We start from the raw sequence: 72,089 nt of genomic DNA, 5'->3' as shown, positions 1-72,089 counted from the left end.
AGAGGAAATAGTTTCTCTCTATCCAGCATGGACGCGATGGACCGAAAGGCCTCCTTCCGTGCTGTAACATATTATTCTCTGAATCTACCCTATTAAATCCTTTAATCAACTTAAACACCTCAATTAGATCATCCCTTACTCTTCTGTACTCAAGGTAATACAAACCTAGTCTACGAACCCTTGTTTGCTCAGGGAAATTATGAAAATAAGGTCCAATGACAGATTTTTTTTGATTTTGGGCAAGGTCCTGTCTCCAGTGAGCTGCTGGTCTTTATAAAATGGGTACAGCTCATTGGAAAGTGGCCTGCTCTTCTCTGAAGTTTGTCGTAAAGCTGGCTTCATGCAATTTCCGTTCCAGTGGTCTTTCTGCCTGTGCTTTTCGTATTGGGCGTCTTGCATGTTTGTGAAGACTCCTTTTTTAAAATAATTTTGGCAGTAGAGGAAAGTTCTGTCAGATTTATTTTGTCTGTGTGTTACTGCTGCTTCCCGCAGTGAAACCGAGTAAGGTGGGGGGATGGGAATCCCTTTGAGGATTCCAGTTGTACTCCATGACCTGGATCGGATGATCAATTTATGAGGGCATGGCACCTTCAGGGGCAAAGGCACCTCAGGGGCCATATTCACTGGAACCAAGCATAGATTTTCTGCTAGTTCTACCTGAGGAGATTGGTTTTCATTGTCTCCAGTTCACCAGTGTGACAGAGCTAGGTTATCTGTCGCAGGCCGACCTGCAGGCTACCTTCAGGATGGCAATGGCATTGCTTGTAGTTGCAACAAGGCCTTAATTCCTTAAGCCATAGCATGCTTCTAGGCTAGAGCAGAGAACATCAGCCAAATCAGTTGGTTGACTGTACACAGATGGCTAAAACAAGTCACAAGCTCCATGTTTTCCAGGAGAAAGGACCCAGAGGGTTCAGACCTTATTCAGAGTAGCTGGATTTCCATGAGTGTAGCATGTCATTGGTGGAACCCATCTAGCCATCAGGGTTCCACATGAGAACGCCAATGTTTGGATGAACATTGAGTGATTCCTGGGATGAGAGGGTTGTCCTATGAGGAGAGATTGAGTAGAATGAGCCTATACTCTCTGGAGTTTAGAAGAATGAGAGGTAATCTCATTGAAACATATGAGATTCTGAAGGGGCTTGACAGGGTAGATGCTGAGAGATTGTTTCCCCTAGCTGGCGAGTCTAGAACTAGGGGGCATAGTCTCAGGATAAGGATTCGGCCATTTAAGACCGAGAGGAGGAGGAATTTATTCACTCAGAGGGTTGTGAATCTTTGAAATTCTCTACCCCAGAGGCTGTGGATGCTGAGTCGTTGAGCATATTCAAGGCTGAGATCGATAGTTTTTTGGACTCTAAGGGAACCAAGGGATATGGGGATTGAGCAAGAAAGTGGAGTTGAGGTTGAAGATCAGCTATGATCTTATTGAATGGCGGAGCAGGCTCGAGGGTCCGCATGGCCTACTCCTGCTTGTATTTCTAATGTTCTTAGAACAGCTGAGCACTAAGAATGTGCAGCTGATTGGTGACTGTAAATATATAATTCCGCAGGTTAATACCCATTTTCTAGGGAGTAGCCATGACTCATTTCTTCTCTAGCACTCTACAGTTGCCTGGCCCTTTAAGTGACCCAGCGGATAGTTGGTCTTTCAGCGACTTTGCTGCCTGGGATCAGAAACCCCCACACAGTCGAGGAGGGACAATATAATGAGGCCCATACCACTGCCAGAGTTAGTGCGGACAATATTATTGACATGCTGTAGCATTATCCTGCCATTTGGAAAAGTCAGACTACGGGCTCCGCTGATTATCCCTGAGCCAATTATTATCAACCATATTATTAATATGGAACCTGTTGGTCAGTGTGCTGCTGTGCAGTTCCGCCAAAGCAAGCTACATTTTCACTCTGCAATGCATACTTCACAATTATACAATCCAAAGAAGCTTCCTATTCTTCCTGGAAGATTACCAGATTCCTCTGAAATCTCTGAGATGTCAAGGCTTCACAAGATGGTACGGTTCAGGGAGTGGCCATGGTCATAGACAATAGAACTGATGTGCAGAGTGAGGTTGGGTGAGAATAGGAGGGGACAAGGAGAATTTGGGTGAATGTTTGAAATTGCCGACGATGAGGAGATGCTCAGCGCAAATACTAAACGAGTTGAGCAGGAAGGACATTTTGTAAGAAGAAATCACAGTGGAGCTTGGGAGACTGGTAGAGGATGGGGACTTCAAAAGGAGAGACAGAAGGTCTAGTTGAGGTTGAAGTGCTGGAATGAAGATAAACTGCTAGATGAATGGAGGAAGAGGCCTAAATGGTGCCTGGTGATGAGAGCCATGGAACCACCATGGTGGTTGGGGACACAGTAGAGGAGCATGTAACAAGGGTGATGCAATAATAGTGGGGGACTTTAATCTTCATAAAGACTGGGCAAAAGTAGTTTGGAGGACAAGTTCATGGAATGCATTCAAGACAGTTTTCTAGAACAATATGTCGAGGAACCAACTAGTAAACAAGCTATTTTAGATCCAGTATTGTGTAATGAGACAGTGTTAATTAGTAATCTTACAGTTAAGGACCATCTGAGGCGGAGTGATCATAATATGATGAATTTCATATTGAGTTTGAAAGTGATGTAGTTAAGTCCGAAATTAGGGTCTTAAATTTAAACAAAGCCAATTACGTAGGTATGAGGGATGAGTTGGCTAAGGTAGATTGGGAAATTAGATCAAAAAAGATATGGAGGTTCATTCATCAATGGTGAACATTTAACGAATATACATTCCCTTGAAGAATAAAAACTCCACGGGAAGATTGATCCAAATGGCCTCTGTGCAGTACTTCTCCAGAGTGGTACAGCCAAGATCAGGAAAATAAAAATTTACAGTTCAGGGAGTATGAGAAGATCTAACTTGTACAACCTAAAAAGATTTTTACTTGATTTCAGTTAGCCATACAACTCAAAAAGCAATTTAAATCCAGAAACTAAGACAAGAAATTGTGTAAACTGTAAACTGATCGACAACGATTTTGTTTTAATCAGGCGAAGGCTGAATGTTGAAATTTTTAATTACAGCCTGATTCAGTCACCCGGGCCCTGTTAACCAGGGAATTGTTTAAAATCCTTGTCATGCAACGTGTGTGTGGAAACGAGAGAAGTTAAGGATAGTATTAGATTAAAAGAAGATGCTTACAATATTGCCAAAAAGCCTAAGGATTGGGAGGGTTTTAGAAATCAGCAAAGGATGACCAAGAAATTGATAACGAGGGAGAAAATTGAATATGAGAGTAAACTAGAAATATAAAAACAGATTGTAAGAGCTTCTACAAGTGTGTAAATAGGAAGAGATTAGCGAAAGTAAAGGTGGGTCTCTTAGAGGCAGAGACAGGAGAAATTATAATGGGGAATAAGGAAATAGCAGAGACGTTAAACAAATATTTTGCATCTGTCGTCACAATAGAAGACACAAAAAACATACCAGAAATAGTGGGGAACCAAGGGTCTAATGAGAGTGAGGAATGTAAAGTAATTAAGATTAGAAAAGAAATTAATGGGAGTGAAAGCCAACAAATCACCTGGACCTGATGGCCTACATCCTAGGGTTTTAAAAGAGGTGGCTGCAGAGATAGTGGATGCATTGGTTTTGATCTTCCAGAATTCCCTAGATTCTAGAACAGTCCTCATGGATTGGAAGGTAGCAAATGTAACCCTGCTATTCAAGAAAGGAGGAGGAAAGAAAACAGGGAAAATATAGGCCAGTTAGCCTGACATCAGTAGTGGGGAAAATGCTAGAATCTATTATTAAAGATGTAGCAACAAGGCACTTAGAAAATCATAATATGATTAGGCAGAGTCAACACGGTTTTATGAAAGGGAAATAGTGTTTGACAAATCTATTAGAGATTTTGAGGGTACAACTAATGGGGTAGATAAGGGGGAACCAGTGGATGTAGTACATTTGGATTTTCAAAAGGCATTCGATAAGGTGCCACACAAGAGGTCGTTACACAAGATTAGGACTCATGGGATTGGAGGTAATATATTAGCATGCATTGAGAATTGGTTAATGGACAGAAAACAGAGAGTAGAAATAAATGGGTCATTTTCGGGTTGGCAGGTTGTAACTAGTGGGGTGCTGCAAGGATCAGTGCTTGGGCCTCAGCTGTTTACAATATATATCAATAGCTTAGATGAGGGGACTGAGTGTAATGTATCCAAGTTTGCTGACGATACAAAGCTAGGTGGGAAAGTAAGCTGTGAGGAGGAGACAAAGAGACTGCAAAGGGATATAGACAGATTAAGTGAGTGGGTGAGAAGGTGGCAGATGCAGTATAACGTGGGGAAATGTGAAATTATCCACTTTGGTTGGAAGAAGGGAAAAACAGAATATTTTTTATAAAGGTGAAAGACTAAGAAATGTTGGTATTCAGAGGGATTTGGGTGTCCTTGTACATGAATCACAGAAACTTAACATGCAGGTACAGCAAGCAATTAGGAATGCAAATGGTATCTGCTTGTCCGACATTCAGTACTGGATGAGCATAAATTGGTTCGGAGTCAAATTTTTTCTTAAAATTGCTCGTGAAGCACCTTGGGATGTTTTTCTACATTAAAGGCGCTATACAAATGCAAGTTGTTGTTGTTCTTCTTGTTGTTGTATGTTAGCCTTTATTGCAAGCAGGTTGGAGCATAAGAGTAAGGAGGTCTTGCTGCACACCTGGAGTACTGTGTACAATTTTGGTCTCCTTACCTAAAGAAGGATATACTTGCCTTAGAGAGGGTGCAATGAAGGTTCACTAGATTGAATCCTGGGACGAGAGGGTTGTCCTATGAGGAGAGATTGAGTAAGGTGGGCTTATATTCTCTGGCATTTAGAAGAATGAGAGGTGATCTCAATGAAACGTATAAAATTCTTAGAGGGCTTGACAGGGTAGATGCTGAGAGACTGTTTCCCCTGACTGGAGAGTCTAGAACTAGGGGTCATAGTCAAGATAAGACGTCGGCCATTTAGGACCGAGATGATGAAACATTTCTTCACTCAGAGGTTGTGAATCTTTGGAATTCTCCACCCCAGAGGGCTGTGGATGCTCAGTCGTTGAGTATATTCAAGATGGAGATCGATAGATTTTTGGACACTAAGGGAATCAAGGGATATGGGGATAGCGTGGGAAAGTGGAATCATAGTTGAGGTAGAAGATCAGCCATGATCTTATTGATGGCGGAGCAGGCTCGAGGGGCCGTATGGCCGACTCCTGCTCTTATTTCTTAGGTTCTTAATGTGTAATTGGTCAGGGGGGATGTCTGGGAGCCATATTTCAGGATGTCTATATAGAGTCATCCAAGATGAGGTAATGGATAGAGAGATGCTTGTTTACGATACAGAGTGAGCCAGTGGTTGGAGACTCACTGGGAGAATTGGGGAGAGGGAAACGATACAGGAAAGAGGGTGGGGTGGAGGTTAGAGGAATTAACCCCCAGCAAATGAACTGGTTGAGAAGTTTGCTAGGAAATGGGGTTGAAGCAGTTGAGTTTGCTGCTTTGGGAGAGAAAAGCAGTGGGCATGCCAGAGGATGCCTAGGGAGGAAGAGAGGAAAGCTGTGGGCAGTTGACGGGACTCCAGCTTAGAACAGTGGCAGGAGAGTTGTACGGATAGCCGAGAGGAGCATGCTGCAGAAACAAAATGGGAGGAGGGAAGTGGGTGTACGGGTGGCAGAGGCTGGGGGAAGACAGTAGATGGATGGGGAAGAAAGTGGGCAAGAGGGCATTTGGCAGAGGGGTGTAGAAGCAATAGTCAGCATGCACACGTAAGTGGCCACAATAGTGGTAGCTTTACGTACAAAATGCAGAGGACACAAAACATAGCTTTTAAATAGATTTTTTTTGCCATACCACAGATTTAAATGTTATGTTATTTCTATAGTGAGAGCTCTATGATGATTAATAACTAATGCCAACACAACGCATTGAACTGAAAAGCCTAGCCTGAAAAATGATCCGCTGACAACTTGCTGACAGCGCGCCTGCGCTGCTGACTGAATTACTCCAGTTCTGACAATCCTGTTCTGTGCCCTTATCTTGGATGCGGAGAAGACTTGCATGTCCTGGCTCCGAAATATCAACTCCTCCAAGCAAATACAAGATCCTTCCCACTCATTTCAAGCAACTGCCAAATATGAAGGTCTCCGTACAGCTGCATTGCCTGGAGGTTCACTGCAGAAATAATGAGAGAGTGCAGAGTAGGAGAAATAGAAACATAGGAAGATGCTTCAAAAAGCAGCATTTAACTCTAATATCTTTATTAATATTTTCATAATCGCAGCAGTGTTTTTGCCCAAAATTTTAAAAACTATTAAATCACACACATTTATCAGTGCAAGTTAGTTTATATTCTGATCACACGTCTGTCATGTTCACAGTTGCTCTTTGCCACAGCACCTTCTTCCTGGCAGCAGTGAGATCTGTGTTAGTCTCTGTTAGCTGCAGGGGGTTTCCACTCACAGGCAACATGTGCCTGGGTCTTACTCATCTCCCAGTTTGGTTTGTTGCTGGAGTGCGACGAGGATATGTACAGAAGTGTCCTTTCTGGCTGCATATTGTAACCGAGGATGGCTGGGATTTGTGGAGTATGCTCGGCATTAGAGAGACTTAATGGATGATGTTGAGTTGTCCTGCCCTTATTCTGCCGCATGTGTTTGTGTCCATCTATCTCTCCAGTCCTTTTCAACAACAACTTGCATTTATACAGCGCCTTTAATGTAGTAAAACGTCCCAAGGCATTTCACAGGAGTGTAAACAGACAAAAATTGACACTGAGCCGAAGAAGGAAACATTAGGAATGGTGGCCAGATGGTTGGTCAAAGAGGTAGATTTTAAGTAGTGTCTTCAAGGAGGAGAGGGCGAAAAGGTTTGGGGAGGGAATTCCAGAGTTTAAGGCCTAGACGCCTGAAGGCATGGCTGCCAATGGTGGGGCGAAAGAAGTGAGGGATTCGTAAGAGGCCAGGGTTGGAGGAATGCAGAGTTCTCGGAGGATTGTATCTTGTAGGAAAATAGGAACAGGGGTAGACCATTCAGCCCCTCAGGCCTGTTCTGCCATTCCATGGCTATGACAAATTAATGCTTGGGAAACACAGCCGTGATCTCCCAGCCATTATATTTCTAATTATAGTCCTCTGATCATGCTGCACTTAAAGCCAAATTCAAAATGGAGATTTAGTTGGGCAGTGTGTCTTATTGAATCATTGGCCTTTTGAGGAGCTGCTGTTCGGAGGCTTGCAGCATCAAGCCATCTATGGTTTCATTTTGTGTAAATTTATGTGCTAAATGGGTTAATGAGTTTTGCTCTGTTTTAACAAACACATTAACAAGTGCATTACTAGAGGAAATTAAACCCCTTCCTGCAGAACTCCCTCGTCCTGTGACATCGTGAATGGGTGCAGAGGCTGCAGGCAGCGTTTCCTATTCATGATGCACTAAACCAGAATAAATAACCGGTAATGAATTTGTTCAAAAATCTATTTTTCTAGAACACTTTTTTTTGGAAAAGCAGGCTAAAAAAAGGGGGAGGAAAAGGTGACTTTAGTGATTGGAGAATGACTGGAGTCAACACACAGCCTCCAGCAAACTCTATAGCCAGCATAGCACAATGAAAAAAACTATTTTGTGCCATTCATCACATCAACAGCTACAGTCAAAGTATTTGCTGATACTGTCAATTTTTGCTTAAAAATTAACCTGTTAATATGAGAATCCAGAAGTATTGAACTTTAACAAACATCAATGTCTAGCAGTCATATGAATGGCCTCCATTACATACAGAAATTGATAACCCAATGAAAATAATCTGCTGGACAACTGTAGCAGTGATTAAATGATCTGTGTTCCGCAAAAGGAATATTGGGGGCTATCTTTCAAATATAAGTAAACAGGGCAAAGCAATCTCCCAGATTTACGACCCATACCCATTTATCTGCATCAACAGAACAGTCCTTCAAGGAATTCTGTATAAATATAAATGAAAGTTTTCAATTTTACATTTGTGTAGTAGATGCACTTAAATGGAACATCGCTGTACCGGGAAAGGCATGGAAAGAGACCAGAAGAGGCCTGTTCATTTATATCACCAGAATTATTTATTACTGAAGAACAAACCCTGTTATGTGCAGTTTTTACCTCCCTGATTGTGCAGTGTGACCTTTGATGATAAAAGTGCTATAAACGCCATTCTGTTCCAAAGGAACATTTCAATACTGCTATTTTCATTCTACAATTGGCACGGAGCCCAGGATGGTAACTTAACAGTAATGTCACATTTAAGCAATAAAATGCCTCTTGGAACCATTGTGATGCGTGGACCTTAAAGCATTTCACATATTAACATTAAAATTTGGGACTACCACTTCAAAACCAGGACAGCATGACAGGATTGAAATTGGCACACAACATAGTGGCATCCCAACTAAATCAGATCAGTTGAGATTTGTGCCTCAATGATTGAAAATGAGGTACTTTGTACAAGGAAATGGTGATCACTCATCTGTAAGTTCCATATATCAGGAAATGGTGATCAGCACATCTGCAACTTCCCCATATGTGCAGCTGAAGGGCCAGGCTCCCCACCAGTAGTGTCCATTCATAAAATCAGCCCCAAAAGGTAAAACTTTTATATTTTATATTTACTCTCAATTATAACTAGCTCGAGGATAAGGACATTAAGGATAAAGGACCCAAATGCAAACGGAATTAAAAAAAACAGAGTTTTGTTTTAACAAGTCTTCAATTTTAAAAAGCTAAATAGATGGAAGGACGCAGTGATTTACTGGACCATCCTTTGACCTGGTGAACATAGGTTTGAATCCAACCAAGACTGATGGCTTTGACAGACTTGGCAATCACAAATCAGTTACCAGAATGCCTGTATACAGGGAACTAAATGGTCTATAATTCAGCACAAATTGGCAATCTCAGGGAGACCATATGAATGGCTGATACAGGAAGTAGGGAATTCTACACAGGTTGTACTGGATGTCTTGGATGGAGGACACCTTTGAGATTGCGATTAAGGCATAATGTTGAGGTAAGAAGAGAGTTTTTCTTTGCCTTTGGCTATATAATAACTGACCTGGGGCACTCAGTGCTGAGACTTGTTGCCAAACTCGGGAGAGCAGTCATCAAAGGCAGGTGCACTTAAATCCCACTGGGGCTTGAGCCTATCCCATTAATAAGAACATAAGAAATAGGAACAGGAATAGGCCATACGGCCCCTCGAGCCTGCTCCGCCATCCAATAAGATCATGATTGATCTTCTACCTCAACTCCACTTTCCCGCCCTATCCCCATATCCCTTGATTCCCTTAATGTCCAAAAATCTATCGATCTCAGCCTTGAATATACTTGATGACTGAGCATCTACAGCCCTCTGTGGTAGAGAATTCCAAAGATTCACAACCCTCTGCGTGAAGTAATTTTTCCTCATCTCGGTCCTAAATGGCCGACCCCTTATCTTGAGACTTTGACCCCTAGTTCTAGACACTCCAGCCAGGGAAAGCAGCCTCTCTACCCTGACAAGCTCTCTAAGAATTTTATATGTTTCAATGAGATCACCTATCATTCTTCTAAACTCAGACCAGCTAAGTTCTCAAAGCAGGCCTGGCTGCTGATATTGCTGATATGTTCAAAGGAGAGTGGTTGACGGCAAACAGGGAAAGCCGCTAGATTGATGGGCAACCCAACCTGCCTGCTGGCGGTTCATAAAGGATTTATATAGTGCAAAGCTGTGATGTTGTGACCCAATCTGCTCAGCATCCAATGCATTTTCTGAGACCCAACTTCTCAAATTTCTGCATCTCATACTGTGAGAGAAGAGAGAAGAGGGTTGCTCAGTTCTTTATGATTGATGTGTCTCCTTTTATATTTAGCAGATCTAGCAAAGCACCAAATCACCTTTTTTTTGGCTGGCACCATGGATGGTGCAATTGGGGATGGAGTAATCATCCTCCAGACTGTTTTGTAGGCAGTTATATCCTTCCAATGGCAGGTGGAATTCTACATTTCCAATGATACCTGTCCCTTTCTCTCCTTCCTCAAACATGATGATGCTTTCTTCAGAGGAATTCAACAATGGCTTAGGCTATAAAAAAAAACTTGCATTTATGTAGTGCCTGTTGTAACGTAGGAAACGCAGCAGCCAATTTGCGCACAGCAAGGTTCCACAAACAGCAATGTGATAATGACCAGATAATCTGTTTTACTGATGTTGGTTGAGGAATAAATGTTGGCCAGGACACCAGGGAGAACTCCCCAGCTCGTCTACAAAATAGTGCCAAGGGTCTTTTACATCCAGCTGAGAGGGCCTCGGTTTAACATCTCATCTGAAAGACGGCACCTCCAACAGTGCAGCACTCCCTCAGTACTGCAGTGGAGTGTCTGCCTAGATTATGCGCTCAAGTCCCTGCAGTGACGCTTGAACCCAGGACCTTCTGACTTGGAGATGAGACGTTACCACTGAGCCATGGCTGACACCTAAGAAGTTTATTCTAAACATCGGATATAGAGGAATTCTCAGTCAGTGCATCACCTGAAGTGACCAAGGGAACAGTGGGAAGAAAATGAAAGCATTCATATAAGAGTATCCACAATGGAAGCAGGCCTGTTACTGCTGGTGGCAGTTGCTGTGTGTGAGGGAGATCAGTATCGGTGCTGGGAGTGGGTCGCTGCTGGTCATGACGCTGATCAGTAGCAGTGCAGCTGCTTGACAACTATGTGGTTTGGTGGTTAGAAATGGAAACAGAGTTTTGCAAGAAATACATTTGCTACATGTGACTAGAACTTAGAGCCATTTGATGTTTCGTATACAATTTGTTGGATTGATAACCTAGCCAGAAGACACAGCAAAATGAATACAGTGCATAAACCATGTTGGTATACAGTAACAGCACAACTGTTCATGGTAACTGACCTGACAAGTAATGGAAACAAGTTACAGGTAGCTTGGTCTAACCATTATGCTTTTTTCAGCAAATTGGGTCTATATCTCGGTATCAATTACAAGCAGCTATTGAGTTATCTGTTCTGATTGGTGATATACAATTTAGACATAGTTGGAAAAGAAGTCACATTAAATATATGACCATTCACATCCTGTTATAAAAAAAATGTTACCAAAACAGGATATGACATCACCAAGAGTTAAAGTGCTACAGGTTCCTATAGTGTCTCTCTGTAGTGACCATTACTCAGTCTGTGAAGTTAATTTAAACTCTTTAAGCCATTTGTTCAGACACCTGTGCTTTGTCCTCCTTTACTTACCCAGTGTGAACTTTCCATTTCTGACATCAGCCATCCTTACAGCCCCTCTGAACATGACTGCTGATCTGAGACCAATTTGTGGGAGGATTTGTGCTGTGATGACATGCCCTTTAGGAACTTGGTTCTCCAAACTAACATCATGTAGGATAGGAACATAGGAACAGGAGTAGGCCATTCAGCCCTTCAGATAGAGTTAGCTCACTCAGCAAGTGGAGTTCAAGGTTGAGAGAGAGTCTGTCCTTCAGGATAGAAGTTTGAGGCCTACTTAGCAAAAGGGTATCATGGAGCGAAGATACATTATTGGCTTAAGTTCCCATACTGGAATTATAGGTTCTGCACAAGCTTGGAGATCATGGGGGCTTTCTGTTGAGAAGCCCATATCCCCAAGCTAGTGACAGCTTTATATACCTGAAGGAATCAGGCTGAGGGTCACCTGCCATGTAAAATCCAGGAAGTAGTGCAATACTTGTGGTCTCACACATTGCTGGAATTTAAGTCAATATCCTGACAACAGCACAATGCGTGTATATACATTACATGTTATTCTGCACTGCCCTGTGAACACACTTTGGGGTTCTTCTGATCTCCCTCCGTAACTCTAGTGGAAGATCAGGGTAGATGGTGTTTCTTTGGAATTTCCACTGAAGTTATGGTTGAAGATCAGGAAAACCCCAAAGTAAATGTTCTTCCATCGTTTCGCCAGTGTTCGCACTTTTGTTGTACTTTCTTGATTTTTCTAGATCCCCTTTCCTCTCGCCTGCTACTTTTAAATAAAAAAGGGGTACAAACCCCATTTAAACTCTTCCTCTTACCCATCCCAGGCCATGCTCCGACCTCCTGACAATGGCCCTCTGAACAGTTTTCTTGGAAGTGCACCAGTGTTCTAGAAATGATCTGGTTGACACTTCCCCAAAAGAAACATGGCTAAAATCAGGAACTCACCTTTTAGGAATCAAGGCCATAAACCCCTATCCACCATGCACATGTTTGATGTTTCAACACATTGGCTAACTCCACACTAGACAGTTCTGATGAAGAGCTATACCTTAAACGTCAACATCTTCCCTCTCTTTACAGATACTGCCTTACTTGCTGAGTGTTTCTCACATTTTCTGTTTCTGTTTCGCACTTGACATCGTTGATTAGAGGAAGCACAACAAGTTGGATTAGCAGCACAGAACTTCTGACAGGTTGGAATGAGAAAGAGCTGGTGGATGAGCTTTTGTTTTTTAAAACCATCTGCGGGTTTGCTAGTGGCATTTTCTCCTTTGGAGATTGGTGATAGCTAAAAAGATGAGGGTTCTTTTGTTGTGGAATTTATAGGTAATTTCAAGTGAACCTGCTCACCCTTCTCTGGACAATATCAGACTGTACTACCCTCAGAGTGTCGTGGATAGAATTAAGTGTCTACCTTTCAAGGGAGGATCTGATGTGTTATAGATAACAATCCCCTGCACCCAGAACTGACCATCAAACCACAGGATAGTGGCAGTGTCCAAGAGAGCAGTTTGTTGTGGAATGTAATGTTTATGTAAATATCTGTACACAGTGCTGCCCTTGGACAGTTTAGTCTATTGCTTCCCCAGTGAGTCAGTCTTATAAATCAATTGTTCTTTACTGAAAGACTTGAACGTGATCTTCAATTGAATTTTAACTATTGCTTCAACAGCGGAGATTGAAGATTGGGGCCTGGAACATTTTGCTTTCTCTAGTCTCCTCCCCCACTCTACCCCCAATTTGCACCTCCCCCCAACCCTGAGGGGTACTGGGGTCAATTGTAGCACCCCTATTGCTGGCCCAGCTCAGCACAGAAACAATTGCCTAAATTTTAACTCAGAGCCCAGAAGATGGGGGCCGGGATGGGGGGGGGGGATTCCTGACGGGAAACCCGGAAGTACAGGTTTCCTGGACGTCCTTAAGATTTTGACGTAAGGGCGACTTTTATTTTTTTTTGACCGTTTCCTGCCCGACAGGCCAGTCTGATTGACAGGCTGGCCTCAGTCAGACGGGAGACGAGGAAGAGGATGCGAGAAGATAAGTCTTAAATGGGGGGTGGGGTCGGTCATGGGGCAGGGGGATCGGGATCGCAGGTCATCAGTGGTTGGGACTCATTGGGGGTCAGGGTCGGGAGTCATTGGGGGTCAGGGTCGGGAGTCACCGGGGGGGGTGGGGGGGGTTCGGAGATCATGGCGGGAGGGTGGAGATTATGGGGGAGATCGCTGCAGGTAGGCTTGTTGGGCCTGGGAGAAGTGCTCCTGCTCCTCCTGGCCCACAAACTGTGCCAGAAAGGCACTTACCTGCTGTTTCAGGCCTTCTCGCCCCCTCTCACGTGGCGTGAAGTAGAAGGCCCGGGAATCCCAGCCCCCAGGGGTTAAAAACAAAAAAAGTAGTTAAAATGGAGGCCCACAGCATCCTTGAAAGCTTTTAGTGATCAACCCGCTCTTAGGAGCCGGGTCAGTCACCTGCACCTCATCCCACCTGTGTTAAAACTGGAAATAGCCGGGTTGGAGGCGGGTTTTAGATTTTTTAAAATTTTACTGCACCCCCATCCCCAACCCACCAGAGTTAAAATCATGCCCAATGGATCAAACATGGGATCTTCCCAGTTAGCATAGTTGAGGCATTCAATGTCCTAATTAGTGAAATCACTGGAGGAACCAATCACCCTTTGTCAGTCGAAATGCAATGTTAATCTCTCAACCCTGCCATCCAGAGTCAAAACAAATTTACAATCATCACAGATCATGAAATTATATGAAAGAAATATAAGGCAGAAAAGCACAATGCATCTCTCAGAGGAACAGGCTTTCGGCACTCTGAGCTTAGAATAAGGCCATAAGGAAAAGTTTAGAAGATCCAAAAAATATTTTTTCCAAAAAAAAGTTTGCATTTGTAAAACAAATGAGCCTCGCAAATCCAGCAATTATGATGGCTATGGAAATCCCCCACTGACACTGCCAAAGTTTGATGTGAAAATCCCAGAAATTCCAGCCGAAGATGACCAACTTTAAATAAGCAAATCAGGATCCGATGACATCATTGGGAGAGGCAGCAATTTTAACTGCAGGCCGGCGGGGGGGGGGGGGGGGAAGCCATTGTGGCCCCACCAGGAAAGTTTCGGCCTGCCCTGGCCCGGGTCCCCCACCACCCTCCCCTTCCCTGACAACAAACCCCCTCCCAACCACTTATCTGACTGCCAGGCACCGTTCCTTCGGGTTTCCCCGGCGGCAGCCTCCTGTCGCTCGACCTACTGCTCCCGTCCGCTGGCCAGCTGCCTCTTCCCGCCGGGGCCTATGCTGACGAGGAGCCAGGAGTTGATGGTTTGCTGTCCACTGTGGCCCCTACCCGCATGACTCCAGCCCCGGGTTAAAAATCGAGCTTAGAACTTGGAAGGCCAGATTGCCAGGGTTCAGGGGTCAGGTGAACCATGGGCTGCAAGCTCGACACTCCCACCCGAAGCCATTTTTACACAGCCCCCTGGCAGCTGGTTCAGGAGATACAATCCCAGAATGAGTAGGATGGTTGCCTACTCTTTTGGATAGTGTCAGGGTGAGACATGGAGCCCGAACAGAGGAAGAGAGACCTTTTCTTCTTCAATGTAATAGTTGACTTAAAAAGGTGCAGAACTGAGCTGATTTCTCAAACACTTCAGCTTAAAACATACCAAACAGGTTTGTACATGCGGATGCTCGGGTACTGATTTTAGAAAATTGTTCGAACAATTTGTAGGATAAAATAATCAGCAGTTTGTTTTTATTGATGATCTTGTCTATTTTTGAATAATTTAGTTTGAGAAATAACTCAGACGTCCTCGAGGTGATATGATTTCCTCCATGTGCTGGAGGCAGTGTCATCAATTCTTTACAAATGGGTTTTACAATTTTGTTTGCAGCCAAGGCACTGGGGAAATCCCCTTCACCACCCCTCCTGCTATATTCAACAGGAAATAAAATAATTTTGAGATCCTGAGTGCCGATATGAGGCTAGAAGTTCCAGGCGTGCCACTGTGGCAGCAGGAGTGAGGCAGGGCGGAGTTTGGTCCGCCATTTTACTGCGGCGCTGACCCCCTCCGCATATCCTAGGGTCAGCTGGTCGCAGCAGTCAGAGTCACATGGGCTGTGGTAAATCCATGGTTACTCTGGTGGCGGGGATTAGAAAACACAAGGGGAACTGAAAGCACCCTGAATTGGAGAAATATTGGGGGTGGGAATTACAAAAAGAAAGACTTGTTTTTATATAGCGTCTTTCACAACATCCCAAAGTGTATAACAGCCAATGAAGTGTTTTTGAAGTGTGGTCACTGTTGTAATGTAGGGAAGCATGGCAGCCAATTTGCGCACAGCAAGGTCCCACAAACAGCAATGTGATAATAGAATCATAGAAGTATACAACATGGAAACAGGCCCTTCGGCCCAACATGTCCATGTCGCCCAGTTTATACCACTAAGCTAGTCCCAATTGCCTGCACTTGGCCCATATCCCTCTATACCCATCTTACCCATGTAACTGTCCAAATGCTTTTTAAAAGACAAAATTGTACCCGCCTCTACTACTGCCTCTGGTCCATTTGCCTGCCAACAGACTCTCCCAATCAACTTCTGAAAGTTCCTGTCTAATACCATCAAAATTGGCCTTTCCCCAATTTAGAATTTTAACTTTTGGGCCAGGCCTATCATTCTCCATAGCTATCTTAAAACTAATGGAATTATGATCACTGGTCCCAAAGTGATCCCTCACTAACACTTCTGTCACCTGCCCTTCCTTATTTCCCAAGAGGAGGTCAAGTTTTGCCTCTGGCAGCTCGTTCCAGACACTCACCACCCTTTGAGTGAAAAAATTGCCCCTCTGGACCCTTTTGTATCTCTCCCCTCACCTTAAATCTATGTCCCCTCGTTATAGACTCCCCTACCTTTGGGAAAAGATTTTGACTATCTACCTTATCTATGCCCCTCATTATTTTATAAACTTCTATAAGATCACCCCTTAACCTCCTACTCTCCAGGGAAAAAAGTCTCAGTCTATCCAACCTCTCCCTATAAGTCAAACCATCAAGTCCCGGTAGCATCCTAGTAAATCTTTTCTGCACTCTTTCTAGTTTAATAATATCCTTTCGATAATAGGGTGACCAGAACTGTACACAGTATTCCAAGTGTGGCCTTACTAATGTCTTGTACAACTTCAACAAGACATCCCAACTCCTGTATTCAATGTTCTGAGCAATGAAACCAAGCATGCTGAATGCCTTCTTCACCACCCTATCCACCTGTGACTCCACTTTCAAGGAGCTATGAACCTGTACTCCTAGATCTCTTTGTTCTATAACTCTCCCCAATGCCCTACCATTAACGGAGTAGGTCCTGGCCCGATTCGATCTACCAAAATGCATCACCTCACATGTATCTAAATTAAACTCCATCTGCCATTCATCGGCCCACTGGCCCAATTTATCAAGATTCCGTTGCAATCCTAGATAACCTTCTTCACTGTCCACAATGCCACCAATCTTGGTGTCATCTGCAAACTTACTAACCATGCCTCCTAAATTCTCATCCAAATCATTAATATAAATAACAAATAACAGCAGACCCAGCACCGATCACTGAGGCACACCGCTGGTCACAGGCCTCCAGTTTGAAAAACAACCCTCGACAACCACCCTCTGTCTTCTGTCGTCAATCCAATTTTGTATCCAATTGGCTACCTCACCTTGGATCCCGTGAGATTTAACCTTATGTAACAACCTACCATGCGGTACCTTGTCAAAGGCTTTGCTAAAGTCCATGTAGACCACGTCTACTGCACAGCCCTCATCTATCTTCTTGGTTACCCCTTCAAAAAACTCAATCAAATTCGTGAGACATGATTTTCCTCTCACAAAACCATGCTGACTGTTCCTAATCAATCCCTGCCTCTCCAAATGCCTGTCTCTCAGAATACCCTTTAACAACTTACCCACTACAGATGTCAGGCTCACTGGTCTGTAGTTCCCAGGCTTTTCCCTGCCGCCCTTCTTAAACAAAGGCACAACATTTGCTACCCTCCAATCTTCAGGCACCTCACCTGTAGCGGTGGATGATTCAAATATCTCTGCTAGGGGACCCGCAATTTCCTCCCTAACCTCCCATAACGTCCTGGGATACATTTCATCAGGTCCCGGAGATTTATCTACCTTGATGCGCGTTAAGACTTCCAGCACCTCCCTCTCTGTAATATGTACACTCCTCAAGACATCACTATTTATTTCCCCAAGTTCCCTAACATCCATGCCTTTCTCAACCGTAAATACCGATGTGAAATATTCATTTAGGATCTCACCCATCTCTTGTGGTTCTGCACATAGATGACCTTGTTGATCCTTAAGAGGCCCTACTCTCTCCCTAGTTACTCTTTTGCCCTTTATGTATTTGTAGAAGTTCTTTGGATTCTCCTTTGCCTTATCTGCCAAAGCAATCTCATGTCCCCTTTTTGCCCTCCTGATTTCTCTCTTAGCTCTACTCCGGCAATCTCTATACTCTTCAAGGGATCCACTTGATCCCAGCTGTCTATGCATGTCATATGCCTCCTTCTTTTTGACTAGGACCTCAATCTCCCGAGTCATCCAAGGTTCCCTACTTCTACCAGCCTTGCCCTTCACTTTATAAGGAATGTGCTTACCCTGAACCCTGGTTAACACACTTTTGAAAGCCTCCCACTTACCAGACGTCCATTTGCCTGCCAACAGACTCTCCCAATCAACTTCTGAAAGTTCCTGTCTAATACCATCAAAATTGGCCTTTCCCCAATTTAGAATTTTAACTTTTGGGCCAGACCTCTCCTTCTCCATAGCTATCTTAAAACTAATGGAATTATGATCACTGGTCCCAAAGTGATCCCTCACTAACACTTCTGTCACCTGCCCTTCCTTATTTCCCAAGAGGAGGTCAAGTTTTGCCCCCTCTCTAGTCGGGCCATCCACATACTGAATGAGAAATTCCTCCTGAATACACTCAACAAATTTCTCCCCATCCAAGCCCCTAATGCTATGGCTGTCCCAGTCAATGTTGGGAAAGTTAAAGTCCCCTACTATTACCACCCTATTTTTCTTGCAGCTGTCTGTAATCTCCTTACATATTTGCTCCTCAATTTCCCGTTGACTATTTGGGGGTCTGTAGTACATTCCTATCAAAGTGATCACTCCCTTCTTATTTTTCAGTTCTACCCATATAGACTCAGTGGGCGAACCCTCGGATATATCCCCTCTCACTACTGCCGTGATGTTCTCCCTAATCAAGAACGCAACTCCCCCTCCTCTCTTACCTCCTGCTCTATCTTTCCTATAGCATCTGTACCCTGGAACATTGAGCTGCCAGTCCTGCCCCTCCCTTAGCCATGTTTCAGTAATAGCTATAACATCCCAGTCCCATGTACCCATCCATGCCCTGAGTTCATCTGCCTTGCCCATCAGACTTCTTGCATTGAAATAAATGCAGTTTAATCTAGACTTCCCTTGGTCTTTGCCCTGCTTTCTCAGACCATCTGTCCGGTCATGTTTTGTACACTCTCCCTTACTGCCTTTTGTTTCGATCACCACTTTACTTCCCACTGACTTCCTGCATTGGTTCCCATCCCCCTGCCACATTAGTTTAAACCCTCCCCAACAGCACTAGCAAACACTCCCCCTAGGACATTGGTTCCAGTCCTGCCCAGATGCAGACCGGCCAATTTGTACTGGTCCCACCTCCCCCAGAACCGGTTCCAATGGCCCAGGAATTTGAATCCCTCCCTCTTGCACCATCTCTCAAGCCACGTATTCATCCTAGCTATCCTGTCATTCCTACTCTGACTAGCCCGTGGCACTGGTAGCAATCCTGAGATTACTACCTTTGAGGTCCTACTTTTTAGTTTAACTTCTAACTCCCTAAATTCAGCTTGTAGGACCTCATCCTGTTTTTTACCTATATCGTTGGTACGTATATGCACCACGACAACTGGCTGTTCACCCTCCCCCTCCAGAATGTCCTGCAGCCGCTCCGAGACATCCCTGACCCTTGCATCCTGGAGTCTCGGTTGCGTCTGCAGAAACGCCTGTCTATTCCCCTTACAATCGAGTCCCCTATCACTATAGCTCTGCCACTCTTTTTCCTGCCCTCCTGTGCAGCAGAGCCAGCCACGGTGCCATGAACCTGGCCGCTGTCACCTTCCCCTGGTGAGCCATCTCCCCCAACAGCATCCAAAACGGTATACCTGTTTTGGAGGGAGATGACCGCAGGGGACCCCTCCACACCGTTCCTACTCTTCCTCTGTCGGTCACCCATTCACTATCTCCCTCAGTAATTTTTATCTGCAGTGTGACCAACTCATTTAACGTGCGACTTCCTCAGCATCGCGGATGCCCCAAAGTGAGTCCATCCGCAGCTCCAGAGCCGTCAAGCGGTCAAACAGTAGCTGCAGCTGGACACACTTCCCGCAGGTGAAGGAACCAGGGACACAGGAAGGATCCCTGAATTCCCACATCCCACAAGAGGAACATGACACGGGTCTGGGATCTCCTGCCATGACTTAACCCTTAAGTTAGCTTATCAACAACTACAATGTCAAAAAAAAAAGGAAAGAAAAACTACTTACCAGTCACCAGCCAATCACTTACCTGTTGGCTGTGACTTCGTGCCTCCAGCAGCTGCAGTAGCTCGATCCTCCTCCTCGTCAACTTGCTTGCCCTCCTCACAGTGCCTCCTTTTTTTTTGGTTAGAGGAGGAGGGAGGGAATCACAAGTGTAGTGTTTCGGGTTTAACTGCTACCAGTTCTTCTGCTACCCACTGTTCAGTGGAGGTACCGAGCCGACTTCTCCCAGAATGCCCCTCTGTCTCCTCTGCTGGACCATATAATTTGTTTTAGTGATGTTAGTTGAGGGATAAATAGTAGCCAGGACACTCTTTTTTGAATAGTGCCATGGGATCTATTACATCCACCTGAGAGGGCAGACGGGACCTCGATTTAATGTCGCATCAGAAGGCTGGTACCTCCGACAGTGTAGCACTCCCTCAGTACCGCACTACAGTATCAGCCTGGATTATATGCTCAAGTCTCTGGAGTGGGACTTGAACCCACAACCTTCTGACTCCAGGTGAAAGTACTACCACTGAGCCACAGCTGACACTGACCACAGGTTGAGACCTGGTGCAGCTGTAAGATATAAAACCTGCTGCTGCTGCTTCAAGGGGCAACGGCAGCACTGGTCGAAAGAAGAAAGCAGGGAGAGCCAAGATGTTGGAGAGACCCAACAAAAGAGTCTCAAACACAAGGGAACCCGACAGAAATACAGGGCAGAGAGGATGGGTCGGGGGCTGGAGACCTGTTAAGCGTATAGTCTGCTTTTTTAGGGGGGTGCGGTGCATGCTGCTGTGGCGGTGACTGCCAACTCCTTGAACCCCAGGACTCCTTTGTAGTGCAGGAAATTGTTGAACAACCTCACTAGAACAGCCAAGGTAAGCGGCTTGCTCCCCTGACCCTTCCGTGCAGCTACTTTATACATGTGGCACACCTTCTTTGATTACCTTCCCTGTTCTCTACGTCTGTACTATGAACCACTGAGACCTATTCCCACCCTGTTTCACCTGCTAGCTGCAAATTAACCTTCCCTCACAGAGTACTGTGCATGACTGGCTGCCTGACTGACAACACCAGGCCTGTCTTATGTTGTTCCCCTGCTTATAAGCTCATATGTCGAACTGTAATAAGAGGCCCTGCCTGCCCTTCACTGCTGCACTCATATCTTCTTCCCTCTCACAGGACAAGGTGGCCCATAATGGCCTGGAATCTCAGGCTGCAGGTGGTGGTCCCTCCGGACATGAGACCTCTGACTCCACATGAAGAGGAAGCACTAGAGATCCATAGGAGGCAGTCAGCCAAATCTGTTGAGGATGGAGAAGTAAGAGTACCAGTGGCAGCCACAGGTTTCTCTGCATCATCATCATCATCATCATCATCAGCTTTCCAGACTCATGTTTTGGGGACACAGACATACTTGCAAGAAACCAGACAGGTTTCCTTCAAATGTAACAAAGGAGAGTGAATATGCACCAAGCCAAAATAGACATACAATCCACAGGATATGGGAAATGGAAATTGGAAAGCTGGAGGTTGTTGGAGCTTCTTTGCACTATAACTGATGCAACAAAATATAAAAATAAATAATAGCCCGCAGCACAATCATACTTCAGGAAACATGCATAGAATTACGTAGAATTTACAGTGCCGAAACAGGTCTTTCGGCCCAACAGGTCTATGCTTCACACGAGCCTCCTCCCACCTTACTTCATCTAACCCTATCAACTTATCCTTCTATTACTTTCTCCCTCATGTAAATATCCAGCTTTCCTTAAATGCACCTATGCTGTTCGCCTCAACTACTTCTTGTGGTAGCAAGTTCCACATTCCATCCACTCTCGAGTAAAGAAGTTTCTCCTGAATTCCCTGTTGGATTTATTAGTGACGATTTTATATTTATGGCCTCTAGTTTTGGACTTCCACCAAAAACGGAAGCATCTTCTCTACATCTATCCTATCAAACCCCTTCATAATTTTAAAGACCTCTATCAGGTCACCTCTCAGCCTTCTCTTTTCTAAAGAAAAGAGCCCCAGCCTGTTCAGTTCTTCCTGTTAGTTATAACCTCTCAGTTCTGGTATTATCCTTGTAAATCTTTTTTGCACCTTCGTCAATGTCTCCAAATCCTTTTTGTAATATGGAGACCAGAACTGAGCAAGAATTAGACTTCAATGGAAAGCTCAAGATGCTAGCCCTCATTTTACAACCCCAGACAATAGGGGTAATTTTGATTGTACGATAGTGTAAAATGGGTGAGAGCAAAAATGGGTGAGAGCAAATCGGCAGCCCGTTTTACATCTCTCCCCATTTTTATTTCTGTTGACTTCAAATGTGAATTTTTAATGTATTGAAAAGTTCTGATAATTATTTAGGTTTGAATGAGACTGAAGATTGTAAAGTTTTTATGGCACTTTTAAAGCATGTCTCCTAGTGCAGGACTGGGCAGATGCCCCCCAGACAAGAGAGCGAGGCAATGCAAGGAGGCAGAATGGAAGGGTGCACTTTATTATTCTTGGCAATTATAGTTATACAGGAAAGGTCGACTGATTTATTTGATCAAATGTTTAAGACATGCATGGTCATTAAGGGCCAAAGAAGTTAAATGTGTTGTCGTGTTCTAGGATGGGTGCTGAATTGAAGGATTTGTTATGTGATGGTGAGTTATGGCAGTGATGATAAAGGTAGATTATATTAAACATATGTCATTGATAAGTGGAGTTTTGGTGTCCCTTGAAGCCGTCATGGAGGAACTCTCGGAGGAATGGTCATCTTGGTGTTGTCCTCCACATTGTCCTGCCTCCAAACAAGGTGAGACCACCTCCCAAGGAATCTCCATGTCCAACTGATCCTGGCAATGGAATTCTCAGTTTAACTTAACACAAATCCATTGAGTGTAAAAGCAGGAAACTGAAAGCTGCAGTGTTGCTGGAAAGGAGCTCACTTGGGACTTGGCAGGTTTATCACGAGAAGGGCCTAAAAGCACATGGGAATTCGGGTGGGGTAAGGCGGTTGGGGGGGGGGGGGGGGAAGAGAAGGGAAAAAAAGATATTGATTTTGAGGTCGAAAACCAATGTAAATGGCTTCTAAAAAAGTTACTTGTCCTGATTATACGCTGAAGTTAATCAAAAACAGCAGAAACATTCTACGCTTGAATGTATCTTTCACACCCACACATTTGATATTGATATTTTTCCTGCAGAATTTTCATTTTTCAGGTGGGAACAAATATTTTTTCCTCTTCACCTGGTATCAGCTTCGAGCACACTGGTCAGAAACAGCAGAGGCTGCTTTATCTTGATTGACAGAAGGGAGTACACAAGGGAAAACCCTTACATCATTTTCATGGAGACAAGCAGTGCTGTTATCTTGCAATGATAATGTATTCAAATAAAGAGGAAATAAAACATTTTGCCAAATAACTTCCTTCACCTCAAGAACCACCTCCTCAGTGTGAATATTCCTCACTTGCCTCCCAAGTATACTCATAACCTTGCCAAATAAAGCTGTCAGATTAGTGTCCTCCTTACGTTTAAGATTTATAAACACTGGTACCATTCCTCTATAGTTGCAGGAAAATAGTAAGTTATTTGGTTTTCCAATTGACTGGCTATTAAAAGTTCTCACAAAGGCAAACATTGTTAATTTTCTGGCAAGATACCAGTTGCCTGATCCAGAAAGTCATGGGACTGTTGTTTTGATTATTCTAACTTGGAAATATAACGTCGTTCCTTCATCGTCGCTGGGTCAAAACCCTGGAACTCCCTGCCGAACAACACTGTGGGAGAACCTTCACCACACGGACTGCAGCGGTTCAAGAAGGCGGCTCACCACCACATTCTCAAGGGCAATTAGGTATGGGCAATAAATGTTGGCCTTGCCAGCGACGCCCACATCCCATGAACGAATAAAAAAAACCCCTCAGTTAATGAATGTTATTTCCTCCTCAGTGATAGAGGAACACTTTTAAAGCACAGCAATGCATGAGGGATCATTGTTAAGTATTACTTCTCTTAAATGGTGCTCAACACACACAGCAATGAGATAAATGAGCTGTTCATCTGTTTTACGTGTTGATTGAGGGATAAATATTGGCCAGGACAGCTCCCTTGCTCTTCTTCAAAATAGCACCATGGGGTCATTTACATCCACCTTAGCAGGCAGATGGTGCCTTAGTTAAACATCTCATCCGAAAGATGGCACTTCCGACAGTGCAGTACTCCTTCTGTACTGTAATAAATTAGATAGCCAGGTGGTGAAGGATAGAATGCTAAAGCCTGGTCTTCAGTTGCTTCCAAGCCTTTATTCACAGAGTTCCACATTGACCCCCACCACACCCTAGATCAACTCTCTTTTAAATGGATACAAGAGAGTTCCCAATTGATATGCACCACCTGAATACAATTAACACTAATTGATATAAACCACATGGATACAATTAACAAATACTGCACTGGAGGGTCAGCCTGGATTATGTGCTAAAAATGGTTCTAATTGACAACTGGAATATGCCTTTGTCTAGCAGATTTGCGTGGACTGGCTATTTGAATTGATAATAAATTTCAACTCATCTATTGGGGGAAGCATTTCTGTTCCTAATTGCTATCCAATGATCCCTATCGGAAGGCTGTGCATAAGGATGTCTTCGTGACAACAGTTGCTGTGCCTATTCAATCCATTGGACTTGACACAGTACTGTACAGCCAGCCATCTGAGCGCATAGTAGGGTTGCCAACTCTGTTTGATGTTTTCCTGGAGGTTTGATCACATGGCATTTGATCACATGACATTTGCTTGGTCTAGGCTTCACTAGTGGGGCCCCACATATGTCCTTGTGGAGGCGGGAACGCATATGATCACTTGACATATTGGCTGCCACTACAATGCTGGGCCCTGACTGAGGATCAGGAGAAGGAATGTCTGACTCAGGGATTTCCCTCGCGCCTCCCCTCCCCACCACCCATCATTTGCCTTGTAAGGGGCTGGTGGAGGTTATGCCTCTTAAACAGCAGTGAGGAAACTCCTGGAAATGACGGATATTCTGGCGGTAACCGTTGGAGTTATGGCAGGAAACTGACAGAACCTCCATGAAAACTCAGGGCCAAGTTTTCTTCATTTTCTGCTTTCCCTCTTCATCTCCATGTTTGGATACAAGCATTTTGTTAAATGCAGCCAATCCCTTTCAGCAAGTAATGCAGTTTGTGCATGCAACGCATTGCATGGTACTTCTGCAATAAACTTAAATGTTGTTTGATTGGTGCACACAAGATTTAACAAGATGTTAGCACATTCTTGGCTCAGGCCCCAGGCCAAAGCCTTAAATTTAGCTTTGTTATGTTCTGTTAATACTCCACTTGCTGCTCTAGAGATAGAGAGAGAATGATAGATTGTGGCAGGAGAGAGAGAAAAAAGGCTGATTGAGCCAAGAATGAACAGCACAAGAGAAGTGTTTGGCCAGGTGAAGGGGAAAGCTTTTGTTTTCTCCCAGCAGGCTTTCCCTTCAGGTAGAGACACTGTCCAAAGACTTTACAAATCAGGATTGGTCGCTGCTGACCAAGCTCGACTCAAACTTCAGGTAACCATGGTAACCACACCCGCACAGAGCAGCATTTCATCCATCACCTGCTGCTTCAACAATAAGGAGCCATTAAGCAACATTATACTGATTTACCTGCAGTTTCCATCCAATGCTTTCAACAATGATTCTAATTTTTTGAGGGATTCATATTTCTCTATTGTTAAACGTAAGAAGCAAGCTTTTGAGCACTGTATGCAGATAGAATATTATCTTCCACAATATGATCCCCATTACCAAGCGTACTGGCCCTTTATCTCTCTGCTTTATGGAAGGACTCTTCCCTCTGTGACATCTTGTTCACTCTTCCATCACCCCCATTCTCAGCTGCTCTTTCCCATGCACTTTCGTATGTAACTTTTTTAGACGCAATAACTTTCTATTTGGCTCTTCCCACGCCAATGTCTGAGGGCCCCAAGTACTTTTTCTGCATGAAACAGCAGTATATATGCAGTTCTTCCAATCTAGTGCACTATATTCTCTGATCAATATACGCTTCCCCCAACTATTGGAGGCACTAAATGCAATTGGGTGCCTGCTTTGCCCAAAAATTCTATTCAGTCTACAAGCAGGGTCTTGACCTTCCATCATTCACCACTTCAACTCCCTCTGATTCCCACTTCAACCTCGTCATCTTTGGCATCCTACATTACTCCAACCGAGCTCCATGCAAACCTCAGGAACACAATTTCATCTTCCTCCTTGGCTTTGTATCCTCTGGCCTAAACATTTGCTTTAGCTACTTCAGGCCATTGCTGTCTCCTCCAGTGTCCTACCAGTTTCTTCCATTTACATTCCATTTCATTCCCTTCCATTCTGGAACTATTTCACTCACCTTTTGCCATTCTAATGCTTTTCACAGTCTGGTTGAGATGTACATCATCCAGCACTTTTCTCTTTCCAGCCATTTAAAAAAGAAAAATTCAAAGCCTATTAACCCGGTTATACCAGCAGTTAACATAATGCGGCCTTGGCCCTCTCCACTTTGATATGGTCATTACTATGAAGCGGCTCTCCTGCTTTCTTCTGCAGCTATAATGTCTGTCTCTACTCAAAATTTTAACCTGCCCTTTTCTCTTTTCAGGTGCAGGCAGACGATGTGTATTTCTGACAATTCTCTGTTTTTAGAATTTTATCTTGCTGGACCTTTATCATCCGCCATGTTTTTTGGCATCGAGAAGCAATGATAGTCAACAAAACATAGCACCTTGTCCGTGATGAGACTGAGACTGCAAACAATTTCTTGTTGACAAGGAGGTTGCTCTGAAATTAACCTGACAAGAATGGAATGTTTTCCCACACTAGGATATGTTTGGGATAAAGGACTTGGGAATACTTATTCTGTGTTTACTGGAGGTGTATTTTAGCATATTATATGGAAATTTCTGTTGCTAATAGAGTGAGTGCTTAATATGTTCATTTGCCATTTGTCTATATGCTGTTTAGTGGAGGCTTTAATCTATTTGAATAGGTGAAAGTCTCTGTTGAAAGACCAAATCAAAGAATGTCGTATGAATGCACTGAGCGTTTGTCCCCCAAAAATCACCAACAGCAACTTCTACCCTTGCGAGTTTCACTCTGACATCCTATATACAGTAGAAGCCCACCCAACCCAGCATATTGTTCCATTTCACTTATGGCTAGTGCAACGACTTGCATTTATATAGCACCTTTAACGTGGTAAAGCATCCCAAGGCGCTTGTTTTGCCAAGGCCAAAACTGTATAGGTGCTGGATTGCTGGACTATAACTTGGTGTTGTAAAATAAAATTGCTGGACTATAACTTGGTGTTGTAAAATTGTTTAAAACTGTATAGGAGCAGGGTGGCAGCAGTGTATGGAGCTCTGGGATGGTTGATTCATGCACAAAAACATCCACAATAAGTACTACAAACTGGGAAATTTGATGGGTGGGATACTCTTGTTGCTCTATTTTTCAGTATTTTGTAACCTAATGGTATTTTTGACTGACAAGTGAATAAGTTTGCTGATCAGCATTCTCTTTGGTGGTAATCATTTACTGCAGAGCGAATTAGGGGAAAATAAACGCAGATCAACACCTCTTCCAATTGTCCAAAGTCATCATGAGTTTTGAAATGGCTGTCACCTTTGGACTCCTGTTCTCAGCAGGGCAGGGCTCTATCTGAGTGCTCAAACAGTGCTGGGGGGTGGGGGAGGAAGGAGTGCTGCAACAAAGTAATTTTCTGTGTGCAACCCAATCCACAGTTACCTGCTGAACTGGATCTACCAGTCTCTATTTGCTACATTTCTAGACGACTGCTAGATGGTTGTTTGAATGCCTTTCTCCACCATTTATCACCCCAAACCCAAAAGAGTTCAACCAGGTCAGCAGATGGATTTATCATTGCCAGCAACAACTCAGTACCAGTCTTCGTCCTCAACCCCCTCTGCTGAGAGAAATATCCAGGTATGCAGGTATGGGGTAGATTTTCCCCTGGAGCGGATTTGAGATGGCCACCCAGCCACCTCATAGTACCAACGGGAGGCCAGGTCCATTTTGAGGGCCAGGCCTCATTAGCATTCAGCCAGCGAGCTGCCGACAGTAAACACAACCTCAGGACATCCCAAAGCGCTTTACGGTAAATTAAGTACTTTTTCAAGTGTAGTCACTGTTGTAATGTAGGAAACGCAGCAGCCAATTTGTGCACAGCAAGGTCCCACTAACAGCAATGTGATAATGGCCCAATAATCTGTTTTTGGGTTGAGGGATAAATATTGGCCAGGACACAGGGGAGAACTCCCCTGCTCTTTGAAATAGTGCCATGGGATCTTTTAGGTCCACCCAAGAGGGCAGACGGGGCCTCGGTTTTAACGTCTCATCTGAAAGATGGCACCTTAGACAATGCAGCACTCCTTCAGTATTGCACTGTGGTGTCAGCCTAGATTTTGTGCTCAAGTCTCTGGAGAGGACTTGAACCCACAACCTTCTGACTCAGAGGCAAAAGTGCTACCCACTGAGCCACAGCTTAATAAAACTCCATTACTGCCATTAGGAAAATGAATAAAATAATTGAGTTATACACTATCACATCACAGGATGCTTCTGCAATACACTAGAACTTTATTGCTCTTTAAAACATTTGGACATTTATTCTGGTTTATAGTTCTTTTCTAAACTGGGAAAAATTACATAGGCTGCAACATAAGTTTGCAACCTGCTTTAGTCAGAAATACAAAGAAACATTTCAAAAACCATTAAGAAAAACTAACACATGAAACATATAATACTCTTTATTGATTTTCTTTGACCTCTAGCTTACTGAACCATTTCAGATACAGATTTTCTTTTCAAAATTACAGAGTTATTGACCTTCTAATATGATTACATGTTAAAAGAACATTGTCCTCTTGCAAGATACTATGAGGTTTAGGAACATACAAAAGTATAGGTTGCTCATCCCTCAGATTCACCCCTTTACAATTTGTACTGTCATGGAATCTTCCCACCTTATTTAATCCCAAGGAAGTTGGGTAACACAGAATTATAAACAGAACACAACGAAGACCTTGAAAGAATATTCTTGATATATGTGAAGAATTGGAGATGGAGGGACTTAGGTTTGGGGAATGTCCAGCTCCTGGAACAGAAAAACTCCTGTATGGTAGCAGACATGATTGCAACTAGTACTGTACAAACAAGTTGGTGTGGTTCATTGTTAGGTGACATAATTATACCATCTCGTCATCAGTGAAGGGGAAGATTTTCTCCGTGTGCTATTTGCGCACAGAGTAAGTCTACCCTCACGTCATTGTGCCCTCTGCAATTAAATCCCAGTAATCTTGCAAGACACTTCACCAGGCAATGTTGCCCCTTTAAGATTGGTCAATATTGGCATAAAGCATTTATGCCATACAATTCAGCTTCAAACGCATGCTCATACCTTATAATATAAACAGTAAATATTTCAGAGAGAAACATGTTTTCAAAAAAGTCAAAAGTACAAAGTCTTATCACATTATAATTTTTAAAAAAAATGTAAGCAGTTTGCTTAACTAGAATGAAACCATCACAAATGATTTTGTAGTACTGAATTTTTCAGGTGCCCCTTGTACAAGGTTCAAGTACACCAGGTCAGCAATCCCTACAACCTGCAGACTGGCACATGGTGCCAATGCAACTAATTTCAATTACCATTCAGTGGTGACTGCAGAATGACTTCAAGAACAACTGTTAAATCATTGGATACAGAAAAATATGCACAAGTTAAGAGCATCAAAAGGAACTAACCTGTTTGCCAACATTGTAAATTCAATTCAGTTGCAAAGAGTGTTGGATGGGCATAGCCAATTTATAATTAAAATCCAAAAGGCTGAATTTTATTTTTGATGGGATGGCTGAATTTGTGTTCATCAAATTGAGGGATGTCAGGACTGGCCTGGTGCCAGTGTCAATCACTCCTAAGTAGATTCAAGCACAGATTAGATGAAAAGTTAGGCTGCCTCTCCTTTGCCCTTCATTTCCCACAACAGACATTCTCCTGCTTTCTGGGAATTAAGATTGCCAATTAATAAAGAACTTGCATTTTTAAAACACCACTCACATCCCCAGGACATCCCAAAGCACTTTACAGCCAACCAATCACTGTTGCAATGTAGGCAAATGCAGCAGCCAATCTGCACACAGCAAGGCCCCACAAACAGCAACAAGAAGAACGACCAATTAATCTGCCTTTTTTGGTGGTGGTGGTGGTTGAGGGATAATTTTCAGCCAGGAAAAGCCATCTACTCTCTTTCAAGTAGTGCCATGAGAGCCTTTACATCCACCTGAGAGGGCACAAAGGGGGCTCAGCTTAACATCTCACCTGAAAGGCAGTACCTCTGACATTTCAATACCACACTGAAGTCTCAGACGATATTAGTCCAAGTCCTGGAGTGAGGCTTGAACCCACGACCAAGTGTGCAATCACTGAGCCAAGGCTGACACTCAGTGAGGGTCAAACTGTGGGCAGTTTGTATTGTGAAAACTTGGCCACTAGAAACTGGGTTGAAACTTTCAAAATGTATTTCAAATAGGATCACTACAGTGGAAAGTGATGGGATTTTCATCCCATCAAACATATTAAATCTCACAATTCCACACAAATGATTTGTTAATTATTAAAAGGCTCCTATATCTGGCAGTAGATTTATGAAACATTGGTTATTTGATCAAATTGCTTAGATTTTCACATCGAATCAAAAAGTCAGAACCAAAATTTCAATTTTCTGATTGAATCTTTTGAATCAGAAAGTTAGGTTTTGTGTTGCCAAGTTAAAGATATAAAATGAATAATCGGATTAGGCAGCATTTACAATGAATAGTGTTAAGGATTCAAACAATTACTAAAATAGAGATAGAAAATACTGACTCGGCAGGTCAGGCAGCAGCATCTATGGAGAGAGAAATAATTACTAACCTTTGATGAAGAGAGACACTGCTTATTACCTCGTCAGTAGTTGGTTATTTGTCAGCATGAGAGCTGGGATCCAACTGTACCCCAATACCTGTTTCCTTTACAGGTTTTGCCACTAACTAATTTCTGCCACCCACACTTTCTACTTTGTTTCCTCCTCTACTCTTCCACCCTGCCTAATCTCTCCCAGCTACTTTATCGATTTCCTTGCAGCCTGTGTTCCTTCTTTGCTTACTTTTGCCTTTCCTCCACTGCCTCCAATCTTTTCTAAGCTGCACCAGTGCAAAATAAGTGCATGAGGGCAAAAGGAATAGAAGGATACGTTGATAGGGTGAGATGAAGTAAGTTGGGAGAAGGCTTATGTGGAGCATAAACACCGGCATAGACCTGTTGGGCTGAACGGCCTGTTTTACGTGCTGTAAAATTCTATATACAGTCCACCACCCTTAACATCACCGCTGAAGTTGTCAGAATTCAGTTGGAGTCATGCTACAGTGACATGCAATGGAAGATCTCAGACTAAACGTGCCCTGGCTTTTAAGCAGAGTAAAGACATCATACAAAGGAAGTTGAAGAAACGAAAATACACCTTAAGAATTAATCACAGTGAAAGAAACCAGCAGCTTCTATCTGATCACTTATCCATCTATACTTGCATATCCTGCTTGGGAGGTCTAGTGCAGTCCTAGCTGAGTAAAACATTCACTTGGATTAACAAGGGGGAAAAAAGGACACTCTAACCAAAAGCTACTTCTTAGTGAATAACAAATTTAGTGGCTAATATTTTTTCGATCATTAGCGTGAAGTCCCTCTTTCGTGACTGAAATGAGACATCTGCATTCACCACTGAAACGGACCTTTGAGAGATTTCAGATGACATGATCAAAGCAATAATTCAGTAAAGATACAATATGTATCAACATATCCAACGCTTGCAGGCCAAGAGGTGCAACTGGTTCACATTGATAACTTAAACTGTACCAATTTAACACCGTGGCCACAAGTCAATTCTTTTTGAAACATTGATTGCAGACAGTTCATATCCATAAGTAGAAAACGTTACAAGTTCTGCGCCACCGCAACTGGAACTGGAAACATTTCTGGGTTTCCGATAAAAGTACAAAACAACACACCAAAAATAAAGGTGCTGAATTAGTCCTGAGTCAGCACTGCACAGGAGTCAACAACAGTCACATGAAATGTACGGATTACAGTACGTACACTGTACATACAGATGACAGCATGTACGGTACAGTATATATGGATTACAGTATGTACTGTACAATATATATGGATTGCAATGTATCGTATCGTATATACAGATTACAGTATGCATTGCACAGTATATAGATTGCAGTATGTACAGTATATACAGATTACAGTATGTATAGTACAGTGTGTACCATACATACGGATTATAGTATGTACTGTACAGTATATGTGGATTACAGTATGTACTGCACAGTAGATACAATTACAGTATGCACTATATATGGATACAGTATGCACAGTTATATACCAATTACAGTATGTGCTGTACAGATTACAGTATGTACCGTATAGTATATGACTCACAGTATGTGCCATGCAGTATATATGCTTTACAGTATGTACCATACAATATATACGGATTACAGCATGTGCCACATAGTGTATGTGGATTATAGTATGTACAGTATATACAGATTACAGCACTGTATACATGGATTAGAGTATGTACTGTACAGTGTATATGGATTACCGTATGTACCATACAATGTATACGGATTACAGTATGTACCATACTGTATATATGGACTACAGTATGCACCGCACATTATATGGATCACGGTATGTACAGTATATATCAATTACAGTATGGACAATTTATACAGATTACAGTATGTACAGTACAAATCATTGAGGCTAAATCTATAAAATATCTCAGCTGCTTATATAAAAACTGTTTTTATCTTCTGCATTTCTTTTAAATGATCCATTTGATCAAATTACAAAATACAAGGTTGTTTTGGAAATATAAAGTCACTTTTATCATACCTCAAGCATTGAAATGAGATTATACTGAACAGTTTGAAACGCCGGATGGACTGAAACTCTAGTTTAGAATATTTTGATTGAACTATTCCCTAGAAGGCACTGCAATAAAACTAGTTCTATTACGACTGGATTTTATGAACTTATTTATAAATTTTATATACATTAATGCAAGTAGAATTTGTACATTACAATCCATTTGATTCAAATTAATTATTACATTAGTAGCTAGCAATTTGTTTTGACACACTGGTCTACTGTTAGCACGTTAAACGTTAGGGTTTCGGGATTTATAAGCCAGGATCGTGGCAGCTAACTGCTGGGGGTCTAAAAGCTGTGGGTATTGCTTCATAACAGTATCCACCAGGTGGGGTTGGAAGATGGCGCACAGCTTCATGCGGACAGTCTCCCGCTCCTCTCCGCAATGGTCATGTGATGGCCACTGGCTGCTTTTCCGGTAGGGATCCAGGAGCTGTTGGTCACATCTTTTCACTGTCCACCCATGAGGGTCCGGAAGACTGTTTGACCTACAGTTAGGTGAGGTGCCGTGTGAGTCAGGCCAGCAGCTACGTGGCCTTTGGGAGCCAGGCGAGTTGAACTCACCCGGAAGACTGAACTGTGGCTGGATTGGCATTCTGCCCATGGGCATGCAGCACTGAGAACTATTGGGTGGGTTTGGAGGAGGGTAACAAGGGCCTAGTGATGGCATTGACTCATGGGAATTGTAGCTGTACTGATGATGATCTAAGCTGTGTGTTGGTAGATAATACTGTCCATTGTTGATAGAGTATGGCTCGCTGTGACTTTGAGATCTAGAAGGCCACATGTCAGAGAACTCTTTCTCAAATGACACAAAGCCTTCGTCATAACTCTTATGCAAGCTTGAACATATCGACTCGGTCATGGTGTTGGCACAGGCCACACGTTGAAACCTCTCAGTACTTGTGTTTAACGATGACCTGTTTGTTGGAGCAATTCCTTTTGACATTGCATTGTTCTCGTTTGGGTTTGCATTCTGCATTGGGTACTGCCTGTCTGGGCTGAGTCTCTGCAATGAGCCATTCTCACCCTGATTAAAGGTGGCCGGGCCGATGCCAGAATGTGGCGGCCGCTTTTGCATGCTGGCCTTTTTCTCTTCTTTGTGTGGGCTTGCAGAGTTGAGGCTCTTGGTTGGAGAGGACCTGGCAATAGCACGGAGCTCATCTGCCACTGAACGCTGGGGCTGGTTAACTCGCTCAGGGTGATAGAATTTACACTTGATTCCATAAGTGCATTTTTTACCTGTAACACAGAAAATGAAGATAAAAATACAACTTTTTCTTTCAATTCTTTGAGCAACAATTTACTACTTATGTGGCACCTCAAAACAATATTAGGAGATACTCAAGCCACAATATTGACACTGTAGTGAAATGTTACAATCTATTTATTTCTTTATTTCTTACCTTTTGTTCTTCCCTTCCTTGGCAGTGGCGACTCATGTTAGGCTACAGTTTTACTGGCACCAACTGCTCCCTGGTACTGAACCCATGTACCCAATTTTCATTAGACTGTGAATGTTGGTACACTGATCAACCATGGATAGCCAAACCCAATCCCATTCTCAACCATCATGCACATTACACAATAACAACAATAATAATTTGCATTTATATAGTGCCTTAGCGTAGTAAAACGTCCCAAGGTGCTTCACAGGATTATCAGACACAATTTGGCACCGAGCCACATAAGGAGATATTAGGTCAAGTGATCAAAAGTTCGGTTAAAGAGGTAGAATTTAAGGAGCGTCTAGATATTAAAGGCATCAAGGGATATGGGGATGGTGCAGGAAAATGGCATTGAGGTACAAGATCAGCCACAATCTTGTTGAATGGCGGAGCAGGCTAGAGGGGCCGGATGCCCACTCCTGCTCCTATTTCTTATAAGAACATAAGAACATAAGAAATTGGAGCAGGAGTAGGCCAATCGGCCCCTCGAGCCTGCTCCGCCATTCAATAAGATCATGGCTGATCTGATCCCAACCACAAATCTAAAGAACACAAGAAGTCGGAGCAGGACCCGGCCACATAGCCCCTGGGCCCTCTCCGCCACCCACAGGGCATTGACCGATCCGAACTAAGCTTCATGTCCAATTTCCTGCCCGCTCCCCATAACCCCTAATTCCCTTTACTTCTAGGAAACTGTCTATTTCTGTTTTAAATTTATCTAATGATGTAGCTTCCACAGCTTCCTGGGGCAGCAAATTCCACAGACCTACCACCCTCTGAGTGAAGAAGTTTCTCCTCATCTCAGTTTTGAAAGAGCAGCCCCTTATTCTAAGATTATGCCCCCTAGTTCTAGTTTCACCCATCTTTGGGAACATCCTTACTGCATCCACCCGATCAAGACCCTTCACAATCTTATATGTTTCAATAAGATCGCCTCTCATTCTTCTGAACTCCAATGAGTAGAGTCCCAATCTACTCAACCTCTCCTCATATGTCCGCCCCCTCATCCCCGGGATTAACCGAGTGAACCTTCTTTGTACTGCCTCGAGAGCAAGTATGTCTTTTCTTAAGTATGGAGACCAAAACTGTATGCAGTATTCCAGGTGCGGTCTCACCAATACCTTATATAACTGCAGCAATACCTCCTTGTTTTTATATTCTATCCCCCTAGCAATAAAAGCCAACATTCCGTTGGCTTTCTTGATCACCTGCTGCACCTGCATACCAACTTTTTGATTTTCTTGCACTAGGACCCCCAGATCCCTTTGTACTGCAGTACTTTCCAGTCTCTCGCCATTAAGAAAATAACTTGCTCTCTGATTTTTCCTGCCAAAGTGCATAACCTCACATTTTCCAATATTATATTGCATCTGCCAAATCTCCGCCCACTCACCCAGCCTGTCTATATCCCCTTGCAGGTTTTTTATGTCCTCCTCACTCTCTACTTTCCCTCCCATCTTTGTATCATCTGCAAATTTTGATATGTTGCACTCGGTCCCCTCCTCCAAATCGTTAATATAGATTGTAAAGATTTGGGGACCCAGCACCGACCCCTGTGGAACACCACTGGTTACTGGTTGCCAGTCCGAAAATGAACCATTTATCCCAACTCTCTGCTTCCTGTTCGATAACCAATCCTCCACCCATGCCAGAATATTACCCCCAATCCCGTGATTTTTTATCTTAAGTAATAATCTTTTATGTTGCACCTTGTCGAATGCCTTCTGGAAGTCTAAATACACTATGTCCACTGGTTCCCCTTTATCCACCCTATACGTTATATCCTCGAAGAACTCAAGCAAATTTGTCAGACATGACTTCCCCTTCATAAAGCCATGCTGACTTTGTCCTATTAAATTATGCTTATCTAAATGTTCCGTTACTGTCTCCTTAATAATAGACTCCAAAATTTTACCCACCACAGATGTTAAGCTAACTGGCCTATAATTTCCAGCCTTCTGCCTACTACCCTTTTTAAATAACGCTGTTCCATTAGCAGTTTTCCAATCTGCCGGGACCTCTCCTGAGTCCAGGGAATTTTGGAAAACTATCACCAAAGCATCCACAATCCCTACTGCCACTTCCCTCAAGACCCTAGGATGGAAGCCATCAGGTCCAGGGGATTTATCCGCCTTGAGTCCCATTATTTTACTGAGTACCATCTCCTGAGTGATTTTAATCGTATTTAGCTCCTCCCCCCCGAGAGTCCCCTGTTTGTCCAGTGTTGGGATATTCTTAGTGTCCTCTACTGTAAAGACTGAAACAAAATATTTGTTCAGCATTTTTGCCATCTCCATGTTTCCCACCATTAATTTCCCGGTCTCATCCTCTAAGGGACCTATGTTTGCCTTAGCCACCCTTTTTCTTTTTATATAACTATAGAAACTCTTGCTATCTGTTTTTATATTTTTTGCTAATTTCTTTTCATAATCTAACTTCCCTTTCTTAATCAATCCTTTAGTTACTTTTTGCTGTCTTTTGAAGAATTCCCAATCTTCTATCCTCCCACTAAGTTTGGCTACCTTATATGTCCTTGTTTTTAGTCGGATACTATCCTTGATTTCTTTACTTAGCCACGGATGGCTGTCATTTCTTTTACACCCTTTTTTCCTCAGTGGAATATATTTATTTTGAAAGTTGTAAAATAACTCCCTAAATGAACACCACTGCTCATGTACCGTCTTACCCTTTAATCTATTTTCCCAGTCCACTTTAATCAATTCCGCTCTCATACCATCATAGTCTCCTTTATTCAAGCTCAGTACGCTTGTTTGAGAATCAACCTTCTCACCCTCTAATTGGATATGGAATTCAACCATGTTGTGGTCGCTCGTTCCAAGGGGATCCTTAACTAGGACATTATTAATTAATCCTGACTCATTATACAGGACCAGGTCCAAGGTTGCCTGCCCCCTTGTAGGATCAGTTACATACTGCTCAAGAAATCCATCCCTGATGCATTCAATGAACTCGTCCTTAAGGCTGCTCTGCCCAATTTGATTTGTCCAGTTAATATGATAATTAAAATCCCCCATAATTATGGCTGTTCCCTTATTACATGCCCCGACTATCTCCTGATTAATACTTCTTCCAGCAGAGTTGCAACTATTAGGAGGCCTATATACTACGCCCACTAATGTTTTTTTTCCCTTATTATTCCTTATCTCCACCCAAACTGTTTCATTATCTTGATGCTTTGTCCCAATATCATTTCTCTGTGTTACAGTGATTCCTTCCTTTATTAACATAGCCACCCCACCTCCCCTTCCTTCCTGCCTGTCCTTCCTGATTGTTAAATACCCTGGCATATTTAATTCCCAGTCGTTGTCACCCTGCAGCCATGTTTCTGTAATGGCCACAAGATCATACCCATACGTAGTTATTTGTGCCGTTAACTCGTCCATTTTATTACGAATGCTACGTGCATTCAGATAAAGAACTTTCAAATCTGTTTTGTGACGCTTAGTTCCTGCTTTTTCCTTTTTTAACACTTTACCTATTACTCCATATCTTCTGTCCCTTCCTGTTACGCTTTCCTCTCTCTCCCTGCTCAGGTTCCCAACCCCCTGCCACTTTAGTTTAAACCCTCCCCAACAGCACTAGCAAACACTCCTCCTAGGACAGCGGTCCTGGCCCTGCCCAGGTGCAGACCATCCGGTTTGTACTGGTCCCACCTCCCCCAGAACCGTTTCCAGTGTCCCAGGAATTTGAATCCCTCCCCCTTGCACCATTCCTCTAGCCACGTATTCATTTGAAATATCCTCCTATTTCTACTCTGACTAGCACGTGGCACTGGCAGCAATCCTGAGATTACTACCTTTGAGGTCCTATTTTTAAATTTACCTCCTAACTCCCTATATTCTGCTTTTAGGACCTCATCCCCTTTTTTACCTATATCGTTGGTGCCTATGTGCACCACGACAGCTGGCTGTTCGCCCTCCCCCTCCAAAATGTTCTGTAGCCGCTCCGAGACATCCTTGATCCTTGCACCAGGGAGGCAACACACCATCCTGGAGTCTCGGTTGCGGCCGCAGAAACGCCTGTCTATTCCCCTTACAATTGAGTCCCCTATCACTATAGCTCTGCCACTCTTTTTCCTCCCAGCCTGTGCAGCAGAGCTACCCGTGGTGCCAGGAAGCTGGCTGCTGCTGCCTTCCCCTGATAAGTCATCCCCCCCAACATCATCCAAAGTGGCATATCTGTTTGAGAGGGGGATGGCCACAGGGGACCCCTGCACTACCTGCCTGCATCTCTTACTCTTCCTGGTGGTCACCCATTCACTTCCTTCCTGTATACCCTTTACCTGCGGTGTGACCAACTCGCTAAACGTGCTATCCACGAGTTTCTCTGCATCGCGGATGCTCCACAGTGAGTCCACCCGCAGCTCCAGCTCCGAGATACGATCGGTCAGTAGCTGCAGGTGGACACACTTCCCGCACACATGTTCTTATGTCTTAAAGGAGAAGAGAGAGGTGGAGAGGCAGGGAGGTTTAGGGAGGGAATTACAGAACTTAGGGCCTAGACAGCGGAAGGCATGGCTACCAATGGTACTTTCCAGTAGGCATCATTGGACAGCAGTTAGGAACATGAACCCTAGCTGACATCCCCCCTTCTTAACTCAGGGATGCTGAGGCCAATTGTTGGGCCTGCACTGGTTGGTCCAACCAAGTATAAGAGATTGAACCTGAGACCATCCTGGTCCACATGGCTCAATGGCACATTGAACCATTAGGCTAACTTTACTGGACTTTAAATAGGATTCCTAAAATACATACTTTAAATAAATTCAGTGGGTTACATTTATAATAGAAAATAATCAATAAAGTACAAAGGCTAGTCAAATGATGTTGAAGAACTACCATGTTGTGCTACAGAATTGTATGATGCATAGATTGTTGTCGCAGTATCCCTATACTGTGAGTCTCTGATTCCAGCACTGCTGCTGTGGGGACATGGTATCACAACCTATGGTGACAGGGAGTAATCAATGCTACAGTCACCCTTTAGCCACTGATGTATTACAACCCGTCAGCCAGTTATAGGCCTAGGGGCAGGTTGATAATAATCCAGGATGAATGAGAAGGGGAAAAAGGGGAGCAAAACTATTACTTTCTCTAAATCAGCATTTGATCCACTGTGTGCAGTGCTAACTTCAGTGCAGTTTAATAACGTGCAAACATAGATGAAAACTTTCTTTCCTCCATTTATAATGGTGCAGGATTTTCTTGCATTGAGGCAGTAGAAGAAAAACAAATCCCATCCAAGGCAGCCCTGCAAGATTCACCCATATTACTTTATCATTGGCACTGATCCACCCACGTTATTTTGTCATCATTATTAGCGCTGCTGTAGTTTCTTTGCTTTCCAGCTCAGCCAAGGTTACAAAGCAACTTCCATCACTCTCTCTCCCTCCTTCCAGAACTTTCCAACCCTGCCTTAGTCTCTCTCTACTTCTGTGCTTTATTAAGCGACTGAAATGTGCATCTGCCCAATATGGCATGTGCACACTCTCTTGCCATAGGAGCACATTCCAGTTACCTTCAACCAGAGAGCTTAAGCACAGGTTGGCAGAGCCAAGGTTTACAGACTCCGTGTGCACGGATGTACGGCTGAAGCTTAACCAGTTCATAACATGCAGCGTACAGGTGCAGCGGGCGAGGCCCACCCTACCTATGAAGGCATTGGCTTGCAACTCTATCTAGAGCTGAGTGGGGACTATCCTGATCCCCACTGACAGGTCTACCCCTCCACGTTCCATTTGTGCACCAAGCTGGCAGGTCAAATCATTGGCAGTGCCCTGGAGTGCGGCGGACCTGCCTGGTTGAGATATTGGTTACTGAGTCAACAGAGGGTTGAATTGGTTCTGAACTTCCATTACCATGTTGGAGTGACCTCAATCCCAAATAGATCCCATCCCTCTCCCAAGAAGCTAAACTTGGGAATGAAATTGGTTTAAGTTCTCGAACGCCGTATATTGCCAAATAAAGTACTCACCATAAGGGCAGTGTTGCCGTTTATGCTCCGGTACTACAGGCTTTTTCCGCAGGAAATTATCCAAACTGGGTCCGTGACGCCCGAGAGGGTCATCGGGGGGCATGAACCTATAAAACAGGAGAAACCCATTATAAGAAAGGGACAACTGCAAGGCAACTGATTAATGATCATCATTAGGTAATCCTAACATTCTGCAACAGAAAAGCTTCGCAGGTCAAGGTCAGATTGAAATAATCAAACATAGCCAAGGTCACTGAGCCTGCTGTACTTTTCATGCAAATATAGTTTTGTCTAGTTTAAAGAATGGAGCTGCATGGTCAAGGGGCAACTGGGTGCCAGAGTGACCCAGAACAAGGTCACCCCTGGTACATGGCTCTGAATCCAGGCCAGACTGATAAGAGAAAGTTCTCCTCTCTCTGTTGTCTCTAAAGATCCTGAATGAGATAAATTTGTGCAGTCTAGCTCCAGACCTCTGAGTTCGAGTCCACAGGATAAAACTGCTCACAATTTGGCACAGAGTGGGAATCTCACTTACAAAAGCCACAGAGATGATTATTATGGGATACCAAAGTATCGTATTGATGCCAAAATGCTTGCTCTTCTGGGCTAAGCTAGGTTGTTGGCGTTGTGTAGAAGGAGTATTGAACCTCGGAATGCTTCAGACTGCAAAAACTAGAAATATGTTCTATTCTTCAGTTCTAACACGTCACCTTGATGAACTTAAACATTCACCAAAAAAAAAGTGACCTTTGGAATTTGCATCATGCAAGTCACTCCAGGACATTTGCACTATTTTTAATGATTGCCTTGTTCTCTCTTCATGGTTGACCTAATCTGGACAGTTTTACAACCTGCAGTATGGTTTAACTCACTGGACATTTTCCAAACTAATTACTGATTAAACACAAATGCTGGTTTCTTTCCCCAAATTTTACAATGTGGATATGTACTTCATTATTCAGTGGTCTCTGAATTCAGCGCTGTTTACTGGGTTTTTCATTACTTATTTACTTTAGGTGAAAGAAACGATTAATTTGACAAGCTGAGCAGGCTTACTGGCCTTTTTTATTTCTTTGTTCAAAGCTTTTTTTGTTGCAGCTGGTTAGCTCGCTACAGTATTTGAGGTCAGGCACAGCCCATGTCATGTACAATGGCGACTTCAACGGCTGACTTCAGTCAACAGTTCACAATGTTGGCCAGGTGTCAAATTCCTCTGGTCAATAAATTCAGTGAGAAATTCAGCCGAATACAAACAAGATTTACTGGGGCTGCTTGATAAACTGTTCCCGCCGGGCAGGAAACGAGTGCAGGCCGCCCGTTTTAAACCCGCACCCGATTTCCTTTCAATGGCCGACCCACTGCCACCCGTTCCCCGCCTGGCAGGAACTGTTAAAATCAACCCCAAGATTGTTTTTTGCCGACTTTACCAGTGAACTAGTCGACAGGAGGTATTTCTCTCTGATTTTATACCTCGGGTAGTTCAAAGCTATCAAATATTGGATACTGAGTCTACAGAGGGTTGAATTGGTTCTGAACTTCCACTGTCATCTTGGAGTGACCCTCAACCTCAAATAGATCCCACTCCTCTCCCAGGAAGATAGTTACATGGGAACTAATCAGACCCCAACTCTCCTTAAAGCGATTTATGTCCAGAACGCCTTATATTGCCAAACATAATACTCACTCATCTGAAGTGAGATTCACTCATTTTGGTTTCAAATGCAGCTTATTTTAATGTATTTCTCACCTTGAAACTGGACACCACTCTATTGGGTTTACAATTGGGGTCACTCTTGCTGATTATAAATCTCACTCCTAATGTGCTGGCAGTTTAGTAATTGTTCTACAGTCCACATGGCTGCATGAGAATTGAACTTTCTTTCCAGTAATCTCACTGACAGCCCAGTCTGTGACCTTCCACACTGCAGTTATGCCTCCTATGATGTTGCTTTAAATCTGCCCTGACTGATTTCTGATTTTTATGCATACATTTTATTTTGGGTGCATTAACCAGGGGTATTTGGTGGTGTATTGGCTATGTTACTGGACTAGTAATCCAGAGAATGTGAGTTCAAATCTCATCATAGCAGTTTGAGAATTTGAATTCTGTTTAAAGAATCTGGAAATATAAAAAGTTGGATTAGTATAAAAGTTTAACTGGTTCACTCATGACCTTTTGGGAAGAAATCCAGCTGTCCTTACCCTGTCTGGGTGCAAGTCCCACATTGACTCTTAACTGACTCAAAAAGATAGAAGGCCCACCACCACCTTCTCTGGCATCGAGAGATGGGCAATAAATGCTGGCATTGCATTTAGACTGAATTGAATTAAAAATATATTTTTTATATATTGATTCTCTTTAGATCAATTTAAATTTACTATATTTAAAAACAATTAAAATTAAGAAAGCTAGATGATGAGCCAAGGTCCATTGTACAGGATACCATCACGGTCAAAAAGATTGGTAGAGAAGATGGGATAAATCCAGAAGCTGTGGTTAAATAATGCCAAATTTGGGTTATAAAAGCCTGAGGTATTTATAAATAAGAGACATGTCTGCCTGAGCTAATCCCTAGAAAGATGTCGAGCTTGGTTAATGCACCACGGTTTCTGTTTTAGATCGACTTACTTGTCATTCACAAATGAGTACATCAGCAGACGCTCTTCAATGAATTTTTTCCACTCAGGCTTTTCATTCTGTAGGTCCCGATAGGTATCATTTGAAACAATGATGCCATCAGCGTCGTATGCTAGCTTGACAATGAAGCGATCATCGTAACAGACGATCCTCTTCCCTCCGACCCGCCGCGATGGCGTGAAGACAAGTATCTTTTTCTTTTCGAGCTCTCGAAGGAAGTACTGGTCTAAATGGGAATTAGAGATTGATTAGCAATTAAAGTGATAGGAAAATGAGAAGCTTTTTCGGTGTAACAGGGGCTAGTTGTATGAAAAACTGAACAGAATTATGACTAACAGTGAAAAAGTACTTTAAGAATCCACAACTCAATTCTCTAATTTAATATTTTTTTCCAAAGAGTTCTGTTATTAGAAACTGCCCATTCAGAAAGCAGCTGACAGGTAGATTCAGAATTCTATCTCTTTCCTATTTATGACGAGAAAAAACGATAAATCAGACAATGATGTAATTAATGATTCGCTTTTTGAAAGGAGTGTCTGTTCTGTCATGCAAGCAGCATGTCTGTGAGGGACTGATAGGACCCATGAAGCTTTGGTGTGTTTAATATTATAAATGTTGCCTGTTAAATTAATGCTGCTTACACTATGGCCACATTCCGCTGATAATGTATTCGAGTTTCATTCATTCTCCAGATGTAGGTTACATTTTTTAGGCTAATAATTGGAAGACAACATCATTTTACTGAGCTGTGCAGGAATATGTTAGACACTCAAAAAGAAGAGAATTTGAAGCTGCGTTAATGTCTGTTGTAAAGCTCTCCCCGATTTGGGTTAAAGGCACTGTCCCGCACCCACACAGATCAGAAGTTAAATCCCTGGTCTGTACTGAGTTAGCTGATCTCAGCCAACGCCACAGTTGGGGTTCCTTAATTGGCTGGTGGGATTGTCGTCTGGAGATGGAAAGTACAAAAAAAATTAGCCAAGATTTCCGGTCCTGGGGAGAACAAAGATCGGTCGGCTTGGGCACTGACCGAAGTGATAAGCAAAGTCTGGGGGGGGCGAAAGGGGCAAGCTGTGGCTGACAGCGGCCCGCAAAAGGTAATTAAAGCAATAAAGATGTACCTTTCGGAAAGACAGCTGGTTTGGCTGCCAAGCACCTGAGAATATTGACCACAGCACGTATGGCACATACTGCGGTCAGTCGCTAACAAACTTTGGATAGGGGGCCTCAAACAGGTGTTGGGTCCCCTGTTTGCATGTGCAAAAGTCCTAATGCCTGTTTCAGACATGGGCCCTGGACGTCTATACAGGAGCCTTTACCAATATGGTAGGTGGTGCACTTCTGGTGCAGAATGTGCGCGCATATGCTGCCCACCATATTAGATGCTTAGAAAGAACTTGCATTTATATAGCGTCTTTCCTGACCTCAAGATGTCCCAAAGCGCTTTACAGCCAATGGAGTACTTTTGTAATGTAGGAAATGTGGCACCCAATTTGCACACAGCAAGCTCCCACAAACAGCAATGAAATAAATGATCAGATAATCTGTAAAATGTGCCCGGCGCCAATAGTTTTCTGGGCCTCTGCATGTTATAGGCTACAGAATCGCTAAACAACCAGCAGTGTAGAGCTCTAAGTTATGCAATAATTGGGCTTTGTCAATTCATTACCACATCCTCAAGAATGACCTACTGCTGTCACAAGTGTCAGATTCATTTAACATTTAAAGAAAAATGCCTTTCATACCAGTAACCATGAAACTCAAGGTCCATAATGATAGGCGGCAGTAAATATTTCCCAATTACATCTCCTGACAGCTGAAGCTGTGTAATGAATCATTGACACAACAATGACTGAGAACTTGGGGGAGTGCTGAAAGTTTCTTTGAAAGTTACTTCCTTTTTTTTGCAGAGCTCAGAACCATCCTTAACAATTATAATGATTCTCTGTATAGAATTTTCATCCATGGTTCAGTATTAATGGGAAAGGAAATGAATGTGAAACCTCCACAAAAGGATTCATTGGAACAGTGGTATACCTGTAATTGGCACATCGGGTCTTGGTTGTTCCTTTCTCCAAGATGGTACAAAGACGGTGATATCTGTGTGTCCTCTCTCTAAGAACCAGTTCACAGCCAGCTGAATCCCATGGCAAGAAAAGACCTCTTTATTCCCATGACTGAAACATAAGACCAGATACACTGATAGTAACAAAGTGTTCACCTTACTTCATCTTAAGTTCTGTCAGCATTTACAATCACTGAGGGCATAAAACTGTTCCGCTATGAATTTTACATTTACCTGGTATAAAAGTATGAGTTTAGAGACTGTAGCATGGCAAGTGACACACATAACGTACACATCAGGCAGACTGCTATCTGACAGTATATTACAGTACTGACCGCTCTCCTGTTGCATTAAGATTTCTCTGTAAAAATGATACTCTCCCACCCAGTCTTTTCACCTCTTCTGCTATTGATTTCCATGTGCCAGGTATAAAAGGCTCATTGTATTCCTGATAACTTAAACCTTGTAGCTGAAATGTTCAACAGGATCACATGGGATGTCCATTGTGGGTGCTATTCAAAATAGGTATTCACAGTTGCTTGTGAATAATGACTTGTTTTTAATGTAAGTTCTGTGCTTTCACATTAATCTCCTTGCTAGTAAATTATTGTGATTTTAATTGCTGGGCAGTAGGTTTTCTTGGATGACCAGGACCATTGTCAGGTCTCAGACACTTAAGTCCCCCCAGAATGCTAGAATGATATTTTCTTACTCCTTCCCTTTCCCCATATCTACTTAGAATCACTCTCTCCAACTTTTAAAATGTAAGCTTGATGGAATTTGATTCCTTGATTTATCTTGTCTTATCTCCTGTTGTTTTCAACCTTGACAGTGTCCTGCACGATGGGCTTTGACCTTTCACCTTGGCTCTTTCTTTTAACTCTTTCCGAATGGCCTACTCTTGCTCCTATTTTCTATGTTTCTATGTTTCAGGAGCTTTTAACCGTGTTAGTACTGAACCTTTTCATGCTTTTTGCAATATGCTTTTCGGCCCTTGACAAAGCTGCTTCTAGGCCTTCCAACAGAAGTTAAGAGAGAGCATGAAGCTTTGTCTTGCACTCTTGGTGTTCCTTCATACGAAATTCTTACAGGGCTCGACAGGGTAGATGCAAGGAGGATGTTTCCCCTGGCCGGGGGAACCAGGGGTCACGGTCTCAGAATAAAGGGTAGGCCATTTAGGACTGAGATGAGGAGAAATTTCTTCACTCAGAGGGTGGTGAATCTTTGGAATTCTTTACCCCAGAGGGCTGTGGAGGCTCAGTCATTGAGTACATTCAAAACAGAGATCGATAGATTTCTAGCTATTAAAGGCATCAAGGAATATGGGGATAGTGCAGGAAAATGGCATTGAGGTAGAAGATCAGCCATGAACTTATTGAATGGCGGAGCAGGCTCGATGGGCCGAATGGCCTACTCCTGCTCCTATTTCTTATGTTCTAATGTTCTTCTCCTTTGCTCATTGCCCCAGTCGGATGCCTGGTTTGAGATTCGGAAACTTATCCTGCAGAAAGTGACAGATGAGAAACTGAGCCTGTCAAGTCCATGGCTCTCTGTGTACCAATCTGCTGAGTCACACAGCCAGAAATATGCAGCCGAGTACAAATTCTAACAACCTCAGCAGTAATGGACACTGAAGAGCTCAGTAACAACGCTGGCCATTCAATGCTGAAACTGTCCAATTGCCTTTTTGTTCCATGTACCTACATAGGAGCATAGGAACAGGAGTAGACCATTCAGCCCCTCGAGCCTATCCTGTCATTCATAACTCTCAGACTTGTACTGTGGGTATTACAGCCTGAACGAGTTGGCATGTTTCAAGTCTTAAAAGAAAATTGGGTGTGTCATGAAGACTTTTGTTAGCCAACTGGTGATACAATGGCTCTGATATTTCCGGGGAGGGCCGAAAACGGTCAAAGAACCCGGCGAGGATGGGGAAGTGGAGGTCCTGCCGATATTAACGGCAGGACCTCATTATCATTTTTTAATTTCGCTTCCCATTCGGCCGCTGGCCAAATCGACAGGCTGGTTGGCTGCTGGTCAGGAAAAATGGTGGCAGGAGGCGCAGCCAGGGACCCCTGGGGTCGGTCCCCGGCAATTAGGAGAGGTGCAGGCTGCGAATCAGGGCTTGTGGGGGGGGGGGGGGGGCGGTGGGGGTGAGGGTGGTTGGCCATGATCGTGGGAGGGGGTGTGAGAGAGAGGGACAATCGGGGGTTGGGGAGAGGTCGGCGAACGTGGCAAGGATAGATAGAGGCCCCGATCGTCAGTAAGGTGCGGGTACCTAATGTATAAGGCGGCATTTAACTCTCTGCAAGTCTTAATACACAATCTACAACAGCACAGATAGGCGAAAACACAAAGGTTTCTTTAGACTTTGGATTCTAACATTTGGAGACAATGTTAAAATTTAGGTCCTGAATTTCAATCTCATAATTAACAATATTTCTGAAACCACCAGCAACTTGGAATACTTGACTGCTGGGAGTGGACATGGACTTACCCAGCCCCAGTCCTTAGGTCACTTGAAAGAAAGCTTTATTTAGGATACATAAAAGGCATCGTGCAGACGACGAGAACTTTGTGTGTACGTGTGCGTCTGTGTGCCACCGTTTTAATGAGGTTGGTGTGTGTGAGTGCAAAGTTATGAACTGGCCAAATTTCAGGTTTTTTTCTGACTTAATCTTAATGAATCCACGTCAGCTCATGGCATGGTTGTGTGTTGGGTGAGTTAAACAGTAATCAAGATATGCTGCAATCAGTACTGTAACAAGGAAGAAAGACAACAGGGAAATTTCTCTGAACCCTCAGTTCAGACTAAGGGAAATTTCTCACAATCTACCCTGAAAAAGAACAGGTAAAACTTGATCCCTTACGTCTACATGTCCTATCATAACATCGCTAATAACTTTAGTCTTATGCCAAGCAGTGAGTACCTTTATCTTTAAATTAAACAATAAAAAGACCACTGCGAAAAAAATTGATGAGTAGTTACTATAATGGATGATAGATGCAACTTGATTTAAATCAGTAATACGTGTAGGGTTTCAGATGATGATTGAAAATAACTTGATTAGATTAATGATCAAAGTCACTCACAGGCCTCCGCCACTGACTTTTATATTTAATTTTATCTATGAATTTTTATCTTAGTGAGGTGTAGGATGATTGCAAATATTCCAAGAAAAAAGAGATCACAATGAGTTAATTTGCTGTGAACCTCCCACATCTTAGGAACAATGGTTTCTTTCACATTGCACGTAAATATCGAAAGAGGAATAAATACTTAATAAGTAGCAAATGAGCAGTAACTTGTAACTCATGGCAGAGAGTGAATTTTTATATAATTCAAGGGTCGAAATAAACAAAAAAGAAAGATGCATTTATATCGCGCCTTTCATGACCTCATGACATCCCAAAGCACATACCATTAATTACTTTTGAAGTATAGTCACTGTTGTAATGTAGGAAACGCAGCAGCCAATTTGCACACAGCAAGGTCCTACAAACAGCAATGTGATAATGACCAGATAATCTATTTTTAGGTGTTGGTTGAGGGATAATTATTGGCCAGGACACCGGGGAGAATACCCTTGATCTTCTTCAAAATAGCACCATGGGATCTTTTACGTCCACCTGAGAGAGCAGATGGGGCCTCGGTTTAACGTCTCATCCGAAAGACGGCACCTCTGATAGTGCAGCGCTCCCTCAGTCCTGGAGTGTCAGCTTAGATTTTGTGCTCATGTCTCTGGAGTGGGACTTGAACCTACAACATTCTGACTCAGAGGCGAGAATGGTGCCACTGAGACACGACTGAAAATAATGTGAAATCACAAAACGCTTTCCTCTGAGGTTTTATGTCACACAGCACTACACTCTTGATAGGAAGTAAAACCGGCCTTCATCAGTGATACTTGTTTAAAAAGTGTAACAATTTTCTAACCTGCACATATTACAATTAGTGTGCAGTGTCTGACTTTACGATAGTGACCAGACACGTTTCAGCACGGCCTTTTGTGGAGTCACCTGAATCTGGAGTGGATTAGTCTTGTGATTCATGCCAAGCTTCCTCAGGGGAAGTATTCATCGCAATATTCGGTTGGATTAATTATAGTAAGAATGTCATAGACAGAACGGAGTTAAAGCACAGCAGCCAGTATAGTCAGCTTGTGCTACAGGGGAGAGTTGAGCAAGGATCTATTGGCATTGGCAGACCAGCAATAAGGAAACAGCTACTCCCTCTAGGAGTTTAAATTAGTTTCCAAATCAGTATCAGCCATGACATTAACAAGATCATTGATAAGAACGATGGTTTCTTTAATGAAGGAAATACCCTCACACAATGAATTGGCCATTCTTATTGCTGTTAGCTGCAGGTATTGAGGTTGGTGGGAGGGAATTCTTCTCAACACCCTGCAAGGTGACAAAATGTGGCGGAGAAAACGATAATAGACTAACGCTAAGAGCTGATTTTAATCCCCTCGTTCCCGGGACCAATGAAAACAAGGCGTGCTTGGGGTTAAGATAAAGGTGCCGTCCTATCACCTGCATTCTTGCCGCCTTCCTGCCCCACTGCTATTTTAAACAGACGTGTTTCGGGCAGCGTGAGGCCCTGGCTGCAAACAAGCAAAGGCCTCATAAATAGGCAAAAATTAGGCTCCGATGACGCAAAGAGGACCCAGACCCAATTTTAACGTGCAGTGCCGCTCAGCGCGAGAGCTGCCAGAGAAACCTGGCTGTAAGCAGGTGCTGGAGCAGGAGCAGGAGCGGGGGTCGGCTGGGAAGGTAATTTAAGAAAACTAAATTTGTGTTTCCTTGTGGGCTAGGAGGTAGGAGTGCTCCTCTGAGCTTCACAAGGAAATCGTGTGCCTCCCCTGCTTCCCCCCACCCCCCAACTGTGATCCCAACCAGGCCCTACCCCCGACCCACTTATCTTAGTGCCAAGGGCTGTTTCCATGGATTCCCGGCTGGCAGCCTCCAAATCCCGCTCCCACCCACCGGCCAGGTAATGATTCCCGCTGGGATTAGGCGGAAGACTCACTTAGGAGATGGTAATGAAGCTCAGGAGTTAAAATGATACTGGCCTCACTCTAGCGCAGCCATGTCAACTTGATACGCGCCCTGAGTTAAAGGCTCCAGAGAACATTCAGAACCTTATAGTCGTACAGAATAGATACAACCTTTCAGTTCCCAGCTCTTTGTTACCATTGCCAATCTTGAACCAAGAGCTGCCTTTAGTTAGTTCCTACTCATTCCAAACTTAATGGAATGAATCGCACTTTCTGGATTTCCTGCTACGTTATTGTTTTCACAATCGTAATTATTCAAAAGGTGTACTGCCTTCATGAATCAATGTTTGCTAAGCTGTTTGTTCATTTTAGTTGTGTAAGTGATACCATGATGTGTTTTAGATCGATTTACATCATTGAGTCATGTGTTGCTGACGGATTTGCAAAACGTTGATTCATGAAGTTGTTTTTTTGAGGGGGACGAATCTTGGAGTTTTGGGTGGGCTAGTTTCGCTAACTCACCAAATGCATTTAAAAACTCACCAGCTTTGCTCAAAATATGTAATATAAGAATAATAATTAAACTTGTAAGTGCATGTTGATTTACAATTTTATATTTTCTAGATTAAAATATTTAGTGTAAAGTTTAGATATTTCACTACAAAAACAAATCCAGTAAAGTATCTAGTCCCTGAAATTTAAAACTCTGAAGTTGGATAGGGTATGGCGCAGGACCTAATCTCAGTGTCTCATTTACACCATCCTATAATCTTGCTAAAGTTAATTTCCACAATGTGGTAGCTCTGTTGTCTTCATTAGTTTGGATGAAAATAAAGGAGCGAGTGAATTAGTTTTTGGTTTAGAGTTGCTACACATTGCCTTGCCCATGGAACTTCAATAAACGAGGACTGGCTAGGATCACTTTCAAAGTCAAATTTGGACAGCTCAAAACATGGCCCAGTTTCGAAGTCTTATACTGTTTCAAGTTGACAAGTCTTACAGAACAGAAAATTCTCCTGCTCGCAGGCAACCCAGACCAGACTTGTTCAGATTTGTTCTGTTCCTGATGGAAACACCCACCAGAATTATGCTTAAAGCAGCTGCTTCGATTATGGGTCATTTGATGAGGTGCTTCACAACACTGGAACACTGACATAGCTTTGGGATGGTAAAAATAATATGCATATATATTACACACACAAAAATATACTCTTGTAAACTTTTGTGTCTGCCTTGTCATGGACATGTCACTGTACATTTTCATTGCAAAATGCATATCAACCACCTTCCCATCATACAGGATCACAGTGGTAGATTCTGCACAGAGGAATAAAACAGTAGCCAAACATATCCAATGATAAAAGTTCCAAATACACTGTCCTGTTATTCTTCCTCCTCATGGTCTTGAAGTCAACATTGCACCATTAACTCATTCATCCCCAGGACCTTAAAACTGCAGAGCCTCTTGTGACACTAAGGACATTTCTGCCTTTATTTCATGCAGTGCTTTAAAATAGCTGGAGTTAAAATGGAAGCTTCCTCCTCCTTCACCAGGTTTCAAAATGGAGGACGAGAGGTGGGTTGTCGATGAAAATTGGTCTAGCTTCAATCTGGAAGTTTGTTCTACGTCAAAGCTTTACCAGATATTTGAGACTCAGGCAATATGTAACAAATTGTGTGTTAGCATTATATGCAAAAGTCTCTACTTTTAGTCTTTGATCATGGAGGATTGACAGCTCTGTCCTTAGAGGCCCTGAAAGCAGTGGAATTTTCCCCTCGCTTTTAGTTCTGCCAAAAGGATCCTGGCCAGAGTTTTCCGATTCTGTGTTTCTCTGCCAATTCTTTTTAATGGGTGGAATGCTGTGGTCTGGCGAGTGAACAGGCAGAAAATCCCGGCCTCTAACTCTGAGGGTGAACTGGAAATGTACACCATGCATGTACATCACCACTCTGTGAAATACCAGGAAGGACTGTTTCACCTATTAGTTCATTATCCCCTCCTGGTTCAGTCCACTAACATAATGTGGGCTGCTGCCTCCCTGGGTTCACCCCCACCCCCTCCCCCGCAATCGTTCCCTCCGCCTCAGACCTACCGGCCTGCTTGGCCTTCACCCCACCCAATATTGGGCTGGCCCTGAGCCGGTGAGCTGCAGCAGGACGCCCGTTCTGAGCGCGCAGCTCGCCAACGGCTTAGAAATGAGGCCCAGCCCTTGAAATGGACCGGGCTTCCAGTCCGGCAGCAATGGGCGTGCGTTCTGCCCGCTATATGCCTGATACGGAGGAATATTCAATACAAAAGAATTGGAGAGTAGTGGATGCTCACTATTGGCCTCAGTGACCCCAGGAGAGGGGGGGGGAGGAAAAAGTAGTGAAGGTTTTTATTATCCAGTGACCCCACCTGCTGTAAAATGCAGATATGGACAACAGGATCATGCCAGGTGATGAATCCCCTCATGGTTGAGCAGCCCATTGACACTCACAATCTGGTTCACATGTAAAGAGTGGCCCATTTGGGTGAGGTAATGGGGGCGGGGTCTGCTGGCTCCTGTGGAACCGCATCCCGGCCAGAGTTAAATGCTTTCACGACGAGGGGACGGGTCAACAGAAATACTTGAGAACCAATGGGGATTGCAGCAGTATTGCTAAACGGGGGAGGGGAAGATTAGGGCAGAGCGTCCTCAGGTCGTGGACGTACCCTGCAGTCACCTCTTCAAAGCTGTGTAACCTTCTCAGCCTGACAGCAAATACTTGGGCAGCAACTAACAGTGCTGAATGTAGAAATAGTCACTCCCTTAAATCACAGCTCACTGGTTGGTTTTATTTAAGTCCAGGAGAAACAGCGACTCTAAAATCAACATTTCAATGTACAGCCGCTCACTCTCCCTGGAACCCTTCCAATTGCACAGCCAATATCTTATGCAGCATCTGGTAACAGAAGCAGTATGTTCTCCTGTGCAGGAGCTGAAAATTCCCCTCAGAAGGAAGTGCAGGCCTATTTGTATCAAGATTTGCATACAATTTGTATAAAGTTTATGTATAAAGACATGTGTTGCTGATGAGTCAGCAGAGTTCAAAGTGCAGAATCAATGCAGGAAGCAGGAGGAAAGATTCCTGTAATGTTAAATTGTTCCAGGAAATCTTTAATTGTTTTGTGACATGTGCAAAGGTTAGAGACAGAATTATTTTACAATCATTGAAATTTCCTATTACCAGCCCAGCCAGTAATGAGGTATTAGGAGTTCGGGGCACTTTTGAGGCCTGATGCCTGCTCATATGACTCTTGAATTGGGAAAAGCCGAGTTCCAGAGTGGATCATTAACCACATCCATGGAACTCTCTCCACTGCCCTCTGAACGCCCATAAAATCTTTGTATTCCTCTTCTTGCCCGGGATATATCTCTGCAGTCAGTTGGGGGGGGGGGGGGCAGTGACGGTGGGAGGAATTTTGATGGCCAGTGGGTCACCGGTGGAAAACTGATGGTTTCAATTGGACTCCTGCTCGTCCGCCGCAGATTGAGGCCATGACGATTTGCACCGCCGGGCCTCATTAACATACCGCCATCAAACCCCCCACCCCCCGCACGGAATGGGTGAGAAGTGGGTGCCAACCTGTGGAAATTTGGGTGGCCCTCGGCTGCCTGCCATCACTCAGGTAAGTGTGGGGGGCAAGGTTCTGGGGAGGGGAGGGGAGCAGGGAGGTCTTGCAGTACGGAAGGGGCGAGGAGAGGCCTAAACTTTCTATGTGGGGCCCAGAGGAGCACTCCTGCTACTGTTCCTTTTCTCAGGTCAGAGTTCAAATCACAGTCAGGACCTGATGATGTCACTGGAGTATTGAAAGAAGGAACCCGCTGGCTTTATGCAGATGCAGAGAAGCAGGTTAAAATTGAAGATGGCGGGATCCCAGATTTCCCATTTTTCAAAAAATCCCCAATTGTTTTCCCATTCATGACATTTTGGCTAATTGAAATTGAAACCCTTACAGTAGATCCAAAGATACTGCAGGCAACACTTCTCATATGGAAATAGGGCAGTGATCGTTAGCAACATGTTCCTGCACGCTTTGAATATAAATAAGCTAAAAACACAATAGCAACGTACCTCATAGCTACATTGCTGCCATCTATGACAATTGTTCGCAAGTTGGCTTCCTGCTCCTGCACCTCTTCTGTCACCGGTGTGCCTGTTGGGGCTTTGGTTGAAGGACCACCACGAGACACTAGGGCAGGCACTGGGACCTCCTCTGGGACACACTCCTTCTCCACAGTGCCTTCCACCTTCACTAGCTCTCCGAGGATGGTGTTGGTGTCGGCGTTGCTGTCCACCTTTTGAAATACCGTATGGATCTGTTCTGGAGCGTAACCCAACTTACGGAAGAAGTCCATTTTCATCTGCAACTCAGAGGAGTCGACTGAGCTCAGCGGGGAGTCCTCGCACCCCTGCCTTGTCCCGCGTTCTGCCTCCAAGCTATTGGCCATTCTGGATTCTTTTGAACTGTTACCTTTCCAATCGATGGAGCTCATATTAGTAAAATCATTATTTGAATTGACTTCATTGGAAGGCAATTTCTGCTTGATAGGAAAAGCCCTTGTAGTGTGGGAGGAATCAACCAGGATGTTTCTGCCCCAGGTAGGGAGGTCCATGGATGGCTTGTGGTTGTATTGTGCATGTTCCGCCAAGCTCATGTTCTCCTGTGGGTAAGTCCAACGTCCTTTTAAATCTAAATCCTAGAAAGATGTACAGGTACATTTGTATTACTAAACATAGAAAATTAAGGTTATCAAAGCAGTCGCACTTCCTGACCAAAGTGGAAAGTTTATCTATGTTCAATCACGGACAGGAATAGGGCCAATGGGTTCACGAAATACAATTGCACACCCTTCAAGTTACTTAAGTCTTGCTGAACACCCCCAGGTAGCCAGAAATTTGCTGTCGAAAATTACTGAAATTTCTTATCAATTAAAGTTAAACTTTTACCTGTTCTCTTAATGTGAAGCCAAGGTGCATCCAACAACTATTAAAGAATCACTAGTATAGGAAATAAACAAATTTATATTGACAAAGAAATTCTCAACATTTGCCTCATACTGTGCCTCAATAGTATGCAAAAAGCTAATTCTCACTGGGAGTTTCAACCCCTTTGCTGTTCCATCCCATTGGTGTTCAGGAAAGATTAAGTAACTGTCAAATTTTGTTTGATAACGCTCCTGTGAAGTGCCTTGGGATGTTTTACTATGTTAATGGCGCCATATAAATGCAAGTTGTTGTTGTTATTTCTGATTTACTCTTTAAGGCTATTAATTGTCACAAGTAGGGGTTTAAATGAATTACCTAGTTGGTCCATTTATATTGGATGTACAACTGCTATGTTTACGCTGCAAGAGATAGTTTCCACGTCAACAGGATTGTCTTTAAAGCTATACATGCACTGTTTGCAGTTCTTTTCTGCAACACCAGTGCCTTCCCTAACAAAAGTGAGTACAGATAAATGGTGGCAACACTGCTGCTCCATGGGGGTATCTAGGATGGCAACAGCCTCTCATCTCAACCCTGATTTTTGGCAGCCCTGATGACATCACTGTCGGAAGAAGGACCTAGTTTGGTGATGTATAGCATATCCGACAGCAGTGTCCCACTACAATTACATAGCAGTTTGCTGCTGATAGCATCAAATAGATACATACATATATATCTGGCCATGATCACATTGCTGTTTGTGGGACCTTGCTGTACGTAAATTGGCTGCCGCATTTCCTACATTACAACAGTGACTACACTGCAGTAGTCACACAAAAGTACTTAATTGGCTGTGAAGTGCTTTGGGACATCCTGGTGTTGTGAGAGGAGCTATATAAGGGCGAGTTCTTTCTTTTTTATTATCTATAGTAAATAAATTGAAAATACCTGGGTACGAAATACACAGTCAGATCTGCTTCTAAAACTTATTGACAAGCCTCCATCGATATTTACGGGGAGGCGGGGAGAGAGCGCGATTCACATTTTTAACAATTTAACCCCTCTCCCGCCTGTCATGGGGGGAGGTGGGAGGTTAAAACTCCCCCCCCAAAATCTTTACAAAGTTCAAACAGCATTTCAAGGTGCAAAAACCTCCTTGGTGTTAGGACAGTTGCAGAAATCATTTGCAACGTTGTGTTACAACATAATCTCCTACATATTTCTAAATCACATTTCACAGCAAGGAACAGGGACAATAGTTGGGACAACAATTCATCCTTCACATACTTTTGCATAATTCCAAAACATTGAATCATAATGCATTTTGCTCCAAAGTCAAACTACAATCATTTGTTTATTCTCATATTGCACAGATCAACTTTCTACCATAACCTTTTATGAAAACACTGTCCCCTCCCAATCCATTTACCTCATGCCAAATCCTGCTCTTAATATAACGCAATGCAAATGCATACCTTGTATGGATCTGCATATGTTGCTATTAAGGTAACATGTTTTGGATCTTAACTGGTTCATAGAATTGCTGTTTGTGTGATTTAGACCTTGCACCTTGTCTCCGTGTTGATCTGCTGTCTGATTGGTCTATGCTGTTAACTTTTCTATTGCTCCAAGCTACAAAGCATGTTTTCAAATGTGGTCTTTGCCCAATGCTGCACAGATATAATAATAAACAGCACCGTGTCATGTTGGAATGTCTCAAAGTGCTTAAATTAATCACTTTATTTCAGTGCGGTGACTGTTGCGCATGCAAGCACAGCAGCCTGCACCAGCAATAGGGAAATGAATGAGCAGTTAAACTGTCTTTCTGATAATTTATTGGGTAATGTAAGAATTTTGGCTGGGACAGTGGACAAATTCCCTGATTTTTTTTACGCCCAGATGGTTTAATAGCTCATCCAGAGCCAAAGGACAAGCACCTCTAATGATATGGTTACACCTCAATATGGCACTGGAGTGTCAGCCTAGACTATGTTTCCAAAGCCTTGGCTTAAACCCATGAACTTCTGAAACGAAGACAAGAATACTAAAAACAGGGCACACATAAAGCTCTACCTGCAAGCAAATAGTAAATTTTCAGGTTACTATTTTAACTGAATTTGGTGTCCTGTTTTCTGGGACTGTAATTGCCCAATACGGAGAGCTAGCACCTTGGTACAGTGTGCTGGGATGCCATGCCATAGCATAAGGTGCAGACTTACCGCATAAGTTCCTCAGTTTTATTCTATGTCCCTAGAGCGATGTGCAGATTGGAGGTTCGGTGCTTTCCCAGAAAGAGGGAAAACCAGAGCGATAGCCTTCCTAATGGCACTCAAATCTACCTTCCAGATACTGACTCATCTCACGAAATTTCCACTTCTCTGTGGCAGATTGCCTGAAACATGGACTTATCCACAATCTTTGTTAACAGGGTGATTCAACCTTGCAGGGGAGACCATGTTCTCTAACTCCAAAATCCCTGACTGAATGAACATGAACTGGTAAAACACTATGGTTGGGCCAGAGATAGGCATCAGCCAATTCTGGGATTTAGTATAAGTGTGGACCAGCTAATGAGCAATTTCCTTTAAAGTGCTTAACTAATGACTTATTGTATACTTATCTCGGGTTTGGACTCATAGGAATACAACTAAAGGAAATAAACCAATCTTATACCAATCATCACCAAATCTGGCTGGATCACATCAAGTGCTATCAGGCCCCTCTCTCCTCTGCCAAAACTGCTCGCTACTCCAGGGTCATCCTGGAATGCAAAGATAAACCCGGGATTGTTTTCTTCATTACCAACTGTTTCCTTAAACCTCTCTCCCCTGCCCCCTCCAACCAAAAACAAGTGTGAGGAACACATGGACTTCATTGGCACTAAAATTGAGACCATCTGTTCAACTGCCTCTGCTGCATCCCTCCCTAGCCCACCAAGTCTCGCTTACCCTAAGGTTCGCCCCTGCCCTAGCCCTGAACCTGCATCCTTCTCAACTTTCTCTCCTATCTCCCCTCATGCCACCTCCAAGCTCATCCAAAACTCTGCTGCCCGTATTCTAACAAGCACCAAGTCCCGCTCATCCATCACCCTTCTGCTCGCTGACCTACACTGGCTCCCGGTTCACCAACCGGAATTTAAATTTAAATTTTAAAAACAAATTTAAATTTCTTATCCTCATGTTCAAACCCCTCCATGGCCTTGCCTCTCCCAATCTTTGTAATCTCCTCCAGTCCTACAGCCCGCCCTGAACTCAGCGTTCCTCCAACTCTGGCCTCTTATCTAACCTCGCCTCCTTTGCCCCACTATTGGCAGCTGTGCCTTCAGCTGTCTAGGCTCTAAACTCCAGAATTCCCTCCCTAAACATCTCCACCTTTCTCTCTTTCTTTAAGACTCTCCTTAAAACCTGCCTCTTTGACTAAGCTTTCAGTCACCCCTTCTAATAGTGCCTTCTTTAGCTTGGTGTCAATTTTTGTCTGTTTATGCTCTGATGAAGCACCTCGAGTTGTTTTGCTACATTAAAGGTGCTACATAAATGAAAATTGTTGTTGTTGATGTCCACTAATAGGAATACAACCAGTCTTGATGTTCTAAATAAATATTAGGTGTTATTGAGGAGTGTTGGTTCAGCAAAAGTCAAGTGTTACATGCTGTAAGGCATCAGGGTGAGCAACCTGGCAGCAAGCTTTCAGGGAGGAGGACGTTCATAGGCTCAAAGGAACAGCAAGTTTGTTAAACATCAACCAAATCAGTGACAAAACAGTTAGCAAGGGATACAACCACTACTACATCTTGCATTTATACAGCACCTTTAATGTGGTAAAACGTCCCAAGGTGCTTCACAGGAGCATTTTCAAACAAAATTTGACACCGAGCCACATAAGGAGATATTAGGACAGGTGAGGTAGGTTTTAAGGAGCGTCTTAAAGGAGGAGAGAGAGACAGAGATTTAAGGAGGGAATTCCAGAGCTTAGGGCCTAGGCAGCTCAAGGCCGCCAATGGTGGAGCGATTAAAATCAGGGATGCACAAGAGGCAAGAATTGGAGGAGTGCAGAGATCTCAGACGGTTGTAGGGCTGGAGGAGGTTACAGAGATAGGGAGGGGTAAGGCCATGGGGGGATTTGAAAACAAGGATGAGAATTTTAAAATTGAGGCATTCCTGGACCTGGAGCCAATATAGGTCGCTGGAGCACATGGGTGATGGACATCAGTTTAAACTGATAAACAGTGCCATTTATATGAATGACAGTCCACACTTCTTAAATACTTTTTAGGAACTGCAGATAAGATTATTTCACTAGCTGTTGGTTGGTTATGGAATTCCTCCTCAAAAGTTGGGAGAAGTGGGAAATTTCCATCCAGGGCATCCGAAGACACAATTTGTGTATATTCTTCTATAGATGGAAGAAAATGTATTTTATGTTTTATTTAATAAAAAAAGTTTGACTGGCTGACAATTTGTTGCTGTTATGTTGGCTTCACACTTCTCAAGCAGTTAAGAAGCCGCCTGCCTGGTATAAATTCTGAAAATGTTATTAATGCAGCTGCGGAGTATCAGGAGTATGCAAAACGGAGGTGGTTACAGCGTCAAGACCAAATATTCAGAAAGACTGATTTAATGCAAGGTCCATGGAGGTCATAGAATCATAGACCACAGAAGGAGGCCATTCAGCCCATCATGCCTGTGCTGGCTCTTTGAAAGAGCTATGCAATTAGTTCCGCTCCCCTGCTCTTTCCCCAAAGTCCTGCAAATTTTTCCTTTTCAAGCGTGTATCCAATTCCCTATTGAAAGTTAATATTGAATCTGCTTCCACCACCCTTTCAGGCAGTGCATTCCAGATCGTAACAACTCGCTGCGTAGAATAAATTCTGCTCATCTCCTCTCTGGTTCTTTTGCCAATTATCTTAAATCTGTGTCCTCTGTTTACCAACCCTCCTGCCAGTGGAAACTGTCTCTCTCCTTGTTTATTTTTTCAAAACCTCTCATAATTTTGAACCCCTCTATTAAATCTTTCCTTAACCTTCTCTGCTCTAAAGAGAACAATTCTAGCTTCTCGAGTCTCTCCACATAACTGAAATCCCTCATCCAAATAGATAGAGTTATGGAGATGTGAGAAATGGATGAATGACTTTCCTTGACTGGCAAATAACTCTCCTGTCTATATATGCTGATCATGGCCATGTATGGAGATTCATTGAAGTATGTGTGCTGAAGAGATAATTTTTTCAATGCACTGGAATTCATTGCCTGAAAAGGGTGGTGGAAGCAGATTCAACAGTAACTTTCAAAAGGGAATGGGATAAATACTTGAAAAGGAAAGATTGCAGGGCTATGGGCAAAGAGCAGGGGAGTGGGGCTAATAGGATAAATCTTCCAAAGAGCCAGCACAAGCACGCTGGGTCGAATGGCCTCATTCTATGCTGTACGATTCTATGAATTGGAGCTTCATTGTTTATTGCTGGAGAGATTGCTTTTAAATAAATCTAGCTTCATCCTGTGCATATTTAATTCATATTTTTATCCTTAAATTCGCCAACAGTTCAAGAATGTTATATCAGAAATGAAACTGATTACGTTTCACAAAAGATCTACTATGCTGTCTATGTGTAGAGTAACCAGTTATTCATTAATCTTCATTGTAAACTTTGTCATATTTTTAAAAAGAAGTAAAATAACTATACATTCAGTAATCAAATCAAAATATTTATAACCAAAGCAGGGAAAGGGAGAATTTCAAGTACAGGAACAAATGTAACTTGCATGGTTTAATAAAATGTTTCTCATATTAGATTTAAGCTCTTGCATGCTGATAATATACAACAACTTGCATTTATAAAGCGCATATAGGTAAAGCATGTGTCTCTGATTATATCCTTTGTTATTAGCATTGAGGTTACAGTGCCAATTCTCCTGTGTGTCCTCTTCCCTCCTCCAGTTTTCTCCCCATTTCTCCTGAATGTGTCGACCCATGCTTGGCACAGTGCCAGGGATGCCAGCCATCCATCAGCATCTTACTTGTAAGATGAAGGATGAAGAGTAGAGAGAGAAAAAAAAAACAAGAGGAGTAAGGTTGGCAATTCTGAACAAGCAGGTGAAAAAACAATATCAGGAAGGAGCTGGGATGGAGATTCTGAAGGATCAAGCTAAAAATGAACAAAAAGAAGCAGAGCAAGAAAATCTCAAGGAACAAAAAAAGAATCAACAAAGAAAAGAGGAGATTTTAAAGGACCAAGATGGAGAGAGAGATGCACCAATGGGACAAGTAGCATGGAAGCTCAGGATTAGGGAGTCAAATGGAAGAAGAGCTGGTGAATTTGAGAGTGAGAAACTGATTGAGAAATTGGACTGAAATTAAATTGAATCAAATTGTAAAATGAAAAGGAGAGATAAAACTTAGCCTCAAAGTTTACATCCATAGAAAACTAGTTCTGTGCTAATAGATATCCAATTAATTTATAAGCTATGTTCTTGAATGACTGATGTTCTGTATATAGGTTATAATTTTTTTTGTAGTTGAATTGTAAATATTCTGGTTTTCTATTGGAATGAGTTTATTAGAGGAATTTTTGATGAAATTATTTTACTAAAAAATATTCACACAGAGAAATGAATGATTTTGCATGAGTGACAAATACCCCTCAGGTCAGGCCAGAGCTGCTTGTGCGAGTTGGTTTAGTAAGGGGATGTGGTGCCTCCCCCACTTTCCCTCTAGATCCACAACTGATTATTTGTCAACAATATCTACTAGCTATTTGAATCTTGCCCTTCCTTAAATTTACACAATTTTCTTTAACATACTCCAAAAAAAGAAAACTGCAGTTCTTACATTTAGACTTTTAACAAGCTCCTCACTGTCAGTAACAGGCCCTGAACAAGAGTTCTATTTCCCTTACTATCTATTACATCCATTTCAAGCAGTAAAGGTAAAAAAAACCTAGTGATTATAATAGAACAAAATTAATTAACTGTTTTCCTTCCCAGTTTAATCGCATCTTTTTTCCTTAAATTTTACAAATTCAGTGAAATATACCCCCAAATTCCCTCATATGAACAACAACAAGTTGCATTTATATAGCACCTTTAATGTAGTAAAATGTCCCAAGGCGGCTGATATGAAGTAAAATAGTCTGTGATGAACATTTAATTTCTTATGTCAAAATGTTTGCAATACATTCTAATGATACATTTTGCAGTGTTACTGAACATGGAATGCTAATGTGGCCCCTCATCACACTGAGAATTAAAGGGGCTGCCCCCTCCTCTCCTCCTGTACCCACTCGTTTTCCTCCAATCAAGCAATAAAATAAAATGGGGCGTGGAGCTGGGGGTGGGGTAGGAGGTTCCTGATCAGATGGTGACGAGGACCATCCTGTGTTTTATTTTGGGGGTGAGGGTGCAGCAGATTTTTGGTCCAAGTTTCAAATGATTTGCAAACCTAGGTTATTTGCTAACATGATCTCTACACTTAATCAGGAAAACACATGAAGGAAAAAAAATAGCAGGAAAATTAACCTGTTTGATTCAGGTCTGGGCAACAACTATTCAAGTCTCCTCAGTATATGGTTCCATTGAACGGTTCTTTTAAAAGGCGGCATTGGGAGCCCTGTTGTGGATATGGGACACTTCTGTAATCAGCCATTTCATAAAATTACATAGAAATTTACAGCACACAAACTGATTGTTCGGCTCAACAGGTCTATGCTGGTGTTTTCTCCACCTTTCTTCATCTAACCCTATCAACATATCATTCTATTCCTTTCTCCCTCATGTACTCATCCAGCTTCCCTTTAAATGCATCTATGCTTTTCGCCTCACCCACTCCATGCGGTAGCGAGTTCCACATTCTAACCACTCTCTGAGTAAACTTCACAAGCACACAAGATCTGACAGGAAACAGTACAAGAAAGCACGCCAGCACTTATTGACCTTGTTGGGACTTGAGAATCAGATAAAAATAACATGTGAACACACGCACAAACATTATTTCTCAAACTTATAGCGGGGGGGGAGGGGTTTCATTGATTCTGTCATTCGTGAGCTCATTATACACTTTCAAGATTAGTATGTTCCAGTCTGCATCAACGCTCATTTCTCTTTCATTTTTTAAGGTTACACAGATCAGTTTTTTTTTTCGCAAGAAGGAGCCCAGTGTATCATTTCTGACGCTTCCTTCTTGTAAAGCACTCCCACTGTAAGGACAAGACATAGCATGTGTTTCAATGCACTGTACTATGGTAATTACCGAGAGATCGCTCAATAATGCTACAGCCTCACACACATAAAGAAGGAACTGCAAGGAGTTAACTTTTCTTCCTTTCAACCTGAATGTTTTATTTTCCACCAGCGTCTCATTTGACATTTCACAAACCCGCTATCATTCCTGACAGCAGCCTATCTGTGATAATTTAATCAGCAACTCAAAAACGATTCATCACTCAATAAACTGGTTTCCCACTCCTTGTACTCGGGTTAAGAATTGTCGCTTACGGTTTTAGATCCTAAACATCACAGTGGGATCCTCACTGTGAAAGTACGGTGAGCCTGCCCGTTACATGATAGGGAAGGAGTAGCGACCAGCGCTTGTTGATCAAAAGTAACTTAATCTCTTACGATACTACTCACTTTACAGCAGCCCTGGGTTCATATTGAAGAGCTTAAAATGTCCAATTTAGATCCCAAGCAAGCAGGCTGAGCCTTACTACAGACTTCCACCCACTTCACCCAGACCGTAGTAAAAATGTTCATTAAAGCAGGGTGAAATAACCCCAGAAAAGACCTTTACTCTGTTATCCAGCCTTTGTCAGAAAACACAGCTGCAGTGTAACACTTACCAAACTCTGTTCGTACGGCTCTCCATTTACTAATACCAGGAGGCGCATTCCAATCACACCTCAGTCTGACTGTTGAACTGACAGCAGCCCTGGACTCACAGGTTATATCTCTCAGCCCGAGACGTCATTAAATTGTTTTGTTGCCAGGAAACAACATAAATACATGCAGATGAGGAACATTCCCCCGACTCTTACTTCCTGATTCTCACCAGAACAAATAGCTGAAAGGAACCAGGAAGTTTGCCTGGGCCAATTCAAACTTGCTTTAATTTTCATACTGTAGGGGTTGATACTTCCCTGTAAAGCGTGGAGTGATCCTGTAAGCTGAAGGTCACGGGCTCCCCTTATGGTTGCCAACCCTCCAGGATTGCTCTGGAGTCTTCAAGAAATGAAAATTAATCTCTTGGACACTGCTGCCAGCCGACCCAGGAGAAAAATCAAAGGGGCATTAAAATAAATGTTTCTTTTTTTTTTCATTTTCTTTGAACACTTTCATTTATTGGTTATAGAATTATTGGAAATGTGGGGAAAAGGCTGTTTGACTGGGCAGGGCTGTTGGAGGTAGGAGCTCATGTGATGAAACCTCCAGGAATACGACCAGCCAGACTTGGCAACCCTAGGTTCCTTTAGCGGCACTCAGTGCAGTGGGCTGAAGTAGCGTAGGGTATGTTGTCCAGGCTTGGAGCTGAAGCTGGAGGACTGAGAGTTTTGTGCTTGCCAAAATCACACCAGGCTGACCACAATGGATTTTCCAGGGCCAGCCTTAATTAACTATGTGCAGCAAGCTCCCAGTCCACAGTGGGACAGCTGTAGGATCTGGCCAAAGATATGGAGAGGGAAGGAAGGAAAATAGTATGTGTGGCATAAGGCCTTAAAGGGCTGCAGGCCACAATTAAAGGGATGAGGCCACATAGAGGTAAGTGGCCACGTGAGGCTAAAAATAGTTCTCCCCGGTGTCCTGGTGAATATTTATCCCTCAACCAACATCACCAAAAAAACAGATTATCTGGTCATTATCTCATTGCTGTTTGCGGGAGCAAATTGGCTGCCGTGTTCCCCTATATTACAACAGTGACTACACTTCAAAAGTATTTCATTGACTGTAAAGCTCTTTGGGATGTCCTGAGGTGCAAGATATGTGGATCTGTTGCTTAGACTTGAGGCCCAGCTTCCTGGGTTTAGAGGTTTACTGCATAGAAGGAGGCCATTCAGCCCATCATTTCTGCACCAACTCCTTACTGAAGCAATCCAAAACTAATCCCATTGTCCCACACTCTCCCCATAGCCCCTGGATCTTCCTCTATTTCAAATATCTATTAAGTTTTCAATTAAAAGATGTAATTGTTTCTGCCTTATCCACTCCCTGAGGCAAAACATTTTATGCTCCAACAAGCTTCTACACAAAGAAATTCCTGCAAACCTCTTTCCTCAATCACAGCACTAATTTTAAATTGATGACCGCTTCATCACTGACTCCCCAACCATAGGAAATAGTCTGTTTCTATTACTCTATCAAAGCCCTTCATAATTTTAAAACCTCTACCAAATCTCCTCTTCGTCTTTTCTGCTCCAATGGAAATAATCCTAATTTGTCAGGCCTCTTCTCACAACTATAGTTTGCCATCCCTGGAATCATCTTGGTGAATCTACGCTGAATTCTCTCCGTGATTTTAATGTCCTTTCTATAATGGGGTGATCAAAACTGCATACAATACTTTAACTGGGGTCTAACTAATGTTTTGTATAAGATCATTGCTTCTTTTTTTTGTACTCTATGCCCCTATTTATAAAACTGAAGATGATGTTGGGTTCGTCTACAATGCTGGAGTCTCCCAGAAAGAGAACTCATAAAATTCCCAAATGTTCCAACCCTTTGCTTCCAGTGTTCGTCTCTCCGAAAATTTATACCAACCCACTAACTTACCACAGTCTTTACTGGGTGCACTTCCTCTAATAGAAAGCGGAGGAGAGTCCAGTGTTAGCTCCAGCAAAGCTAGGATACATGGGAGAAGTGAGAGGATCAATCTCTCCCCTCGAACCATCAGATTGAAACATTTTTGACACGCTGCGAACAGTTTCTTCAAGCTGGAACGTAAAATCCAGGAAGTGAAAGGTACAACACTAAAATCATTTGTAAGAACAGTGGTAGACAGCAAAAGAAAGAGAAGGTACGAAATAGTCAAATTAAATAAAAGAGATAGAGGGAAAAAGTAAAAAAAATCAAATTTTTAAAATTTTTAAATTTTATATTTTTTTTAACGACCAAAATCTATTACAATAAGGCATAATGTGACTCCATATTTTTAAAAGTTAATTTTTAGTTATTTGATAGTCATTAAGACTTACCGTGCTGTTAAAACTCAGTTTTGACCTGGTATTTTTAAGCGTACCTGTTTTGTGGCGATATTAGTTACTTTCCAGCTGGGCAGATGAGCAAGTTGGCGCTGGTCCATTGTTTCCACTGATTCCAGCCGGCGATATCCCTTTAATTCGAAGCTGTCATATCATCGGCGAACCAGGAGGAGCAAGTTCTGGATTTCCACGTTTCACTGCGCATGTGCGAATGCCGAAACTTGCTCCTCGATTTCACCACTAACAATGGTGAGCACTGTTGAGCTCACCGTTCTTTTCTAAGCAATATCTGGGCCAGAGTGTTATGAGTATGAATACACCTAAAAACAATGAATAGAAACATAGATCAGAAGGAACTGATTACATTTTAATGCCCTTTTATTAAGCCCAGATCTATCATGAGATTCTCTGCTTTTAATTCTGACAACTGAAAAAAAACAAACTTGCTAACATGTCTGAAATCCCAAGATTTCCAAGAATGCTATTGTCAATGATGTTAACCTAATGTTTGTAGAGCAATTGGCACTGAATCTTTGTTTGAGTACAGGTGATCTATTTACAGTTGGATACATAATTGAAACAAGAATGCCACACTCCATTGTTCTATGTAGATCTTGTGCCAATTATTACTGTTGAAACTGGGTCAAAAGAATCAAGTGACTTTTATAGGTTGGTGACAAGTCATAGTGATCGATTTTAACTCCCCCGTTTAGTGGAAACCAGGCAGGGGAGAATTTAAAATAGTACAGAGGTCTTACCCCAATCTTTTCCCACTCCAATCTGGCCAACTGCAATTAGCAAGGACACTCACCCCAAGCCAGTGTGGTCCTCTTTAAATATGCAGACATCACCGGTGCCCGATCTGCTATTTGAACCAGATGTCTGAGTGAGGGAGCAGTGGTTACTTACCCGCCAGGCCAGACCTGTCAGAAACAGCAGCCAGGGCCAGAAGAGGCCCAGGCAAGGTAAGGTTTTAAAAAATGTTTGGTTGCCTTGTGGTTTTGGAGGGGCAGGAGTGCTTCTCCGGGCCACGCAAGGAAACCTTGGGCCTCCCCTGCCCCGGCCTTTCTCCATCTACATCCACAACCCCCATCCTCCCTTTGCCGACTGAGAATCCTCTCCCAGAGCACTTACCCTGTGCCAGTGACCGTTCCTGTGGGTATCCAGCAGTGGCCTCCTTGCCCAGTTTTAACGGCCGTTTTAGTGGGGAAGTGGGCAAGCGGCATGTCAATGAGGCCCGGCCATTAAAATCAGCCAAGCGGCCTTACTGCCACTCCAGGATGGACACACTGCTCACGTTGCCGCGTTCCCGCCCGGGAATGAAAATCGAGCCCGTAGGCTCATGACTGTGCTCACCAACCTGTGATTTTCCTGTTCATTAAAGTGAAAGGGTCAAGGAGTGCACAAGCCGATAAACCTGGCCATAGAATCAGTACGCAGTTCCAATTTGCAGTCAGTCTACAGAGGAGACTCTCTGTCTGTCTGTCTACATCCCCGAAGTATGGAACCAGAAAGAGCTTTTGAACAGGCAACAATATCCTATTCGATCATAAATAGTTTTGAATATTAGGTAAATTCCAGAAAAAGTAACATTTGGTGTACTGTATAACAGAAGTACTTTGGTTCCTACGACCACATGGTGCACTGTAATAAAACTTCGGAGGTTTGTGTTGAACACAAAAGACTAGAAATGGCTGCTGCTGAGAATAATAGATGAACATTTATCGTGTTTGTATGACATTTCTCTGTCCATTACTTTAACAGAGGTTTCTGACCCAACTGAAGTAAAAATGAGATGGCAGAAACATGTTGAAGAACTATATGCCAAAGAGAAAAATCCAGCTGACACTGAATAAGGGAAGGAAGAGGTGGTGGAAGTTGATTGTATGGGCGCTGAAGTCCTTGGGGGTAATTTTGACATTGGGCGATAATGCAAAACAGGTGATATTGGATCAGTCACACATTATACATCTCTCCCAATTTTCATTACCATTGGAAATAAAAATCAGGAGAGATGTATATCACCCATTTTACACTATCGCCCAACATTAAAATGATCCCCCTTGAGTGTGAAATGAAGGTTGCAATAAGTAAGCTCAAGAATGGAAAGGCCGCAGGTGTTGAGGCAATAAACTCAGCGATTTGTGTAAAGCCATGTATTTGAAAAGGGAATGGCCAGCCGATTCCATGAAAATAATCATGACACCTTTGGAAAAAGGGCTAAATGCTAGCAAATGTGATGAGTTTTGTACCATCAGTTTGATTCCGCATACTTCAAAGTTTAGGCTCAGATTGCGTACAAGGAGGTTGAGAGCAAAGGCGGAACAATATCTTGGCAAAGATCAATTTGTGCTTTGCAGATGATATGGAAGAAGAGAGGCAATGGGGATAAAGAGCATTGCGTGTGAGAGAATTATGGAACATAATCAAGAGGTGTACATTTGCTTTGTAGATTTTGAAAAAGCCTTTGATAGAGTCAACGGGATCAAACTAATCGGCAGGACTAGAGTGGGGAGGATCATGGAGTATCGCAGCACAATGGAGATGATCCTAATGTTTGAAGGAATTGGTCCTGAAGTTTATGAGGCTATTGTGGTTCTGAAGCACAGGCAGGTGTCTGTGGGCTTTGGATTGGGGTCCTGGGATTTGGGAGCACTGGTGAAGAGGAACATGTGATTGGAAGAACTAAGGGTGAAATATGAGGTTTCTCTCGATGAGCAATTGGTGGAGTCGGTAACACTGAGGGAGGATAGGGGATAGGTACCTGGGCTCATGCAGCACTGTAGGAGGGAGTCCTGCAGTCTGGCATATTAAAGAGAAATTAGTCACTTTTATGAGTAAGTTAAAATATATTTTGTAAATTACTTTTGTTTTACATGTTTATTATCTTACAAACTGTCCTTCTAACCCATGTGTAGTTGACCCGACTAAAGGAAAAAAAGATGGCTGAAACTTTCTGTAAAAATATTTTGAGTGATTTGGTTGGTTTAATTTAGAATCATAGAGTGCAGAAGAAGGCCATTTGGCCCACCCATTCTGGCTCTTTGAAAGAGCTATCCAATTAGCCCCAGTCCCCTACTCTTTCCCCCAGCCCGACAAATTTTTCCTTTTCATCTATATATCCAATTCCCTTTTGAAAGTTACTATTGTATCTGCTTGCACCACCCTTTCAGGCAGTGCATTCCAGATGCTGCTTCCATTTTCTTTTATTGGGAACTGCCTCTGACTGTCTGTTTTTGGTTATCAGTTTTTTGAACTTTATGGGTTGTTTGTTGTCATTCCCGCCTGGAGCTTGCTCAGTTGTGATTTGTGGCTGATTAACAAATATGTCCCACGTCATTGGATCACCCCCCACTAAGTAAAGCATCTGGTGCCCTGCATACTTTGCATGCTGATGATGACAACGCCCTAAGATGGCTGGAATAATATGCCAAATCTGCAAACGCTAAATAATAATGACTAGGAAATTTCAGCCGATCAGGTGGAAGCGCAATATCGAAACTTAAGAGTTGAGTTGAAGAGCGAAGAAGAAAATGCACAGTAGATGTACTGTTTTTATATTATTAAGAGAATATGTGCATGTGTACATGCATGTGCATGTACGTAAATGTATATATGTGTGTACATTCCTATAAGTGTGTGTGCATGTGTGAGTGAGACATTTACAGGGCTAGATTTTGATCGCTAATAGATGGGCTTTGTACCTGCCTGTTTACCTGAATGCCTGGGGTCAGGCTCATTTACATTTGTTGGTGGGACTCCCCACTGTATTTCTGCCACCGCAAGGGCAGCTGTCTCGGGTGGGGAGGGGGAATGGCTGTGGCATTTGCCGCAGTGTAGCATGGCTGGTGACCTCTCTGACAATCAAAAAGAACAAAAAAATTGTGCCTTGCAAGTGTGCCTTTAATTTTTAACCCCCCCCGCCCCGCCCCAGCTGTCTTAGTGATGTTGGATGTCAGGAATGGGCTGGGTTTTGCTGTGAAAATAATGGTGAGCCCTTTACCGTTATTTCAGTGAAAATGGTAGAGGAACGTCCAGTGACCGCACATGCACAGTTAAACGCGGGAATCCGGAAGTTGCTGTTCCAGATGTCCTGCTCCTCCGTCAGCTTCATGGGAAGGACATCTTGCCGGCTGACTCACCGTTCAGATGAATGGAACGGCGTAAAGTTCCTGCACTGACCTGAAGGATACGAAGTAATCTCGTCAAAAAAGGTATCTCAAGTTATTTAAGTCGGGATTTAAGCCTAGTAAGAACGGGATATGAAGCTCGACTCATCGATCGACAGTTCCGACGGGCCACAGCGAAAAATCGCATAGACCTCCTCAGGAGACTAACACGGGACGCAACCAACAGAGTACCCTTTGTCGTCCAGTACTTCCCCGGAGCGGAGAAACTACGCCATGTTCTCCGCAGCCTTCAACATGTCATCAATGACGACGAACACCTCGCTATGGCCATCCCCACACCTCCACTACTCGCCTTTAAACAGCCACCCAACCTCAAACAGACCATCGTTCGCAGCAAATTACCCAGCTTTCAAGAGAACAGCGTCCACGACACCACACAACCCTGCCACGGTAACCTCTGCAAGACATGCCAGATCATCGACACAGATACCACCATCACACGAGAGGACACCACCCACCAGGTACATGGTTCATACTCCTGTGACTCGGCCAACGTTGTCTACCTCATACGTTGCAGGAAAGGATGCCCCAGAGCATGGTACATTGGCGAGACCATGCAGACGCTGCGAAAACGGATGAACGGACACCACGCAACAATCACCAAACAGGAGGGTTCCCTCCCAGTCGGGGAACACTTCAGCAGTCAAGGACATTCAGCCACCGACCTTCGGGTAAGCGTACTCCAAGGTGGCCTTCGAGACACATGACAACGCAAAATCGTCAAGCAGAAATTGATAGCCAAGTTCCGCACCCATGAGGACGGCCTCAACCGGGATCTTGGGTTCATGTCACGCTACATGTTACCCCACCAGCGAACAAATGTTATCTGTTTTTAATATAACGGGTCAGTTGCTGTCTTTTCTATGTTTCTACCTCTCTATCTCTGTTTTTTTTTTGGTGATTTGTATATTCGGAGACCTTGCAGGTAACACCTGTCTGTCTGCACAATGATTGCCTTGGCAACGAGCAGTTGAAAAAACTGTCTGTAATCACCTAGCATTGTTCTGTGATTTATAAATGTGATTTCATTTTGAGGATTTCATTTCCAACAACGTTCACCTGAGGAAGGAGGAAGCCTCCGAAAGCTTGTGAATTTAAAATAAAATTGCTGGACTATAACTTGGTGTTGTAAAATTGTTTGCAATTATTTAAGTCTAAGCACCCTTTTGACGGCATGGTAAATCTTAATTACTGCCAAACAACCTCTTTAGCACTGAAAATTAACTTTTACAAATCTCATTCCTTCAGATTTTAATTGTTGTTGGATGTTTAAAAAAACATTTTTTTAAACTTTTTCTTTGTCTCTTTAATATCTGTCTCTTAATTCATTATTTTTTACCCCCTCTTTATTTCACTTTCTGTACCTGTTCTGACATTGAATTCACTATTCTAACTTACACTTCCTGCTTTTGACTCAGCCCTGCTTATTAACATGCTTCAATCTGATTGGTTAAGAGGATACACGGTTGCTTGCCCCGTTCACACAGGTCCCAGATGCCCTGTAGAGAGCGCCATGTTGGATTGAGGGCTGGATAAAAGGAACTTGCTGTGCAAAAGCCCATGAAATGTCTACGGGCAAGTCCAAGTCGAACAAACGACGAGCACCATTCGTTCGCCGCTCAGAGCAAAATCCAGCCCATTGATGACTTATTCCTGTCATTAC

General features: G+C 43.1%; 1 protein-coding gene across 1 annotated transcript; it reads right to left on the bottom strand.

Moving 5' to 3' along the window:
* Nucleotides 1–28,702: 28,702 nt before the first annotated feature.
* LOC137342516 (ribonuclease ZC3H12A) lies at nucleotides 28,703–63,993 on the bottom strand. The gene is made up of 6 exons (XM_068006439.1): nucleotides 63,885–63,993; nucleotides 54,200–54,825; nucleotides 45,071–45,210; nucleotides 43,025–43,259; nucleotides 40,396–40,502; nucleotides 28,703–34,195 (listed from the first exon to the last, which is right to left on the bottom strand). Exons 1-6 carry the CDS (start codon nucleotides 63,930–63,932, stop codon nucleotides 33,183–33,185), a joined length of 2,169 nt encoding a protein of 722 aa, XP_067862540.1. The 5' UTR covers nucleotides 63,933–63,993; the 3' UTR covers nucleotides 28,703–33,182.
* Between the last annotated feature and the right edge of the window lie 8,096 nt (nucleotides 63,994–72,089).

This window comes from Heptranchias perlo, chromosome 26, assembly GCF_035084215.1.
Source record: "Heptranchias perlo isolate sHepPer1 chromosome 26, sHepPer1.hap1, whole genome shotgun sequence".
In the NCBI taxonomy this organism is placed as follows: Eukaryota; Metazoa; Chordata; class Chondrichthyes; order Hexanchiformes; family Hexanchidae; genus Heptranchias; species Heptranchias perlo.
The sequence above is the reverse complement of the archived record's forward strand: the minus strand, read 5'-3'. Positions and strand labels throughout refer to the sequence as shown.

Excerpts from the sequence above, each read along its gene's own strand:
- LOC137342516 (XM_068006439.1), bottom strand. The coding sequence starts at position 63,932 with ATGCGCCTCCTGGTATTAGTAAATGGAGAGCCGTACGAACAGAGTTTG. Across the intron at positions 43,260-45,070 it reads ACCCGATGTGCCAATTACAG|ACCAGTACTTCCTTCGAGAG; the intron begins GTATACCACTGT and ends ATTCCCATTTAG. Across the intron at positions 34,196-40,395 it reads ACGGCAACACTGCCCTTATG|GTAAAAAATGCACTTATGGA; the intron begins GTGAGTACTTTA and ends TCTGTGTTACAG.